At 45.6% G+C, this 72089-nt stretch overlaps 1 long non-coding RNA gene across 1 annotated transcript; it reads right to left on the minus strand.

Annotated features, from left to right (window-relative positions):
- Positions 1–8623: 8623 nt before the first annotated feature.
- Positions 8624–58626, minus strand: LOC138284386 (uncharacterized). The gene is made up of 2 exons (XR_011201389.1): positions 58531–58626; positions 8624–13096 (listed from the first exon to the last, which is right to left on the minus strand). It is a non-coding gene; the product is annotated as an uncharacterized lncRNA (long non-coding RNA).
- Positions 58627–72089: the final 13463 nt, after the last annotated feature.

Genomic DNA, 72089 nt, shown 5'->3' on the forward strand with positions numbered 1-72089 from the left:
AGGCTGCCCCCGTGTTCCCTAAAACACACTGGGTGCCCAGTGGGACACCCAGGATTGATGGCCAGGCCATGGGGAATGGGGACCCTGGTGTCAAAATCAGCAGGGGAGGGGGGCCACGCAGTCCCACTCTCCTAAAAAATGAATATTAAAATTACAGAGGACTAGCCCCTGGGGGATAGGCTCCCTGGGGCCAAAAGCGACTGGGGAAGGGGACTGTGTTCCCCTCTACCCCCTCCCCCCAAAAAAAGAAGAAGACCGGGCCATTCTGGCCATGATGCTCATTTCACAAAAATTGAACCTCATTAGGAAGCACTTACAAAAATAAATGTAGCAGGTGCCCCAGTTAAAGTTCCACTTCTGGAAAGGACATATGATCCTAATTCCTGGGCTTGGCGAAGGCAAAGCAAGTGTGTTTACTCTGCGATTTTATATTAAGAAACTATCTGAAATCCTTCATGGAGGTGATTGGATCTTTCATCTATATCACACACTTTCACACCCACTCTCACACCCAGACAGAAGCTCTCACAGCCAGTCTCACTCCCAGACACACCTATTCTTACACCCAGAGAGACAGACCCTGCAGCCAACTCTGCTGCGAATGGCCAAAGGCTGGGTGCAGCATGGGGTTGGGTGGTTAGGGTGGTTGGCCGCAAGGACTGGCCACAGGCCAGGCCCTACCGCCAAACCCTTCCATGCACGGCCTTCGGCAGTTGTTGTATTAACGTGTAGTAATGAAAATAACTTTACGTTAAAAAGAAAACATAGAAATTCACTGAAAAAAACAAAGGTTACAGGGATGTTATAGTTAGGAAATTGAATTAAAAAAAACATAGACATTCACTCAAAAAAAACCAAAGGTTTCAGAAACGTTAAGTTAGGTTCAGAATTTACTCGCACAAAACCATAGAAATTCAGAAGTTATAGTTGGAGGTATTTCAAGTAACTATAACTCGTGGCCTAAGGAAACTATAACTTGCAGTCTCGCCATGCAGTGTTAATTACCCCAGATATTACAGCACTCATGACAACTTTTATAACGTCAATAAAAATATCAATGAAACTTTAGAAGACAAATATTGAAGAAAAATCTGTGCATGGCGGGGGTGCGAGTTATAGTTACCTTAGGCCATGAGTTATAGTTACTTGAAATAACTCCAACTATAACTGCCGAATTTCTCTGGTTTTGTGCGAGTAAATTCAGAACCGAAGTATAACGTCCCTGTAACCTTTGGTTTTTTAAGTGAATGTTTATAAATAAATATATATACACATATATAGATTTAAAATGGGTAGCAGTTCCATTTTTTTTAGAAACATAAAGCCTGGCAAAGCAATAAAGTTGTGATTTATTGATTTACTGGGTTGATAAGATTTTGGTCCCCTGTCTCTGCTGCCACCCCAAGAAAACATCTGGCTGCGCCATGTTATAGGATCGGTTCAGTGCCTAATTTGCCCCAGTGGTTTCAAATGGTAAACTCCGTTGCTCATGCTTCATCATCAGAATGTGAACAAGAGCACATGAAGAAAAAAGTAGAAAAGGGAGAAAGATGTGATGGAAAGATAGGGAGACAGTAACAAAGTCAGGAAGCAGGGATGGAAAAGAACCTGCATGCGTAAGATAAAGTGGCAGGCAGTGTAGAGTCATGGGAGAAAGAGGCATGAGGGGTAATCAAAACTAGGGAGCAATGGTATTTCGCAGCCTCAGCACTCAGCTGTCACAGCCGGAAGAGGGCTTTTAGGAAAAACTTTGGGCCCCTGCACTTAGTTAAACATTAAGCACTGACCAGCACCAGTCCCTCGGCATGTGAGATCCAAAAATAGAAAGCCAAGATTCCTCAGAATGCCAGCTCTGTCAAAGAGTGCCAATGGCCTCAACCTTGATTCAGAGGATGTGTGGCCCACCCATACAGGTTGGAGCCTCTGGGAAGACAGGACTCAACAATGAGAAAAGGGGAGGGTTTTATTGTTGAGATTGATATTGATGAACTTATCAGTGATGGTGAGACGTTTAGCAGTCTTCCATGCTCCATACGTTATAGGAATTTTCACTTGCCCAAGTTACACAATATAAATGTGACTTTTTATAGTTGTTTCTCTAATGCTGTGACAAAATAGAGGATAAAATACAATAACTGGTGGACGTACCTGTGCCAGAGACCACCGCAGCGGAAGGGGTCACCACGATCCTACAAGCCATCCAGTCTTCACAACTGGCGAGTGAGACCAAGGTTCGTGAGGTGCAAGAAGATGTGGGCCTGCTGTGACAGGGCTTGCGAGCGGCAGTGGGACGCATCACGGAGGTGGAGGGCCGGGTCTACCAGGCAGAAGACGAATTCGCGGATCTCAAGGCCAACGTCGCCCAGCTACAGACCTGCAAGGGGGAACTCCACCATAGAGCAGAGGATGAGGAAAACCGTTCCAGACGTAACAACCTACGTTTCGTGGGATTTCCGGAGGGCGCAGAGGAAAATGGTGCAATAGATTTTCTGGAGGGCTGGATAAAGACATGGGTCCCTGCTCAGAAACTCTCCCCTTGGTTTGCGATCGAATGAGCCCACAGGGCCCTGATGCCCTGGCCCCCCCGGGCCGACCCCGGCGGCCGATGATTGCATGTCTCCTTAACTTCAAGGATCGGGATGTAATCCTGAGGGAGGCCAGAACACAACCGGACCTCCGCTGGGACAATAACAGGATCTTTATTTTTCTGGACTACACTCGCGAAGTGCAAGCTAGACGCCGTTCATACGAAGGAGTGAAACAGAAACTTAGAGCGCTGCAATTGACTTATGTGCTCCTCTTCCCGGCACGCCTTAAGGTCCTCATGGACGGGAAGGCCTTCTTTTTTGACTCGCCAGAGACCGCATGGGACTGGCTAACGGAAGAGAATCGAGTGATGCGACGAGGCTCCCCCGACCAGTAGAGGGCCGCCCGGTGTCGGATCCCAGCAGCCCCCCGGGAGCACGAGGAGGGCGCAGGCGTAGCCGTTCCCGCTGGAGGAGGCGGAGCGGCCCAGGCGGCGCTCCCGGGGCAGAGAGACAACTGAGCCCGGGTCCCCCTGGAGGTGATAATATGCCAAGAGGCCCTAGCCAGGAGGGCCTGGACGAGGCTTCTGAGAAAGAGCGTCTTAGCCAGTCCCCCCTGCTCCCCTGAACCTGGCCCACTGATGCGTGGTAGTGCGGGGAGGCCGGAATGGGGACATGTTCTTTCGTGCGGGCTGCGGGGCGGCAGGAAGCCAGATTGCAGAACTCCGACTTAAAGGAGGGGTCCACCACTCCAAGCTTGCAGTTGACACGTTGTGGGCGCAGTTTAGGGCGACAGATGCTTCTGGGCTAGAAGTATGGGGTGGGGGCAATTGGGGGGCCATGGGGGTACAGTTAACTACAGTTGTTCACTATGGGGTTTGCGTTGCGTTTTCTTGCCCTTGCTAGGTTGGTCGTGGAGGAACACCCAGACAGGCACACTTCTCACAGTACTATTTTCACCCTGCACAAACTAAAGCAGACTAATCGAGTCCTCTCCTGGAATGTAAACAGGCTCCTAGAAAAAATTAAACGATCAGCAGTGTTCTCCTTTGTCCGTCGTTTTGCCCCATCCATGATCTTGCTACAGGAGACCCACCTCCTGGGTACCAAGTGCCCCATGCTCATGAGAGGGGGCTACAACAGAGTTTATCATGCAGAATTCACTAGGGGCTCGAGAGGCACAGCTGTTTTGCTACATCGCTCCCTGCCCATGGTGATGACAGCCAACTGGTCTGATCCACAGGGCCGATACGTGGTGGTCACTGGACTTCTCGGGGGCAACCCATCAATATACTTAGGCCCATATTTATACTTTTATAGCGCCGCATTTGCGCCACTTTTTGGCGCACAAGCGGCGCAAACTTACAAAATCCAATTGGATTTTGTAAGTTTGCGCCGCTTTTGCGTTAAAAAGCGGCGCAAATGCGGCGCTAAAAAAGTATAAATATGGGCCTTAGTATCTATGCCCCCTCGGGCACGCAGGGACGGCTCCTTGCGCAGCTTAGAGACGTGGTGGCTGGACTCCCCCGGGCCTACCATAATAGGGGTAGATTTTAACTCTGTTCTTCATCCGGAGATAGATACTGCTGGACCCACGTCCTTGGGCTAGGTCGTTGGGGCGACTGGGCTGCGCAAATGGGTTGACAGCTTAGGTCTCTGTGACGTGTGGCGGACGTGGCACCCCCACCGACGGCAATACACTCACACATCCGCAGCACACCATAACCACGCCAGAATAGATCTCTTCCTCCTGCCGGCCCTTGATGTTCCCCGAGTTACGGGAGTAGAGATCCTTCATCAGGGGGTTTCAGATCACACGCCAATACTCCTTCGTTTCGACGATGTAGAAGCGGCCAGACGCCCGATGTGGCGGCTTAATGCCTGGTACTTGCAAGACACTGACTGCACCCAAGCTCTCGGGGAACACATTTCAGACTACTTTGCCTTTAATCTTGGGTCTGTATCATCCCCGGGTACGATTTTGGCGGCATACAAGGCCACTCTCAGGGGGCACGCTAAGCATCTCCTTCGGGTGCGGGAGCGTACATGTCTTCAGAAAGTGTCGGCCCTGGAGGCCAGAACTGTGCGCTTAGAGGGCCAGCTTAACGATACCACATCTCCATCGGCGGCGCGGCAATTAACACTAGTTAGGGAAGAGATCCGACACTCTACCATTGAGGCAGCTAAACACATGTGGCGTGCGTCCGTAGGCCGCGTATACGGGTGGGGGGACAAGAACGGCAAGCTCCTCCATTGGCTCGCCTCTGGACCAATGGCGGATAGAATTGTGCCGGAGGTCGTCGATGAGTCCGGCGCCATCTCCCGGACCCCATACGAGATAGCGCAGAGCTTCTCCACTTACTACAGGAAGCTCTATGAAGAGCGGCCTAGGCCCCAGGTTAAGAGAGAGGCCCCCTTGCTGGAGGAGGTGTCTTTTCCAGTGATATCGACAAAGGAAAAGCAAGACCTTGACGAGCCTCTGGGCCTGCAGGAGGTTGAGGAAGCCATTTTGGGGCTGGCTGCCGGGAGGACGCCGGGCCTCGACGGTTTCCAGGCGGAGCTCTACCAAAAGTTTTGTGATATCCTTACCTCCCACCTACTTACCATGTTCGAAGAGGCCGAAAGAAAGGGGTGTCTTCCCCCTCCGATTTGGATCTGGCCACTATAGTGGTGATCCCGAAGACCAGCCCCCCTCACAATGCTGTGCGGCTTACCGCCCCATCTTGCTGCTTAATACCAAACTGAAAATACTATCTATCATCCTTGCTACTAGGCTGAAAAAGGTGTTGCCCTCATTGATCCATCCGGATCAATGCAGCTTCATGCCGGCCAGGAGCACCAGACACTGTGTCAGACGACTACAAGTGGCCCTGGCCAACCGGAACCTGCTGACCTCTCACCTGGCACTTCTCCTCCTGGACTTCGAGAAGGCCTTTGATACAGTGGACTGGACCTACCTTCAGCAAGTGCTGTTAAAAGTCGGGCTCGGGCCACGATTTCGAGCACTAGTAAGACTCCTGTACTCCAATCCAATGGCCCGGGTGTAAGTGAACGGGGTGGTGTCCAACCGGTTCCCTATCCGTTGGGGCACACGCCAGAGATGTCCCCTATCACCGCTCCTGTTTGCCTTGGCGTTGGAGCTGCTGGCAAAGCTTATCAGGGAGAACCCCTTGGTTGAGGGCTGGTCATGGCCTACCGGAGGAGAGGATCGTATCGCCCTGTATGCGGACGGCGTGCTTCTGTTCCTAGCAAGCCCAGCTAGTAGTGGTCCTAGAGTGATGCACCTGCTGGAGCTGTTCGCAGAGGCTTCCGGCCTGATGCTTAACCCCAGTAAATCGCTCTTGATCCCACTTCACCCGGCCAGGGACTGCTACGACTGGCAGAGTACGTTTCCAATTCGACGTAACAGCTTCCGATACCTGGGCGTGCAGATTGCACTGTTGCCTGAACTGGCGTGGTCCCTCAATGTTGAACCCCTGACACGGAGGGTCAAGGAGGACCTCCAGAGATGGCGGTCTCTGCCTCTCAATGTCTTGGGCCGGATAGCGCTTTACAAAATGACGGTGCTCCCCGATACCTCTACCTGCTCCAGAACTACCCCTACCCTATCCCCAGGAAATGGTTAAAAGAAACGGAGACTGTGGCACGCCAGTTCCTATGGTGCAATTCCTGCCCCCGCGTGGCATTTTGCTTTTGCCAGGGAGACATGTACGAGGGTGGACTGGGTATGCCCAACCTCTATCATTATTACCTTGCGATGCAGCTATTGGTGATCAAAGACTGGCTGGCAGGTGGCTGGTCAGACCCAGCCTATCGGCTGGAACTATTGACACTCGGATTTCATAGTTTGATGGGGCTGCTATATGGCGACCCATTGCCACGCAAACTCCCGGAGGTGACGAGGGTGGTGCTGATCGGGTGGAGGGCGGCACAGACAGAGACGGAGTGGTAGCATCGTCTCACGCAGCAGACCCCGCTGTGGCCGGGAACATGGCTTAAGGATATCTCAGCACTCGAGGGGTTCCATAAATGGGACCTTATTGGCATTGGCATTGGCTCCACAGTGGAGAAGTGTGGCACAATCGTTAGAGAGGCAGACCCTGATGCAGAGATCTAGCCCGGGACCAGGGTTCAATTCCCGCTTCGGCGGTTCTTGGGCTCAATTTCCCTGGACAGGAGATTTCTCGCCTCAGTGCCTAATCTAATTCATGGCTCACTCTGCAACTCTGGGCAATAGCTTGCTTAATCTCCACAACGGCCCCTCCTGTGAGACTCCTTAGAATGGGCCTCAGGCTGACTGTCCGCACTGCGCAGGCCCGGACACAGACTTCTTTCATATGGTGTGGACCTGCCCACATATTGACCCATATTCATACATTTTTAGCGCCGCATTTGGGCCACTTTTTAACGCAAAGGCGGCGCAAACTTTCAAAATCCAATTGTATTTTGTAAGTTTGCGCCGCTTTTGCGTTAAAAAGCGGCGCAAATGCGGCGCTAAAAAAGTATAAATATGGGCCATTGTATCCTATTGGCGGGCAGTGACAGCCGAGATCGCTAGGGTTTTGCAGGAGGAGCTGGAAGTTGCCCCAGTACGCATCCTTTTGGGGGTCCTTGATGGAGTGGGTTCAAACAGAGCAGACCGGGCATTAGTCGGAACGGCCTGCTTGGTGGCCAAGAGGGACATTGCAGCAGGCTGGAAGTCAGAGACAGCTCCAGCGGTAGGAAGGTGGCGCAGGGGAGTGAACTGGTGCGCTCAGCAAGAACAGCTTGTGTATGAAGCAAGGGGCTGTCCCCATAAACATGACAAGGTGTGGGGGAAATGGATGGGGACCTGGGGAGGGGACGATACCGATATGGGGTAATGTACATTTGTCAAACGCGCTGTGTTGATTCCTTAAAAGTACATTCCGACCAAGAGACTTCGCTATGTTCTGTGCTATTGTCTGACATGATGCTTGGTTTATGCGGCTCCTCTACGACCTGTTGGGCTTTATGTTGTTGCTATATAAACTCATTAAAAAAACTCATTAAAAATGTTTATCAAAAAAAAATACAATAACTGGTGATAGAAATTGAAATGTTCTGGTATGTGTAGCAAACAAACCAAGGTATTACGAAGGCTGGAGAAGATAAACAGAAAAGAAGTGTTACAGTAATTCAGTAATTATAATCTTTACATCATCTTGTACAAACGAATCAGGGCATTTGCAGCCAAAGGCAGAATTTTCAGAACAGCAGCTCAAGATAGAATTCCAAATGTCATGAATATAGTGGATAACAAAACAAAATGCGTGAATTGAAATGTCAAAAAATATATTTGCAATGCAAATTAAAAAGTCATAGAAGGCAATTGTCACATTATGCGGGCAGGGAAAGATTCAGAGGGCATGCTCTTTGGGTGGAATTGATTAGTTAAGATCAGAGAGAATTGAGAAATGTTACTTGTGAATGATGGAGGCGGATATGTGAGGAGCATGTAACATGGAGAGGGCTAAGTGATGACTATGAATGAGTGAAGAGACTGAATAAAGGTATGTGTTGTTGCGTAAGAGGGCCGATGGATGAAAATGTGGGTTGGGGAGAGATTAGAAGCGTGCCTGAATAAGTGATGAGGTCGATAAATGAGAAGTAGATGTTTTGGGGAACCAAGTGAGACAGGGAAGTATTGTGTTATTATTATTTCATTATAAGTAGTTTATTTATTAAGTGCAACGTACACTCTAACGGAGTATGTTTGCGCAAGTGGGAACATTTTCTTTCCATATAGCCAACAGAGGTTGGAGGTGTAAAGCTAGTTGTTAGAAATACACGTTTTAATGATTTTCTGAATTTAAGAAGAGAAGACTCAAGTATGGCTCAGCGAGCCCTTGTGAAAATGAGGACAAGTGTGTTCAGCATTAAACCCCAGTACTTTCTGAACAGGGCAGTACCAATTAGTTCGCAGGAGCATTGCAAGGAATATGCATGGTTACCTTCACCAGCAAAAAGCTGCAAACAAAAACCTTGCCTGTGCGCAAGCGCGGTCCCCTCATGTTCCCAATAATTGTACACACAAAAATGAAGCCCAGCACACCGATCGTACAAGGTGCACATATATATAAGTATATTTATATTTTATTTCACACGGGATTGCCAAGAGTTACATGTGTCTTGGAGCTGGGTACAGGTGCACAGCATATGACATTGCCTTCGGGTTGTCCCCTGTACTTGCCAGGGAGAGGCTACCAATTGTTCATTAGTCCGCCTGCCTGAGTCACACAACGACACACCAAGTGAATGCGAGTGTCAGCTACAATCGAGGAAGCAGTGCGAGTGCGAGGGGACACGGCGCAGCCGTGGCACAGTGCTTCGGGTCACAATCATGGGACAAGCTAAGACTACTTTAGGTTTCAATCTAGTATATTCTATAGTCTAACTGCATTATTGCATTTATACGCTTGTTTCTTTAAAAGTCAAAGTAAAGAAGGTACTGTATTGGGGCATGGTGGGGGAGGTGGACAATCTCTGCTGTCTATTTAGGGAGTGATTTGCAGTTCATTCAAAGTGTCGGTAAAATTACATGTTTGCAGAGCTATGTGTGAGGAGTTGCTAGGGTGGTTTTCCTTGTCTTGGTGCTGTTTTCCCTTTCCACTCATTCCCACAGCTTCGCTTCCCACTGCCCTCTTCTGAGTCCTGCCATCACATCGGTTCTGGGAACTAGAAATACGGAGTCATTAAAAAGCCACCTTTCCTCATATGTGTGAATTGTACAGGCGCCACCGAGAATGCCTTACGGGACGGTGTAGGCAGCCAATGCTGTTGTATGTTTAAGCTTTGCTTGTCTTACAAGTGCCACTGGTTGTAGTGATGAGTTGCACAGCGAGAGTGCACAGCATAGTCAGAAAGTGTGCGAATACCACACCAAAGACTGTGACGAGGCCACTCAACCATGATGATAGCAACCATGTCTTATGATGGACCAAGCGCGTCGTCAGCCTCAACAAGCAGCAGGCAGTGTGGTACTAGCACAGGATCAGGTCAGCCTGCAGTGTCAGTGTCCCGTGCCTCCCTGCTTTCCATGTCTGTCGGGGGGCCTCTGTCCTGCTTCGGCATCTGCACAATGACAATGTGCCTCCCTGCCCGCGCCCCTCCATCTGCTGCCACACGTGGCTGGAAGGCTCGCCTGCCAAGCAGTGCTGCTCCGAGGATTTGGATTTTCGGCCACTTAAGCATTCCAGTGGATGCACTTTGTCAGTGCTCAGCTGGCGTTTTCAGTTTTTATTTTTAACATGAAACATACAACTAAAAATATGTTTCCCTATTGCTCAAAAGAGCTGCCCCAATGGGCGACGAAAGTGCAAAAAGAAATTCAACCTTTTTAGTAATGCACCCAGTCTTAACCGAAGAGAATGTACAATAGGGATCATTCCAGCAGGGAGTACGCTTGAGTTTTGTAGCAGGGCCACTGGGTAATGCAAAAAAAGGCAGAGTCCATTTTCTAAGTGAAAGCAAATGTTAGCTAAAGATCTGCTCGATGGGTAAGGAGGGTGACAGATAATCGAAAATGTATTCCCTGAATATGAAGTGAGAGTACAATGCTTTACTTGACGGTGCTGCAATAGCACTTAAAGCATTTTTTGTGAGACTGATATAAAATTACACAAAAATAAGTTTATCTTTTGTGATGAGATTAATAGCTCTTTTAAAATGGCAAAAATGTGTCAACACGTAAAATACAAGCTGCAACTCATCTGAAGAAACCCACTAGACAGAGCCATTACGATCACACTACTACTACTGATACTAATACTAATGATAAGTGTAATAATTACAATAATAATATACAAAGAGCCATCCATCTGCAGAACCCTGAAAGTTGGATGTTCAATCTCAACTCAAAAAATGTATCGGTATGTGCCTTTTTCTTGTGTATTCTTGAAATATCATTGTACTGAGCATCCACTTCCATGAATGCCTCGGATGCTGCCGCTACCAATATCCAACGTCAATCTTAAAACCAGATAGATATTCAACAGGAAGACCTACATCTCAGTTAACACATACTTAGCAAACCTCCTTTGCCAAATATCTTACTCCCACGACATTGGCCGTTACTCATCTCTCCATATCAAGAATCCCATCCTTACAGCTGTCGTCTGATTTCATTATCAAAATGAGAGCATCCCTGGAAAATGTTTGCCATTTCTCCATATTGTGTTACCCGCTGTTCGGATTATTAATCAAGTGTTGACTTTAACCCATTTACTTTCCGTTTGTTCCTGTCCAGACAACTATACTGATTGATAATCTTTCCACAACCGTGATACAGTGGTTAACTTTACACTTGTAAATAAACGCGAAAATGCAACAGGTGAGTCAAACTGAATTCCTGGTCTGCAGTCCTTATCTGGTGTGTAACCCTTTGATAGCCATAGAACAGTTTGGTGAAAATAGGTTCTTTTTGGAAAACTCAGCAGAGTAAGTAGCAGGTGATAGATTAAGTGGAAACTTCACACTTAAGAATTCCGCTGGCCTTGTCTAAAGGAAAATGTATATATTTGCAAGAGGACGACATCACTAAAAGGTTGGTATATATGGGTCAGAATAGGTCACAATTCCGGGGTACCTGGCATACAGCCGATTCTCCCCCATCCTTGCTGGCGCCTCACAAGCATCAGTCAGGACATCTGTATTTTGCAAAAGGCCTGTCCACCACTGAGTTTGAGCAGTCACTGAAGCTCATCCTTGCTGAAAACAAACACACGCTCAAAATAGCCCCTGCTCTTTCTAAGCATCACCTTTTGTGTACGGGTCATTTCACTATATGCTCTTTTTTATTGAAAAAAAGAAGTGCATGAAAGGTGAGAGGCAGATAAACATCCAGTTTGTCTGTTTTTCAAAATGAAGGAGATACCTGAGTGTAGCCAGACTTCAGGTAAATTGACCGGCAATGTTACGATCGGTGAAAAGTTTCCGGCCATGGCTTCCATGTAAGGGCAGACTAACTCATTCCAGCTGGCGTCACAAAACGTCTTGATAATCAGGCAACTCAAATGATAAGACCTCAGTGTAAATACCTCACTACAGAGTAGCAATGCCTGCCTTTCCTGATTACTTATTATTAGATTATGGGATAGAGGGGTTGTTGGTAACTAAATCCCTTTTTTACTCTTCCACCCTCATCCCCGAAATTAGATACAAATGTCTGTGTGTAATGTCTATAAGGATGGCTGCAATCGACAGAGTACGTGAGTATATTCTGGAGCAGGCAGGAAAGAGCAGCAGTTGAGCATGTAACAATAATGTTTTCTCAATGGTGTGTGTTTCATGATGTGTCAAAAATGGTCACATGTTCCTTTGTACCACGTACATTACCCCAATGACACATTACAGTTTCATAAATCAAGAAAGGTAGGGTACCTTCAATTGATTTAACACCACCAATCTATTTTACACATATGTATTGGTAGAGTTGGTAGATATGAAGGAAAGAGGGGCTTTTAAACTAAAGCGTGTGGGAAGGATGTGATTGTGACACAGATGTTCCTCTGGGGTATTGAAAGAGGGGGATTTACATGTCTGATGGAACAGGAAGTGTGTCATACTACAAGACACTGCAGCAAAGTCTGAAAGCATACCAACAACCATCCCTGATCCATGCTCTCAGACCATGGCCTTTAAGGGAAGCACACATGGAAGGCTAATTCTGGATCAGCTCCTCACGTTATGCCATGTTCATGACATCAGTGAGAAGACGTCATGGAATATTGTAGCCAAGAAGAGATTACTGGTAGCACATGAATACCCTCCTGTTGTAGAACTGGCAATGCTCTCTTAAAACTGGACATCTTAGAGTTATGTAGGCTTATATGACTATCTACTTATATTTGATGAGTATGTATCTGTTACATGCATTTGATATTTAAACAAACTGTACAGTAAATTATGTTTTTTTACTCTCCTCTCCTCAACTTCAGTTTCATTTTTTCCGAGCAAAGAACGCCACTCCCAGAATCACAGCAATTGCTGCCACTGCCACGCCTCCTGCAAGGAGCAGTGGTTTCATGTTCTCAAAGAAGCCACCAGTGGACTCTGCCTCACTACTGTTCCCTTTGCTGTCCAAGTCAGGGGAGGTGCTGGAAGACTCCTTGCTCCCAGTTTCCATCCCAGTAGCCTTTGCGGGGTTGCTATTTGTTCCAGTTGTGACTTCGCTGGCCGCCTGAGGCTTCTTTGCTGCAGGAACCGGGGCCTCCTTCGATGCACTTTCCTTCTTCTCAGCACCAGAAGCGGACGCTGTCCCAGCACCAGGTGCAGGTCCAGTGCTGACTTTTTCAGATTTTCCACTCTTGCTTCCAGTTGATCTTCCTTTGGACTCCATGATAAATGCAAATTAAAGAACTCTTTTCTCCTTCCCAAGGGAGAGATGGAACAGTGACAACTGTTGCAATCTGTCAAATAAGAGAGGGACTTCAGAACACCAGTAATATGAAGAAACTACTTAATTCTTCCGTGAAAGCTCTTGTAGTATTTCAGTCACCAAAATTTCCTTTATCAGTACGGCTCATTCCCTGACCCTCTTAATGAGATGAATCCTGCAAAACAGAACAAATTACAGCTTTACAATAATTTTAATGGGACAATTGTCCATAAAACATTCTTAAAAAAACGCAGTTATGTAATAAAACATTTTAACACCACAAGTGCACACAAATTAAAACACAACTTATCCTAAACCATTTGTAAGACAGTGCCTAGCAGAAAAAATGAATCGTGCAATTCTACTGCAACATCCATAAAACACATTTTAGACAGTAACTCCGTTGCATCCAACGGCAAATATGTCTGATATTTTAAAAATAGGGGTCTTAAAAACTTAATCAGGAAAAACGCAATCCATAATAATATGACACAAGCAACATTTCACATTTAGGGGACATCTACAGAAACCTTTTTCATCCCGTACATTATACCATTTAACACTTGAGAAAGTTGGGGTACACCCCAGTCTCACTTTTCAAACCTCATTGTGTAGCCTGAGGTCAGGAAAATAAGCCCATTAGGGAAAAACATTTTCCTGGCCAAGAGACTTTAGGCTGAAGCTCATGGAAGGTTTGTCCCTCAAGTAGGCCATTTCTAATGTAAAACTTACCTTTCCAGATGATTTTCTCAGAACTTGTTTGCTTGGAAAAGGCACCCATTTTCCAATTGTGTCCCATAAGAAATGCATACTTCTAAGACCTTTTATCCTAAACTAAACATCTCTTGGCCCACTTCCTTTCGCTAGCAAGAATTTCTTCTCAGCATAATTTGGAAAACAGAACAGCACCAAAAACTATTAAAAGAAGAGAAGATACTGCAGTCAAGCCTAATAAAGAAAATGTGGCTATCACAGTTATGTGTTTAATTGAATAATTACAGTCATTTAGAATCACCAGGGTAAATGCCCACTAAGGTGTATCTAAAAGGAGACATACAAATCTGTAGCCCAATTCCACAGGGAAGGTTGGAATTTGGGAACCTGCTCTCCTTTGGTAACAGCTGTTCTTATTTGCATTTAACTGGTGTAGCCTTCCAGAATTAACCAGAGCTCCACCTCCTCCCTCAGAGTTGCTGAGGACCACCTTCCTGCTCTCAGTTAAACCACCAGTGTACCGCTACACTAGTAACATCAAGGAGAGCTTCCTCCACCGGTTCAGTGATTACACGTACAGTTTGCATATGCAAAAGGACCGTTCAGCGCCCTAAAAACCTCACTTCGGGGCAATATATTTATGCAAGTCTGTAGATTGTCAAGCTTACATTCAAACGACTTTCAGCTTAAGTATCACGTTATCCTGGGGTTCGATGCAAAGGTGGCTCACGGCAAACCCATATTATGCCTTGTATGACCTCAATTGTTTCTTTTACTCAGTCCTTGAACATAAATATGTTAACTTTGGCTCTAGAGAGTCACCTCACTTAGTCCCATACATAGCCTACACTTTGGTATGTTACATTTTGATGTGTTGTCTTCTAATATACAGATTGGATGCTACTGCAGAGTACAAAGTAAGAAAACAGATTAATTTTAAGTAAGCAAATCCTGAAATTAAGTCAAGCACTCTTGAAACGAATAAATCTTTAGCATTTTTTGTACCATACGTGTCTCTCTCTCTCAAGGGCTCAGGAAGAGGAATTCGTTTTCTAGCGTTTACACTAGAATCAACAATGGTCCACTTATTTCAGAATTTTGGTACCACCAACTGAAATTTGGGGACCAATTTGAAGGCGCCATGTGTTCCTCATTTGTATCAGCGACATAATGTAAAATCATGATGCCCCACGATTACAACTCATGCAGGAGGAGTGGCTACCAACCAAAGAAGGCGGATGTACACATCTAAGCTCTGGGACATGCCCACATCATCCGTCATAATCCTTCACTTCAGCAGATTTTCTTGGCCCTTAGGGATCAACCTGTAGTTCAGTAACTAGGGGCCCCTCCAGGCGTGCAAGACCAGGCTGGGGGCTGCTGTGACTGTTTGCTGCTCTGAAGTTGGGTCATGGGATGACCCCACCTGTGAAGAGCCAGGGTGACTGCGGGCCTGCAATTTCTGCTCAGTGTTCTGGGGACCTGGAATGATCTGAACGGCCCCCAATAGGGCCGCACCTTTCTGGGCCTGTTGCAGCAAAAGTTACAGGGATCAGCATCCTGCTTCCAGCCTGGCCTGAGGCCCCTGTAATGTTTTCCCAGTGGCAGGTAGGTGGGACACAGCAGAGGTGGATGGGGCTTCTTTGGTAGTGCGGCAAGCCTGCAGTGTGCCTGGACTGGATTCCTACATTGTGGGTGGGCTGGATCAGGGCCCACGCAGGACCCTAACAGAGGCCTAGCCCTGCTGCGCCTGCTTGCCTCCCTTGCTCCTGAGCCATTCCCCGGCTGGACAAACATCGAGCCTGGAGACTTTGGGACTAATCTCTCACCATGCCTCTTCCTTGACTGGGAGTCATGAAGTATGAGGGCAGTGCAGTGATGCTTCTCCCCTCCTGTCTCCATCCCCTTCCTCGCCTCAGCCCTAGAACAATTAGATGATGGGGAACCTGCTCCCACATGATTTTTTGTAGCCCGCCCTCATGACTGGTTAGAGCACACTTTACTACTGGTGACTAGGGACAGCAAACCCAAGCCCTACGGGCCACACCTACTACCCTGAGTTGAGAACCGACAGCCCACCCAGCCCTATCCCAAGTGGTGCCCGCAGCAATGTTGAGCCCTCCCTCCTCCCCCACTCTCTTTAGCATGAACAGCCTCAACAATGGGCAAAGACAAACATTCTGCCCAGCCCACACAGGGTAAAATCGACATATACAACCCCACGCCCGCCTCTACTGCACCAGATACATCACATGACACACAGGTTGGGCATACCAGGGGGGCATTGCCTTGGTCCTTCAGGCTATAAAGGACTGTAGAGCTTCCTTGGAAGGGAAAATAGGGGAGATTATGTCAACCTCTACCTGCTCCGCCAAGACCTAACTAATGAGGTTGACAGGGTGTCCAAGACGAAGGGGCAACTATCTATGGCTCAACATTCCATTTGTACATTCCACACTACACTTTTGGAGCTGCAGAAATAAGTTCTCCTGCTGGAGGATGGAGCTGATGACACCAAAGGCTGCTCCAGGAGGAACCACACCTGGATTGTGGGCATACTGGAAGGTGCGGATGGGATCTCATACTATGTAATTTATTGCAGACTGGTTGAAGACATGACTACCAGCTGAGGCGCTGTCACCTTACTTCATCATTGAACGAGATGGGGAGACCGCCACCTGTGATCCCGCTCAGAGCAATGATTGTCCGAATCCTCTTCTATGCTGACCGTGACGTCATCCTGCACACCTGCTATGAACATGGAAATTGCACTGTAGCTCGGCCCCTATGATGGTCTAACAAAGACGCAGATCCTTCCTAGGAATCTAAAAAAAACTATGAGCAATGGAAATACAATACATGCTGCAATTCACAGAAAGACCAAAGGCTCTCTCCAAGGAGAAATCTCTCTGGCTTATTTACAAATCCCTTTACACCACCAATGTCTCTTTTTTTTTTAGGCACCGGTGGCGCAAAGCAGTCCCCTACAGTGTGGCACATTTACAAACTGGTGCAATGGGACCATTGCGCCAGTTTGTAAAGTCTTGTACCACATTATACCTGCGCCAGGTATAATGTATGCAAGGTAGGTGTTCCCCTGTTAAAAGCAACAAGATTTCACTGCATCGTTCTGCACCTTTACAGCATCAATTTTTGAATGCCTGCTCAGAGCAGGTGCTAAAGTGATGCTGGGCTTTTCCCTGTTGGGCCCTCCTTGCATTAATGGAGTAGCGTCATTTCTTTTACGCTAGCCCAGCAATGCGTCACTGTAGCGCCACAGATGTGTCACAGATAAGTTGGAAAATTCCCAATGTATGTAACTACCTCATGCGGTTAAGTTTTATGATCTGTTCCCTCCCATTTTTGTGTGGTTTCAGCTTATTGCTTAATCACAATGGGTTGATACGGACGTATAGTACTCTGGATCATTAGACCTCATTTGGTATGCCTTTCTTCTTTTTAGGTTTTCTAAAAAATTTCATTTTGAGAGTTGTATACTCTAGGCCAGTGATTCCCAACCTTTTGACTTCTGTGGACCCCACTTTATTATTTCTGGATCCCAGGGACCCCTACTGAATCATTACTGGAATCCGGGGACCCCCTGCAGAGTCATTATTGAAAGCTGGGGACCTAATTAGTTAATATTTTTTTGTTTTCTAAGAAGTCGCGGGCCTCCTGAAAAAGCTTTGTGGACACCTAGGTGTCCCCGGACCACAGGTTTGGAACCACTGCTCTAGACATTGAGTCAATCCAGTACAAAGGTAAATCTTTTTGGTTTAAGTGTGATAATAAAAATAACACATGTTTGCATTCACCTAAAACTTCACCTCACTAAGGGTTTTTGTCTTACATAGTAATATCTAATTATTTAACATGAGATGACGAACATCAGGAGGCGCAACTAGGGAGTGGTGGTCTATGTCATTCCCCATAACACATTATCACAAAGAACACTGATTCAAAAGGCCCTCAAACTTATCTCTTTAAACTTAATATTTCTCTAAAGCATTATGACTTGTCTAGCTATCACACTTGAGGGAACACCTCCCCCCCACCTCTATCCCATCCTACACCAGTCCACAGAAGCATGCTATCACAAGAGTTGGGGTGAACTAATGGAATTACCAGTTCTAACAATCAAGTATTACATCTTTACAGCCCTGAGAAAGCCCCGGCCTCACAGACACCCAAGGGGCGAAACACATATTAGCTGGAATACATGCACTAGGAATGTAACTCTGCAAATACAAAAAACAAGGATGCAATAGAAAACAAGCAATATTTAGGAAACAAGACTTGCTAAATTAAGAGGAGTGATGCAACTCTGACTCTCTGGTGAACTCAACACAATAAATACGAACTATGTGATAAATTTGAAGTAAAAACGTACTGCACAAAAAAAAAAAATATTGCACATGAATTTCTCGAAATCTCTGTAAAACCAAGAGGAGAATATTCCAATAAATACACATGATACAAGCAAGTGGTTTTGAGTTCATTCACTTCAGCCAATTGGAACAATTGACTTTAGGAAAATAGATATTCTCCTTGAATGCATCTGTGGAAACGTGTGCCATGGAGCTCTGTATCATAAATACAGCCCTACCATGGTGCCGTTAGGGGGGCGCCCTTTGTTCTTTGAGGCCCCTGAGGATGCCGATAGTTGGGTGGAGGAAGGCCTAAAGCTTGCTAACAGACAGCTTTTCTGGCCCCCATATGACTTAAGGGGAAAGGAGAGTTCCTCGGGGCAGCAGTCTTGCAGAAACAGGAGGAACAAGAGATGACATCAATCTGTTAATTCGCTTCCCCCCCAGCCGGACCCTGACGAGAGATGATTTGGCTGCTGAATTCTATTGCCATGACAAATGCAGGCTTCCCCACTGTCTAGCCTACCCCTCTTTATTTTATCCTTTGATTGCGGTTTTGGCCTTTTTAGGTTGTCTACATTGGGCAACACATACACAGATTCTTCATGGGTGGAAGTGTGGAGCCCCTGCACTTCAGGCAATCACCATTGCTAACCCAATTCAGGAAAGACCTTACAACCTGGCTCTTCGACTGAAGCTCAGAGGACAAACCTGCTTAGCGCCTTGAGACCCTTACGGGTGAGTAGTTGCCCTTTATAAACCCTGATTTGATTTTGATTTAGGGAGGGGCAAGAGGGAGTTGGTTTTGAGGGTTGGTTTGAGAGAGAGAAGTGAGATAAATGTTGTTTTGAGGGGACTGCCTGTTGCAACACCCTTGCCAGAGATATATTCCAATTGACTTTTGCTTACACACGATGCAGCCACATGGTCCACATACTCACACTAACTTATGCATCACCCTGACACAGTCAATGAAGGACAAGTCCTACCATATACTTACATGGTATGTTAATGGCCTCTATGATAATTTCAACTGAGGTGCAGTCCTTAACCATGTCAGGAAACTGGGCCCATAAGTTCTCCTCCTGCAGGAGACACGCCTAATGGTAATCACTGCAAATTTCTGGCCTGCCACAGATATACTTGGGTGTACCACATGGGTTACGCCAGGGGTGGGAGGGATGCCACTGTTCTCCTACGTAATTAATTCCCCCTAGTTTTGCCAAAAATCTCCCCAGACCCAGTGGGCTGTTTCATCACCCTCACAGAAACACTAGAGAGACAAACATGATCTATTTATTGTCAGTGTATTTATCACCCGCGATGAAGATTGACTCCTCGCTAACTGTCATGATGTCCCAGCTCACCTTATTGCCCACTGCCACCATTCTACTATAGGGGAGAAATACAAGCTGTGGTAAACCCAGCTCTTGACACCCTCGATGGTAGGTCATCGGTCAGAATGACCCCGCTTAAAGTGTGAATTGCTTCAATTTAGCTCTGCTACTTTTAGAGTAAATGGCACCAAGACACTAGACATTTTGACCCAGACATCTGACATTTTACGTTTTTTTATGTGAGCTAAGGGCTTGTCAGGAATGAGAGCAGTAGAATCCTCCCCGCAGCTCATCAGACCATTCTCCTGTGGAACTATGCCTTTAAGGGAAGAGGCCGACCAATCCGAGTGACTGGTGTCTCAATACCTGCCAGGTACAAGACGAACGTTTTGCTGATGACCTCTGGAAAACAATATCCCCATACTTTAACACTAATATTGGCTCAGTAATCTCTGCCACGACCATTTAGGAGGCCTTCAAGGTAGTGGCCCGTGGACACATTAAATACCTTATCACCTGCACTTGAAACAGAAATAACAGGCTTAGAATGCAGTATCAGTCTTAGGGGGGTACAGAGAATACCTTGGGGCAGCTGGCCACAGCAGTGCAGGACTTATGCCAACTTAGACAGAATAGAGCCAAGCACAATTGCCTAGCATCCCAACATCTTATTTACACGTGGGGGAGGGCAAAAAGGGACATCTCCTGTACTGGCTAGCAACCCAAGACCTGGGATCCAGAGTGATCCTGTGTGTGCTTTGTAGTGACGGTGAGATGACTACGCAGCCAATTCTGACATGGAGGCCTTCGCGAAATATTACTCCTACCTTTATGAGAGCCACACTCAACCACACCTAGTAAGCAGTATTTCCATATCTAATGATTTCCAGGTGAAGCAGTGGCCACAATCCCGAATGAGGAAATACAAAATGCCATTGTCTCCCTGAAATCCGGCAAGGCTCCAGGCCTGTACTGTTTCTCAGACGAATTTTTCAAGTGCTACTCCTCCCTGCTGCCCCCACATCTCCTTGCTCTCATCGAGAAGACAGCACAAAAGGTCCAAATAACAGAGGAAATATGAAGAGCGACTACCGTTGTCATTCATAAGAAGACTGGCCCTCTTACTGACCAATCTGGCTGATTACGATGGCAATGAAAATGCTAGCCAAAATTCTGTTCACAGATTACTACAGGTCATTCATTTTCTCTTCAAACCAGACCAGAATGGCTTTATGCCAGATCGCGGGACTAGGTACTGTATCCACCGATTACAACTACTTTTAGCCAGAGCTGGGGAATTGCAAGATACAACAGCCCTAGGGTAAATTAACTTCAGAAAAGCTTTTGATTCGCTGCACTTGCCCTTCTTGTTCCACATCCTTCTCAGGATGAACTTTGACCCCCGGCCTTTGCAAATAATCTGAACACTATAATGTAAACCTTGAGAATGGGTCTGAGTTAATTATGTGCTGCCCCCCAACTCCCGACTGAAAGAGGCAAGAGGCACGTCCTCCCATTCTCCCCTCTACTCTTTGCACTAGTAGTGGAACACCTGGTGGAATGGATCTGAGAAGCCCAATTCTCAATTATCTGCTGGGGCCCTACATACAAAGAACAAGGGGCATATTTATAGGCCCCTAGCGCCACCTTGAGCCACATTAATGTCATTTATTTTTACATTAATGTGGTCCAACGAGGCCAAAGTCCCTGCACCGTATTTACAGAGTGGCGCAATGCATGAATTGCAAACTGTGCAATGTTTTTAGGTTTCGGGGCATTAAAATTAGAGTAGGAATAAAAAAATGAGTACCAATAAAACGTTTCCTTTTGAAGTTTGTTGGATAAAACAAAATCTCAAAATTATACATTGAAATATTAGCTTCAGTGTTGGTTACAAATAGTACACTAACAGTTTCTTCTTTGGATTTGAGGTATATCCTGTTTTAAGCAAATAAGGATAGAAAGAATGTTGATGATGTGTGGGAGGTATGGAAAGCTTTAAAACAGCCCCTCAAGAGTTTTGGATTTTCGTAAAACATTATACTCAACACTATGTAGTTTAAAATGGTAGTAGGAAATACAAGGATACAATACCTGGCTGTTCAAATTAATTTAGATGAGTATGGTAGATTCTACAATGATTGTTTTGCTAAAAAATTATTGTTTTGATACAACAGAGAGCCTCCCAACTAAGCACTCAAAAAAGGTCACAGATAGGTTGCGCTTCGAAAAAACTGAGGTGGGTGTAAATTTCAGCAGAGTGAATATGATCACAAAATTCTTGACAAAGGTCCAATAAAATCCAATTTAGTAATGTATTTAATCCTAAAGCAATAGCTGATGAACCGTAGTTTACATTCCTTACAACCTTTCAAATTTCAGGCAGCTGCTTTGAAATAATTTTAGTTTAACACTAGAAAATTTCCATACACGAATTTTGAAGTCAGTATTTACTTCATTTGGGGCCAGATGTAACAAAAAAGGCGTTTACGATTCGGAAATAGCGATTTTTAAGAAATTGCTATTTCTGATTCGCAAAATGCAATGTATGATATTTGTGATTCGGTAATAGCGATTTCTTAAAAATCGCAAATGCTATTACCGAATCGCAAATTGCGATACCAGACCCATTTGCACCCATGGGCCTGTAGGCCCATATTTGCGAATATTTTGCATTTCCCAAATTGCGAATTCCTAACTGGAATTCGCAAATTTGTGAAATGCCAACCCCAGGGTGCTGGGGGCCTAAGGGCCCCCTCTGCTGCACCCCAAGAAGTTTTTTAAGGACATGTAAGGCACACACATGCCAAAGGGGCATGTGTGCGTTGCATGTCAATTTTAAAAATGCATTTTTAATGCATTTTTAATATTTGCATATGGTTACCACCAAGTTCAACTTGGTGGTAATAGCGATTCCTTAATGCCCAATTTGCATTAAGGAATTGTTTGTTACATGTGGTTTAGAAATCGCAAATAAGGATTCCTTATTTGCGATTTCTTATTTAGAGAATCGCAATTTGCGATTCTCTAAACAGGCTCACAAATTTAAGGAATTGCTAATTTAGCGATTCCTTAAATTTGCGTTGCAAATGCCTTTCATAAATACTGAAAGGCATTTTTGCAATCACAAACGGGCATTCGCACCGTTTGCGAATGCAAAAAGGCTTGATACATCTGGCCCTTGGATTTGTGGGGTAACGCTCTTCGCAGGAAAAAAATGTGCTTGTGCTAGAACTCATATTACAAATTGTGCAGTAATTTCTCAACTCAGTGTTTTCCGTGCACAAATTCCTCCAGATATGACCATGGTTTTACCTGGGGGAATATTTATATAGAAGTAGGTCGTAACAGAAAAGGTGTGCACAGCTGCTGTAAACCCAAGAGGTAATTTTATGCTCACATCCTCATTCAGAGTAATTCCCAGATACCTGGAAGATGGATCAATGTATTTTTTGTAGACGTAGGCACTCGATATGAGTGTCCCTGACTAATCTTGGTTATTTACATGCCTCGGAGTTACCATTACTCGGGGTCTCAGTGTTTCCAGCAGTGGGGAAATGAAAGGGATTTCAAACTTTTGGGAATATGCGTGGAAATCAGTCTTTCCACTCCGATTCCCTCATGTTTACCACCCCACAGCTCACAATTAGGCCGGGCCTGCTTACTCATGTTACTGAGTCACTAGAATTGAGGGTCTTAAAGTGAATTTAGGAGATTATTTTTTAGTGAAAGTAGAATAAGAATCAAGAAAAAATCAATAATATTTACCTGAACATAAAAAGGAACATACTCCTGCTTGTTCTGTGGTAACTGAAATAAGCCTAAGTGCCAATGAACCTACATCCAATTACTGAACACAGGCTCCCACTCCATGATTTGTCCACTTGTGATTTCATTGAAGTAGTATATGGCATCGAATATTCTTCTGGTATGTGAGCTATAGCAATAGAAAGGTGATAAAAGCCTGGCCATGAGATAAGTATGGAATAAAAAGGAGTTCGTGTTCTAGAAGAAATTAAAAATCCACTTAAAGGTGACAACTTCACATTGGCATCATTACAACAAAAAAGCAAGTAGATAGACTGACTAAACACAGTTTTTTTACAAGGTCTCAGTACATTTCAAGATTAGATCTCAAATATTTGAAACAGTCATTACTTTGTATATCTTCTAAATCTCCGTAAAGTGTTTTTTGTTATTTAGCAAGATTGAGATATGAATGTCATGATTTGGTTGTATTGTGTTGGGTAAGGTGTGAGTAGATCTATTGGTGGTTACTTTTTTAGTATATGCATTTAGTTTAATTCAGTTTAAAATTTTATTTTTTGGATGTTAGTTCTGTAACATTATGTATTATTACATTTTTGCTCTATTACAATGGTTTTACTTCACTTGATTTTATTGGAATTTTCCTGAAGTAGATATACCATTTGCTAATTTCTTAAAGACCAATTTGTTAATGTAATCAGTGGAGTGTCAGATGAAGACATTATAGGAGTGCAAATACCATAGAAGTCTGTGCCTGGATGACATATGTTTATGGTTATCACTGCTATGTTTAATTGTAGGACATACAAATTTGAAGACTTGATTCTCTATATTATCTATAAGTAACAAGACAAATCTCTTTTGCTTTAAGATCTTTGTGATTTTATGTGTTATTATGGTTTCTTGTTGTTTTTCAGTGTTTTGTGACCTACAGTGGGTATCTTCCAAAGCTTTGACGCAGTCTTAAACTCATTGGTTATAAGTCTAAGTACATTTGTGCACCGCAAACATTTGATGGGAAATGTGTTTTTCAGCGTCATTAAAATACATTCACAGATAACGTTTAAATTGTTACAAGACCTTAAAATTGAAAGAAGGTAGCTGGAAAAATAGATTTGTTAACATTGATAGCCATTTTCACGTTTTCCAAATGTTTTTCTAGCAAGCTAAAAAACATCTGCGTGGCATTTTTGTGGTGAAGCACTGTACAAAGCAACTATTCACTTTTATGCGTCGTTAACAACAACAAACAAAAACTCATGAAAAAAGGGAATTTCCAAGCAGAGTAAAACCGATTTGTTCCTTTATTCAAAAGGCATTTGGTAGGGGCTGTAAAATACAGGAGTAAGAGAAACGAGACATGGCTGTGGGGGAAATTAGGCAGGGGTAGATGAAACAGCTGATGGAGTCACTTAATGTTATTATCTAGTAAGTATTGTTTACTATTTATGAGCTTGTGCTTACTCACTTTTAATCCTGCCTCTTTTGTACTGGTTCTTTAAAATGCACCTGTTCCATCAACCCTTTAATTAACCCTCAACTGTCTGAAGTCTTATTCCAACCTCATGCTATTCCCGTCCTCAATTTCTGCTCCTGAACAAGAAGGCTTCGCTACAATTTTCCATAGGATATATTTAATGATGGTGGGAGATCCTTTGCCTTTCATCATGCTGATGATGAGTCCTGTTTCTCATATACACGCTACTTTACTCATGCAAATCATTGTCATATGCCATTGTGGTTCAAAAGGAGCTAGGGACCACAAGTCCCAGAATGCAGCGAGGGCACAATGAAAGCCCAAAACTGGAACCTCGTGAATAATATTATTAATCTTCTCTTTTGGTAACAGGCTGACCCCATGTCTGGCATTATGTACTGTGTTAGAATTCCATTTAACTGGGCTTTGTTGCGCCACTGTATTAAGTCCCAAAATGCACTGAGCCGCGCGAGCATATGGATTAACATTCAGTAACTAGTAAAGTGCTATGAAATATCCGATTTTTCATTATGCATGAATGTTTAAAATACATTTTACTCCGAAGGGCTTTATTTTTAAGTTTTGACTAATTGGTACACGTCTTCCTATAAAAGGTACATAATTGTATTTATTTCAAGGCAAGATTTAGATCGCTGAATGCATTTGAGTTTATTACGTTTAAAGATATTTTGTGTGCTAATTGAAAAATTATGGGAACTCAGAAGTGTGCACTTTGAACATTTAAAATTGTACTGTAAAGGACTTTTCTTTTTTTTTTAATAACTCGAACATCTTTACCACAAAATGTGCCTTTTTTTAATCACAGATCAAGTATTTGAGCATTTTTTTTTTACAAATTTTGTAAATGTATTTACATTTACTCTCTCTCTGTAGGGTGTTTTTATGAGGAGGTGTGCCTTGCTCTATTTTGTGTAGTCTTAGTCCATTTTGAACGTCAGCATTCATTCTACACAGCCTTTCTTGTTTGGGGCAATCTAAGAATCTAGCGTAGGCATTATGTCAAGTTTATTGCTAACAGGGCATTATAAAGATGCATTAGAATTTAACTTTATGGTTAGTGAGGCACTATGGAATCTTGGACGTATCCATATTGCGGCAAAATGCAAACTGGGCATTGTAGACCACCCGAAACGTGTCCAATAGGATAAATGGCATGTTGCCACACAAGGGCATTCTGGAGACCAAGATATTTATATCATTGAAGGCATTTTGAAATGGATGCTACTTGATTGGAAAAGCTGAAGCCTCTACAAATGGGCAAACTTGGTTATTATGAAAACCATAATGATTACTAATTGGGTCAATATGGAATCTGCAAAATGTGTGCAAGATAAAGAGTTCTTAGAGGAACTCACAAATCTCAATTGTAACCATCGTGAAAAGCTCCAAGCTCAATATGAACTCAAGAGCAGGAGCATGTGGCCTACATGTGCTGCCTGTAGTATTACTAAGTTTATAGTCACATTTTCGCCGTTTGAAACCCTCAAAGATACGCCGATAATGTTTTCCACAGCTAGTCATGGAACCTGGCTATGTAACATCCAAATATGACGTCTGTTTGAGGAGGAATGAAGAAAGAACAGGAGTAACAAAGCACTGGCTGTTCAAGAAGGTGAGCAATAATGAGGCAGTACCAACAGCAACCCCAGACTGCCTTAAGAATGATTACCATTGTTTAAATAAAGGTAGTAGTCTCATGATGGTATTTTGGGACTGAGAAGAGCCATGTAGTGTTTCTTTGAACTATGAAAATTCAATGTTCTCTGGATTATTAGGTCAGTACCCCTACATTTTCTGGGCTTCCACGTCTTGGGTGTATTGCTCTACCAACACCCACTGAGGCCTTCAACATGAGTTCCTATGTAGCTCTGATGGGGCTTCTAATGAAAGTTAATGGGCACAATAAATTTACAAGATCTGAAAAGCTTTTGAAATCTCTTGGTGAAATTAGGAATTACCAGTGGAATTGTCTTTGGGTATTCCCTGTTCCCCTGGTAATTCCTCGGCTCTAAGGAGGCCTTTATGGTCACACTTGTAATCCCCCTGATTTGGCTGGCTAGTATCTCGGGGGACAGAATACTGTGAGGAATATCAAGACACTCAGAATGGAATGCTTTACCCTTTTTTATTATTACATATAAAAAAGGTCAATCAACACTATCGCCTGGTTTCTCTAGTATTTGAGATAAAACTACCAGTCATGTCATTAACATGCCATTCATTGAATAACACAAATCATGCAGCTGGTATCTACAATTGCCTTGTCTGGAATGGAGCCGTGATCAAAACCAATTAACCGCCTCATGAAGATGGGCCACCAAAGCGATACTGGAGCGCTTCATAACCCAGCACTTTTCCATAGAGACACCAAATTTGAGCCTGTTGTACTTTGGCAATGAAAGCAAAGGTACCATGCAAATAATTTTATTTGTTCTGAAGTTACTTTACAATTTTGGACATCCCACATACCTCACTTTAGTGTGTTGACACACCCAAGGGTTAATGATATGTTAGTGATGTCCAGGGCCAATTATAGGACAGAAAGATCTGTATCAATGGAGGCCTAGATTAGCCTTTTCCCTGGGATGATGATCAGCAGTGGATGTGAGCAGCTATTGTCTGGTTCTTTAAACTGGAATGTTTATCAGCTGTGGTTGTGGATGCCTTAAGGGCGGATGCTTTAAATTAGGATAAAGATGAGCTGTGGCTGTGGATCAGTGAGGTCAGGTTTTTATATTGGATGATGATGATCAGTAATAGTTGTAGAGGTCTACAATTGGAATCCTTTAACTAAGGGAATAGTAGTCACCGGTAGTCATGGATGCCTGTGGCTAAGTTTGTAAACTGGGACGGTGGTAGTCAGCAGTGGCTGTGGATGGTTACAGTCCAGTTGTTTATACTGGGATCACGATGCTCAGCAGTGGCTGTGGTCAGGTTCTTTAAACTGGGATAACGATGGTCAGCAGTGGCTATGGATGGTGAAGGGTCCGGTTCTTTAAACTGGGATAATTATGGTCAGCAGTGGCTGTGGATCCCTGTAGTCAGGTTCCATAAACTGAAATGATGATGTTCTGCAGTGGCTATGGATGGACAAGGGTCAGGTTCTTCAAACTTGGATAATGAAGGTCAGCAGCAGCTGCGGATCCCTCTAGTCATGCTCTTTCAAATGAGATGATGGTGACCAGCAGTGGTTGCGCGTGCCTACCATCAGCTTTCCATGTGCCCTACTTCTAAATTGTGAACACTGCTGTTGATCAGTGTTCTGGCTCTGCATGTCTAGAGAACTTAATCACTGTGCCCCTCCAGGGAGACTCAACAGGAGTGTTCCCAAGGCTCATTCTTCATTAGTACGCAGTCATAAAATTACAATTAGAAATCTGGGAGACTGTCACTGCCAAGACTTACTAGAGATGGGTAATTATTCAATTTATTAGCATACTTTATGACACTTTAATGCTGACTGAAGGGTCCTATTCACACATGTGCATCCTAGTTTTTCAGAGCATGCAGTAAGAGCTGCAGCGTGGTTGGAAACCACAAGCATGAACTGCTACATGTACGAATATGAACAGAAGCAGCATAATATGCTCCTGTTAGTGGATGTGTGGTTAGTAAAATGTCAGGTCTGTATAGTGTTGGTCACACAGTGAAACAGCAGAGCGAACTAACCCCAGGTGTTTATGCTGTGGTTTAGCAACCAACCTGCAGGGGATGAAGACAGTTCATAATAGAATAACAACAGAACATTTCAATCAGTACCCACAAAAATATGTTCTTGTATATAGGGATAACTTTTGTTTTTGCCAAAGCAGGAGTTCCATTCCATCCATGATAACCTCATCAATACAGTCCTGACTTTTTACGATATATATATGCATATATATATATATATTACCTAGTGGCGGTCACCACTAACTAGTTATAGTTAGGACCTAGTTTCTATAGAAAAAGCATTTTTTGTTTTGCTAATAACCTTGGCACTGTTTGATGAATCTTCATGATTTTTTTTTTTTTTTAAAAGATCAGTCAGGTGGGGGCAAATAAAAAGGGGGGGTCTTTTTCCCCATGCGTTTCTCCATGGGGATTTTGAACAGGAAAAGTGCCCGATCCACTGGGTGGAATTACACCAAATTTGGCAGAAGGGTAGCTCTTGGTCCAGAAAGTGGCCTTTTTGTTACTTGGTGTAAATCTGTTCAGTAGTTTTTTAGTACTTAAAGAAAAAACAAATTTGCATATATAGGGCCGTGAGGCTCCGTGAACCCACCCGATCTCATACTGAGATCTGATTGGCAAGGAAGTGTTGGCAGGTATGTTGGGAAAGATGATGAATACCAGTTATTTTTAGTCAAGAAACCAGCGGCATCCTGTTTTTACATGTTGCCTATGATACACAAAAGCAGTATGAATCCACCAGGCAAGGCCAATAGTCTCAGCCAAGGGAAGCCTTCTTGAGAACACTTCCATATACCTTGACCATTTCCAAAGTCCATATGTGCTAAGCCTCTCCTCTTACTGGAGAGGTAGTATGGACTTTGTTTCAAAAGTACAAAACATCCCCTGGAAATCCAGTTACAGCATGGTAACTATTGCTGTGGTATCATTATACACATGTATTGAACACAACCTAGGAACTGAAGCCTGCAAGTTCTTTAGGGATAAGCTACTAACCCTACATGACCACTCGATGATGTTTGGGATGTTACGTTTCTGTCTGCACAACAGCTTCTTCTTATATGAGGATCAATGGTATGCGCCCAGTTATGCCTGAATGTTTATGGGCTGGTGGGAATCCCAATGTGTATGGTCTGATGAGAATGAGAGGTGGACCAAACATCTCATTTTCTGGACACGTTACATTCATGACTTGTTTGTCATTTGTGGTGGTCTAGAGATGATGTTAGATGACTTCCTGGGATCGATTTCTGAGAATAACTTGAATTTGAAATGTACCCGTAAGATAGACAAGACATCAATGGAGTTTATGGGCATTTTGGTCACTGTGGTGGGAGAGACCTTGCAGACTAGTCTTTTTAGGACGAGTAATGCGGATAATAGCATTCTACACGAAGGTAGCCATCACCTCCCTAACTTCAAATGGAGCATACCCTATGGTGAGTTGATCAGGGCCAAAAGGAACAGCAGTACAAACAAAGCTTTTGAGAGAGAACAATCTAACGTGGTGGGTAGGTTTAAGGATAGGGGATATGCCAGAAAAGTTATTACAACTGCTTGTCAAAAGGCTTCCATGAAGGATAGGGATGGCCTCCTGGTACCAAAGATTAAGAAGAAGGAAGATAAGACAGTAAGGTTCATCACTACATACAGTCAGAACTTGAATTAGATATGAAGCATTCTGAAAAGGTATTGGCATCTGATTAAGGCAGACATGGTGATAGGTGGGGAGGTTGATCCCAGTCCTAAGATCACATATAGGAAGAGTTGCTCCCTACGGGATAGGTTAGTGCATAGCTACCCAGTCACGCATGGTGACACCTGGCTACAAGGCCAACAAGGTTTCTACAGGTGTGCTAAATGTAAAGCATGTACGCACAACAGCAATCATAAAACCTATAAGTTACCCACAGGCAGAGGGGTTAAGATCAAGAATTTTATCAATTGTAACTCTGAATATGATATATATGCTTTGACATGCACATGTGGGCTTTTTATAAGGGGAGCACAACCTTCCCTGTCAAGAAACACATTTTGGAGCATTGGTGTGCCATCAAGAACAATGATGCTACCGTTTTATGGGAGGAAGCATCTGGTATTAAAGTATTTTGGACCTCAATCTGTTGTCTGTGTACTCTTCTATATATTATTGGAGGAATTGCATTTATATTTTTGGAGAGCCAGATCCACGCCCGGACCGCCACCGTGAAAGCAGCCTCGGTTGTCTGGCATTCGTGAATTATATATATATATATATATATATATTGGGTCCTCGGGCCTAAATCGGCCTAGGGAGAGGATTGCATGGTTCCCTTCCCATTTCAAAGTAAACATTTGGCCGTGGGGAGATGGTGGTCACCAGGGCCCGGTGGGGGGGGGGGGGGGCCCGCACCCCCCAAACTATTTTGAATTTGTTGCCCCGGGGAGGTGGTGGTCTCCGGGGCCTAGGGCCCAGTGGGTCTGTCTGCCCCCCCCCCCAACGCTTTTTTTATGTAGCTTTGAAGAGGTAATGGTCCCCGGGGCTGTCCACATGGCCACCCACATACCTGTTAAATTTAGCCTGGGGAGGTTGTGCTCCCTGTCACCCGGGAGGGTCCGCACAGCCCACCATAAAATAAATATTCTTATGTATCCCTGTGTAGGTGGTATATTTATTGAATGTAGCCCTGGGAAGGTGATGGTCCCTGGGGCTTTTAAAAGTCCTAGAAGGGGGGCCCTGTGCACCCTCCTCCTTATTTATTATATTGGCCATGCCCCCAGGACCTGGCCCACCCAGAGGCAAAATTAATAAGAAGCACAGGAGACTGCACATTAAAAAAAAAAAAAATCATCAAAATCCGTTGATCCATCTGTGGATTTTGCAGAAACGTTAAAAAATACTTTTTTGCCCAGACAGGGTCCAAGATGATCCCAGGTCCAAGGCAAGGGTGTTAGGGTATTTGTACCCAGGCCTCTTTTCTTGTTTTTGTGTTTTGTAGAGGCTGTGCATGGTGGGGCGTTTGGTGCTTTTAGGGGGTTGGCTACAAGGCCTGGCCGCAGGGCAGGCCCTGCGTCCAACCACTTTTGTTCATGGCGTGGAGTTGGTTGCTTATAGGGGGTAAACCGCAGGGCCCAGCCACAGGCCAGGGCCTATGGCCAATCCCTCCACAAATGGCCAAAGGCCTGCGTGATGCAGAGTTTGGAGATTAAACAGAGTTGACCGCAGGGCCTGTAGCCAACTCCTGCCATGCACTACTAAAGGCTGTGTACTTAACGTTAAAAAAACATAGACATTCACTGAAAAAACAAAGGTTACAAGGACATAATAGTTAGGAAATAGAATTTAAAAAACATAGAAGTTCACTTTAAAAAACAAAGGTTAGAGGGATGTTATAGTTAGGTTCTGAATTTGCTCGCATAAAAAGAAATTCAGCAGTTATAGTTATGGTCACCTGAAATAACAACTATAACTTGTGGTCTACGGTAACTGTAACTCGTGCCCTTCCAAGCACTGCTAATTACTTCATATATTACAACACTCATAACATCTTTGATAACATAATTGATAATATCAATGTAATTTTTGCAGTAAAGATTTTTGAGGGGAAAACTGTACATGGTGGGGGCAGGAGTTATAGTGGTGGGACATCAGCAAAAAAGTGCAAACTCCTGTCCACCGAGTTAGGAGTACATAGACGTCAATGGCACACTATACTTTTCAGCTCCACCAATCCCTAAATAAGCCCCCTTCCTTGTACAATGCTACACATCTGGTTTAGAGCAGCACTTATTTCTTGCAAAAGCTTTACTTTCATATTGATCTCTGAAGTTGTGAGGTACTAAAAGCGTCATATTTGGGTGCTTCCACACAACACTTCCCTAAGACCCTCAACCTTTATTAATTTCATGTAAACCAAGGAGATGGTGGTTTGGCTCTCTCATGAGAAAGAAACTTGGCAACCGGACTGCCCTAGGCCACAGTTTTGTGACATAAGACTTGGGGCCTGATTTAGAGTTTGGCAGATGGGGTTACTCTGTCACATATGTGACGGATAGCCTGTCTGCGGTATTACGATTCCATTATATCCTGTGGAAATTGTAATACGGCGAACAGGATATCCGTCAAGTTTGTGGCAGAGTAACCCATCTGCCAATCTCTAAACCAGGCCCTTGGTGATTCTACTACTGGCATCAATAACAGGGCCTTCACTCCTGTATACAAGTTTTTTATAATTGCCCGGGTGAGGTCTAGCACATCACGTAGGCATCTGTAGAACTAACACACGCAGGGGGCTCATGAGATACTGCCTGGTAAGGAGGCTGTGTTGCTGCTGAGCTTCTGCTCCCACTATGCTCAAATTATTCAGCACTTTTGGTGTTGGTTCCTGCTATCAAAAAAAGACCAGGAAGAAGGTGCTGCCCTGCACGTGATATAGGCGAAACTGACAAAAACAGAAGTTTGAAGATTTGGAGCAAATCAAAATTGACTTCCAGTGCAGCTTACTGAAGCCAAAGGACTGACCGCAGAAATGATTAGTATAACAAACTGCTCTATATACTCAAAATATACACAAAAATTAGAGTTAACACTGCCATCTCGTGGGGAAACAAATTTGCAAACTGAAGTTATTACTCATACCAAAAGATATATTAAGCATAAAATGTATACCCTACTTAGCATTCATCATAATATATTGTATTTAATAAGAATAAACGAAAACATTGTGACACAAACTAAACAAAATAATTACCATAAGTAACACAATCAATAATTCTCTATAGATTTTTGTAGTTAAAACAAGGTTGCTGTTCAGCAAAAAAAAAGTCTAAAAGCAGAAGAAAGGGGATCTACACGAATTTATCCTTCTGATGTTGGTTAAAGAGTGGACAACTAAAAAGCTGTTAACACACTTTTCGGTGGAATTAACAATTTTAAACCACATTCCTCAGGGTTGCATTGTCTTCGACATTCGTTCAAATGAAACAAAAATTGCAAACTGGTCGCGGGGTTCTATGTACAAGGTAAAAGAAATACATTTCAGACATACCAGAAGAATATTTCGTATTAGAAATGATATCTTCCTAATGTTGATACTCCATTATTTATTTTGCATTTATCAGTTCATGCATGTAACAGAAAGATTTCCAAATCTTATCGCAACTATACATTTGATTCATACCTATAGTACAATATTTTCCAAGGAAGAATGCTATCAACAAAATTATCAGTTAGTCTGTGGTGAAAAACAAGATCCATATTCAGCAAAAACAGTCCAAAAGGAATCCACATGAATGTATCCTTCTGTTTTTGGCTAAACTGTTAAACTAAAGTTCTTGTTAATAAGATTATTTCTAAGGGTTTATACATGGCTCATGGGGCTAGGCGGGCATGTCCATTCCCTCTTTTCTTTTGACCCTTGCAGTAAAGCCTCTTACCTGATATGTGAAAAGCATGGAGATCAGAGTATCAGATAGAATATCCTCAGTTTTTGCGCTGATGACATCTTCCTGAACATTAATAATCCACAGAGTAATTTGGCACACACAACGGAGGAGGTCACCACCTTTGGCAGATTCTCTGATTTATGCACTCCTATACAGCGGATCGAGAACAATTCTCCATTCCGACGGTATTACAACTTATTCTGCTACTAAGGTGTTTTTGTCTCATGTGATCCAAAGGTCTTTACTGAGATGAACTATCCATCTGTTCTTTTGAAGATAAAGAACAAAGTCAATAATTTGATACAATTTCCCCTCTCCGTGACTGGTTATATCTCCCACATCAAAATGATGTGCTGCCGAAGCTGCTTTAATATATTTCAAAATGTCCCAATGGTTGTCCCCAAGATTTTAACATTTAAATTCTGCAATGATGTGGCTGATAGAAGCAGGATGAATGACAAGCACCTAAACGCAGGCATGTTAAGAAGCTTGGTGGGTGTAGTAAGTACACCGGGAGAGGTCTCTTCATGAATAACAAGACTTTATTGGTAACAACCGTGTCACACCCAGACAGTCCAGACATAACAGTGCCAGCTGATCAGAGGTTCCAATGAAACTAGCACTTGAACCTAATGGCAACATGCATTAGAATGTTATTTCTCTATGAATATTCCTTTATGTTAAAGTCATAACACATCTCCTTTTCTTCACAGAACAACACAAATACACAGACACAGAAAAACAATCATGCTTACACAGAATGAAACAAATAGGACAAGCACCTACCACAGGCAATATAGACAATACAACATACAAAGAACATGGAACCATGTTTACCAGGAAGGCTTGTCTTTAACAACACAGAAATTCCACTAACCAAATCAGTGGGCCATGAGACCTAGACTGTCCCACTCTACTCTCTCCAGTTGCGGACCCTAAATATCATGAACGATGGAAGTGAAGTACCCTGCAGCGCCATCAGTTCTTTGTGAACTCTCATTAAGAACTCCTCTCTCATTGCCCTGAAAGTCATCGTCTGACATGACGACCAGCCACTGTGGCTTTCATCCTCTTCTCCCAAACCAATACAAACACAACCCTTCTGGTACAATGCCTCCCATCTCAGGTTTCACATGTAATCTTTTTTTTTTTTTTTCACCAACTCTACTCACTTTATACTGCCCTTTGAACTCGGTCCTAAATCCACTTCACCCGGTTTAACCTTGATCCAGTCACTCACTCCTATTCTATAGCTGATGTGTTTGTATCCACAACTCTCTTCCTTGTGATTTCAAATTACGCATCCATGTTGGCACCAACTTTGTTCCAAGAGATCTGCCACAGGAACAAAGTATGAAAATGCAGCTTCTCAGTAAAGGTATTCACCATGTTACACTGCACTCACAACATATCATTGACAGCTCATTGCACATTCAAACCGGACCTTATTGCCATTGCCATAGTACCCTCAAATAATATATTTATTCTTTCAACCTGCCCATTCCTGTGTGGGTTATACAGAGAGGCGTGAATGTGTTTACCACCAATTGTTTGCAGAAATACCGAACTGTGTGCTATTGTGTCCGTGTGCTGTGAAATCAAGCTCCCCTTTAGAACATGTGCCTCCTTCTTTTCATAAGCAGGGGGAGGTAGTAATCTACCCTCTGCTTCAAGAGCTGCTTAACCTCTCCCTAATGACCAGCACAGTGTCAACTGTTTGGAAGCATGCATTTGTAAAACCACTACTAAGAAAATTCACCCTAGACCCTTACGAGCAGAGGCCAATATCTCTGCTGTCTAACATAGGTAAGGTACTGGAACAACATGTTAATCAGCACCTTTCAGTATATCTGTAAACATGTACTTAATCCTACATAAATCAGGTTTCGATATGGTCATAGCAAAGAGACGGTTCTATTGGCCATTGTGGAGGACCGTAAAATGAGTCTGCTCCAAGGAGGGACAACAGCAGCAATTTTTCAGGATCTAAGTGTTGCCTTTGATACAGTCTCTCATGCAGGGTTACGACAGAGATTACAAACATCAGCAATAAATAGTTTAGTGCTGAAAGGGCTAACCTCATTTGTGGAGGATAGAACCTTTGAGGTGTATGACAAACCTTTTTACTCAGGGATTTTCTCCCTGAAGTGTTGAGTGCCCCAGGGATCTTCACTGAGTCCCACCCTTTAATCTGTATGTAAGATTAAAGTACAAGGTGCTCTCTATCTAAATTGTGATTATGATTGGTTATCCCTGATTGGCATATTTGATTTACTAGTAAGTCTCTAGTAAAGTGCACTAGAGGTGCCCAGGGCCTATAAAACAAATGCTACTAGTGGGCCTACAGCACTGATCGTGGAATCCACATGAGTAGCCCAGTAAACATGTCTCAGACCTGCCACTGCAGTGTCTGTGTGGGCAGTTTGGAACTGTCAGTTCGACCTGGCAAGTGCACCCACTTGCCAGGCCTATACCTTCCACTATATATTAGTCACCCCTAAGGAAGGCCCAAGGCAGTCCCATTGGCAGAGTGCAGTGTATTTAAAAGGTAGGACATGTACTGGTGTGTTTTACATGTCCTGGTAGTGAAATACTGCCAAATTCATGTTTGACTATTGCAAGGCCTATCTCTCCCATAGGTTAACACGGGGATTGCCTTTAAATACATTTTAGGTGCAGTTTCCCATTGGGAGTAGATAGAGCTATGGAGTTTGGGGATCTCTGAACTCACAATTTAAAAATACATCTTTTTGTAAAGTTGGTTTTTAGATTCATTTTAAATTGCCACTTTTAGAAAGTGGATATTTTCTTGCTTAACCATTCTGTGCCTCTGCTTGGCTACTGAATCCATATCTGGATCACACTGACAGTTGGGCTGTTGGTGAATTCACTCTAGACAGTGACACAAAGGGAGCTGAGGTGTGTCCTGCATATCATAATGCGTCTTCCTGGGCTAGAGTGGGAGGGAGGAGCTGACTCCTGCACTTGTAAGGGCTGTGCCTGCACTCACACAATAGTCTCTAACCACCTAGAGTGTGGCGGGGGCAGGGAAATGAAGGGGCAGGGTCTTGTGCACTACAAAGACTTTCCTTTGAAGTTTGCCTGCTTCATAGGCAGAAATGTGTATAAGTATTGGCCTGCTGACCCCACAATTTTAGAACATCTGTGGATCAAGAGAAACCTCAGCCAAGGAGAAGAGCTGAAGAGCTGTGAGGAGGAGTACTGACCCTTTGCTGTCTGTGTGCTTTGCTGGCTTGGCCTGCAGTTGCTGCCTCTGCCTTAGAGAGGACAAAGACTGGGCTTTCATGTGTATCCTGCTTGTGAAGTTTCTCCAAGGGCTTGGACTGAGCTTGTCTCCTGTCAAGAAGTCTCAGGGACATCAAAGACTTCATCTGTCAGCACCTGGCCTCTCTTGCTGAGACCCCGTGATTTGCAAAGTGGTGCCACTCCAGTCCTTGGGCCCTTGGAAGGAGAAGATGGTAAAACCTAAGTGAAAATCCATGCACCGGCGCTGAGCACAGAAAAATCGATGCAGCAACCACCTTGCTTCAGTCAAATCGACACATCACCTGCCTCGCAGTTGCAGAAACCACCAGCTCAGCGGTACTTCATCATTACAGTGCGTCCTGATTTTCCACGCATTATCCGTGGGCGCCAAAACATCAACATCACCTTAACGACCTGAGGCTGCATGTCCGGAAATCGATGCATCCTTTCCCTGCGAGGAAAGAACTGATGCATCGCTTACCCGGCAGGAAAAGAATCGATGCATAGCCTCACTTGCGAGTAAGGAATCAATGCATCGCTTGCTTTTCTGATGCACAGTGGCTTTATTTTTTAAACATATCAGGTACTTTGTGCTAAAACACTGCATCCATTGATTCTTATGGATTAAGACTCTTTTTACTTTGAAAATTGATATCTCTTTTTGTGTCTGTTGGATTTTTGTCATTTTTGTCTTGTTTGATTTAGATAAACTGGGGTGGTATTCCTTTTGTGGTGTTTTACTGTGTAACTGTGTGTGGTTGTACAAATAATTTACACATTGCCTCTGAGATAAGCATGACTGCTTGTGCCAAGCTACCTAGGGGGTGAGCAGGGGTTAACTTAGGTGTGTGACTCCCTTACCCTGACTAAAGTGAGTTTCTCTGCTTGGACCGGGTGTAAACTGGCTGCCAACTAGAGACCCCATTTCTAACAGCCGGCGTCTTGAAAGTACAGGAAATAACATTTTCATATTTTGAAGATAGCCACCATGTTGGATGAGGCAACGTTGTGAAATGTGGTGGACAGCTTGAAAGTATCAGAAAATAAAGTTTCCATACTTTCTCGATAGGTGGCACATTGTGTCACAACGTGATGCATCATGGATTGTAGTAGCTATGTTGAAAGTATGAAAATGTTATTTCGTATAATTTTAAGATGACCAACAATTGCTTCGCGCCATGTGGTGCCATCTCGAAAGTATACACTTTCAAGATGGACAGTCCCTCTATAGGATTTGGTAATGTTGGGACATTTTAAAAGCATTCAGCAGTGGTGGCGGTCGGGGTAGAGCTAAAGTGGAGGAGGAAAGGGGAAGTGGGAGAGACAGGAGAGGAGGGAAGGCTCACAAAAGGGGCTACCGAGAGGTACAGAAAATGCTCTGAGACTAAATCCAGGATGTCACTAAGCCCTCCTTTTAATGCCTGGCATGTTGCTCAGGAGTCAAGTGTCTCTTCAGCCTCTTCTTTTAGGAGACCAGCGAAGTGCTCAAGGTCTTCATCAAGTAGAGGGCTGTGAGTAGGGGAGAGAAAAGAGGAAGGCCGGTAGAGAGAAAGGAGGTTTGAGAGAGAGACAGTACTCAAAGGTAGGGTGGCTGGAAAGAGTCAGATTAGGAAAAGTGGGGAGAGCAAGGGAAAGAGCTCAAGTTCATTCTGTATGCTGAAGGAGCACAAGGAGGAGCAGGACATTCACCCCCATGGAGTGCTAAATGAGAAATGAAACTAAAAAGAGTTCCACAGTGTTCCATGACAGCAGCATTGGGACGTTACAGTTCATCCAATCAAGTGCAAGGAAGAAATGCTCCAGGGCTGGGACAAACTCCAGAATAAAGAGAAAAGCCATCTTAGAAAAATGAGGACATTGAATTAAAGGATAAAGTCGTCCACAGGAGTATTAGTTCCATTCCAAATTGGTCTAAACACAGTATATAGTGGATGCCAGTGGGGTGCAGATCGGAGGGATGCATGCAGATTGGAGCAGTGCATGGTCAAATACATGGTAAGTCGAACTGTAGCATTCACCTCTCGCTTACTATTAAGCACAGAAAGAAATTACTCTGTAAAAGAGTGTGAAGCTGCAGCTCGGGCTGTCAACTACTTCTGTATGTACATTTGGAGAAGCAGGGTTGTGGTGAGCACCAATTACAAGCGGCTTGTGAGAGCGTTGGGACCACATCGGCCTCTGACTGTGGGATCTAATATGTTCGGGGTTGGCAGAACAGAGTTGCTAACTGCCTGTCTTGTTTGCCAGATGTTTCTGAGGGGTTTGTGACACTCAGTCTGCTCTGAGAAAGTTGTAGCTAATGTGGACGATGCCATTGAAGGATTGGAAAGCACGGTGTCCAAAGAACATTTGCTGACAGCTGTGATAGAGCATAGTCCTTTATTGACTGAAATAGATATCAAAAAGGGAAATTTGTGTAGGGAGACTGCAATTCCGGAGTGTGCCCAATCGCATGTTAAAAATTTAAATAAGTCAAATCTGTGTGATGAAAACGTGATTATGAGAGGGGATAGATTTGTTTCTCTGTTTGGTGTAAGAACCAAACTTCTAACTTTAGCGCATGAAAGGACACTTGGGATAGTCCCTAACGATCAAATAGGTGAAAGAAATATTGTGGTGGCCTGTAATGGATGAGCAAGTTAGGAGCTGGGTTGCAAAGTGTACAGTGTAAAAAGATGCTGAAAAATGTCTAAAGGTAGAACTGGAAGCGTCAAATAAGGAGCAACATGTGTCTGACGTTTAATGAGTCTGGGAGAAAGTCTGTCTAGAATTAGGGGCATATTTATAAGCCCCATGCACCGCTGGTGCATCCCTTTTTGTGACACACGGGTGGCGCATAGTGCAGGCCCATATCTACAAGGCCACACAAAGCCACTTTGCGTGGCTTTTTATGGTATTGTAAATATGGTGTAAGTCAATGTAGCGCAAGTGCCACGCAAACCCCTGGTTTTGATGCATTCCCATATTTACAAGAATCCGTAAACTCAGGAATGTGTCAAAACTGTATGCCTCCCAAGGCAGGTACAAGAAGAAATATCTTTATTTCTCCTTGTTTCTTCTTTCAATGTGTGTTACATTCTGTAGCACACACAGAAAGAGGAAATGCCTTCCAGGATTGTCTTTGTGTAGGAAGGTGCTCCTTCCTGCACAAAAACAACCCTGCTGACAACACAGACACAGATGCACCATAGTGCAAGGGGGCCTGCATTGGCGCTAGGCAGGAATTTGTGCACCAAAAGGGAGAGAGGACAGAAATGCACAGTATCTTGTAAATACAGTGCATTTATGCCCTTTCAATGTGGTGCAGGACACCACAGCAAACTCACTTGCTGTGCTGCCCCCTTAGTTGGGCTGCTTCTTTAGCTGCCTAAGCAAGAGATATGCAGCTGTGGTTCTGAGTGGTTACTCAAAATGGATTGAAGTGGTGTTCATGGGGAGTAGTACCACATATGCTGGTGTTATTGCCTTGAGAGAGATTTTACGCTGGGAAGGAATTTTTCCTGGTTGGTCAATTCAATTTAATTCCTTAGAACTTGTATAGCGCATGGCTACTGAAAAGGGCCTTTCAGCGCTAGGAATAAGTTCAGTGCTCACTAGGTCCAATCCCACAAACAATCCGGTTTTCAGCAGTTTCTCCGAAGCATCTTTCATCTTCCGCTTCCCATAACCTAGTGGACAATTCATTCCATCCACTAGACAGAAAAAACCTAACCTAAAAACGAACCTTCACTTCTTGCTTTCCGAACCCTTGGGATCTCAAACAGGTTTAGGAAGGAGGATCTCAAGGATCCAATTAATGGGTCGGTATATTTGCAGCCTATGTTGAATCAGCCCAGGGCCTTTTTTTCGAGTAAGCTCGATGAGTAATACAAAGAGACTTAAATTGGATTATCTTTTTAAATGGGAGCCAATGCAGAGAGGCCAGAGAGCGCAATACAGATTTATATTTTGGTATCTGTTGAGAATGGCCCTTTTTGCAGGCTTATCCCCAAACTTTTTGCCTTCCTCCTCCTATTTTTTCAGGTCTGTTTTTGCTAGTTTATTGTCTCTGCGCACTTTGCCACTGCTAATTGGTGCTAAAGTGCAAGTGTTCCCTAGGTAAATTGTACTGTTGATTGGTTTATCTAAGTCTGGCATATTTGATTTACTGGTAAGTCCCTAGTAAAGTGCACCAGAGGTGCCCAGGGCCTGTAAATCAAATGCTACTAGTGGATCTGCAGCACTGATTGTGCCACCCACATAAGTTGACCCATAAACATGGCTCAACAACGCTGCTGGCCTTCACCGTGACCTGCCAATGCCACACGGAGCCTCATTGCCCCGTTGCACACCGCAACCCTGGTCTCACCGACGCCATCATCGGATGACTTCACCGAGCCACTGCTCGCAGCGTGACCTGTGGGCCCTGCACTCTGGCATCACCTGCTCACACCGCAGCCTGGGCACTCCGACGACGACGCTCCTGCTGGCACCGATGCCGCTGCCTGCACCGTGGCCTGTGGACACCGCTCGTGAGGTATACGAACCACCGTCCCATCCCACACCGCAGCTTCGGTCCACCGACGGCAGCATCATCGACTCCAGTGTCGTCACCAGGCATCCATGCCCGCGTTGTGACCTGTGGACACCTCTTGTGAGGGTCACGAAGCACCGTCCTGTCCTGCACTGCTGGCTTGGGCTTACCGATGACAGCGCTTCAGCAATGACGACGCCGCTGCCTGCACCATGACCTGGTGACACCGCATGTCGCACCGCCCCACTTTACACCACAGCCCTGGTCTCACCAATGCCGCTAGATGCTGTCACCGAGCCGGTGCCTGCACCGTGACCTGTGGGCAGCACACGTCACATCGTCCCGCTTCGCACTGCAGCCTCGACGCCATCCACACCAGTGCTCCTGACTTCATCAGCCCGGAGTTTGATCCCCAGGGCATGTGACTTCAAGGGCCCAATGACTCCTGCACCGACACCACGACGCCAGTGACACCGCTCTCTGGAGCTCACCACGAGGATCATGACGCCCTGAAAATCCAAAGGTACTGTTTGCGGGTCTTCCCGACACTGTAGCTGGCACGCGATGCCACAGCTGGCCTGAACTGTTGGTTTTGTTGATCACAAAGCCAGATAGCCCCAGGTGGAGCTATCAACTTCAAGGAACTGTATTTTTGAGTAAATCTTGCAGAATTCATATATCTATTACTGTATGGTGGGTTTTTATCATATTTAGTCTCATCTCATATAGATGAATATTGGCTATTTTTCTAAATCTGGTGTGGTGTCCTTTTGTAGTGTTTTCATTTATTACTGTGCGTTATGTGCAAATGCTTTACACATTGCTTCTGAGATAAGCCTGGCTGCTCGTGCCAATCTACCATGGGCATGAGCAGGGGTTATCTGACTGGGTATCTCCCTTTTCCTGACTAGAGTGAGGGTTCCTCCTTGGACAGGGTTCAAACCGACTGCCAACTAGAGACCCCATTTCTAACAGTATCTTTAAAAGAGGGTGAGCTGCTGTGTTTTGAACCACTTGCAGTCTTCCCATAACATATTGTGGGTAGCCTAAGTAAAGACAATTTACATAGTCAATGTGAGAGAGAACCAGTGCCTGCACCACTATCTTCCGTGTTGGAGGTGTTAGGAGGTCTAATATCTTTCTCTGCATTCTCAAAATGCTGTAGCAGCTGGCTGCTAGCTCTCTAACTTGAATCTCAAAGGTTAGTTTATCATCTAGCCAGAAGCCAAGGTTCCTAATCAAAACTTTCAGCTGGGACGGATGCCTCAACACTCAGACCAGCAGACAGGGGACACGCAAATAATATTGTTGCCGACCACCATGACCTCCATTTTATTTCCATTAAGTTTCAAGCAGCAGTATGCCATCCAGTCTGCTAACTCCTTCAGGGAAGGTTTAAGATGGTCTGTTTTAAAGTGGCTATTGTGAGTTACGGAGATAATGATTTGTGTGTCATCTGTATATGATATAATTGAAAGACTGTAGGCTTGAACGATCTCCACCAGAGGCCAGCAGGGGTAAAGTGCCCAGAGTACCAAAACCAGCAAAAACGAAATACAGCGCACAGTCTAAAATACAGGAAGCAGAGGCAAAAGGACAAGGGAAACCATACCAAGGATGCCAGGTCTAACAGCGGCCATGCTGCTTCATGAGATGTTACATCACAAGGTGTGGCAATCATCTCAAAAGTAGAAGAAACAGACTTTCAAGATAGCTTGTCACTGCTATTAGCTTTGCCAATGCTGGTACATTTCAGAAGCGTCTGGCACTAGCAAAAGAACTAGTAGGAGCTAAAATAGATTAGCAAAGAGAGACAGATTGTTTTTGCCAGTCCTTGTTCCTCATCACTCTTCTTCACATTATTTCCTCTCTCATTTCCCATGTTTCTCTACTTTCTGGTTAAGTTGATCTCTCCTTTTTTCTACTCGCCCCACAAACTCCCTTTCTTTCGCTAATCTTTTTCTCTTCACTCTGTCGTCCACTCCTCTCACACCCTTCAACCATTTTTGTCTCGTTTTCTGTTGTCTCTCTCTCTCCCTTTTGCTGCCCTTTTTTCACCTATTTTCTCCTCTCTGATCTCCTACTGCACTTTCCTGTTCCTTTTCCTCTCCCCTCCTCTTTCCACTTTCTCTTCTCCGATGCCTCACCAACTTTCTTGCATCATCCTTCTGTGTACTACTCTACCAGAAGTGTTACTGCTAGAAGAATGCTTTGTGGCCTTGCTTATGAGCCCAGAGAATCTCAGAGACAGGGATGCTGGGTCGGGAAGACCCACAGATAGGAGTACAAGGAGAGAAAACAGGGAAACAAAGCACTAGAAGGTTCCAAATCATGATCAGTAAATGTAGCATGTGGCACAAAATGGAAAATAAGGAGGTAGAGAGAGAGACACGGGGACGGTGGGCAAGAGGATAGAGGAGCTCCTCAGTTTAACAACCGAGTGGAAATTAAGAAACACAAGAAACCTGATCTCATAGACTAGGACAACAATAAGCGATCCACATGGCTTTGGCCATCAGATGCAGGGCCAAAACACCTTTGCCTCGAATATTGCACTAAATCACCAACATAAACCAAGTAGAAGGGCACCAATCATGTCACTTACACAGAAAGCAGAGGCCTAAAAATTTGGCATCTAATGTATGCTTTACCATAGCTGAAGTGTGTTGGGTAGATGACCACATGACGTAGACCCACACTGCAAAAAAAAACGAAAAAAGGCAATCAAAGAGCATGCGCCACATACGCACCAGATGTGTTGGGAGATTCACCCTCCTGCAATGCATCACCGTGGTTGAACTTTTATATTCTCAACCACATAACCCACATTTACTCAAAGAAGTTGTTGAATAAATTGCCCCTCTTCAAGACCTTCCATTCGGAAAATCCACAATTGCAGACCCAGGTCTGCCACATTAATGCAAACAATTGGTGAACAAAGCACTGTATCAAACCACATAACAAATTTCTATGATATAAACACTGCCTACTTTTTGGCCCATATCCAGCTGCTCTAAATCTGCTTCTGCGGCCATTCTGCTGGACGGGAATGTACTTTACTTCAAGCTAACCTTCCTCCTTGAACAGTATGACAACAGCTGAAAATTCCATTAGGCCGCTGCTTCGGCTATATTAGCACAAACATTTCTGAAATGTCCTCATCTATAAAACATGTGGCTCCTCCTCCAATGGCTAGAAATAGCCCTGGAGCCTCGGAGTGAGACTGCAGTTCTGGACCGCAGGTTGCTGAGGTAACCTGAATATGATGTGACGACTGTCTCGGCTCTACCCCACCCTATCTGTCCACGTGAAGCCACCATAAAGGGCCCGCATCAACCCACCAAGAGCTCAGGTGGGCCCTCATTTTGGACTCACTGTAGAGTTCGGCAATCATGCGGATGTGGTCATATTTCTAGCACAATTTCAGAGCACACCCGAGGTGGGCACCTGCTGTAAAGGGATGCCAAAATGTTCCCTATCCTTTTGTATTTGTAATGTGTTTTGTTGTGGTCATGTATAGCGCCCGCACCTATAATGGATGGCTGCAGAATGCTCTAAAGAGGCCAGTTAATTACATGCCAAAACATGCGATAGTGGCACAGACAGACCTTTCAATTAGCAAACGTGAGCCAATACGATTGCGTCATCACAGTTGGACAGCCAATAAGTGAGGCGGTGGAAAGGTGATGCAAAAGAGTATTGCATTATTTCCTGAAGGGAGAAGTGTGGGGTGGAGGAGGGGAGTTTTCCACGTAGGCAGGGAAAAGGAGTAAAAATCGTATAGTTGTTTTCTCGTTTGTTTCCCCGGGGAACTCAGGTACTGGTAAGTGGCACAGGAACAGCAAGAGAATACTATGTATACGGCCAAGGAGTCAGGCCTGTTGATGTGAGTGACTCTATAAAGGGTACAGGCTGACTTAAGCTGCGTGCCTGCGGTGGGGCCCACTGGAGTACCGTGAGTGTGGGTGGGTGTGGTCAAACTTACACAACTGGCTGTCGATAAGACGAGCGGCAGCTTAGCACCTGGGTTTTAGGTGGAAAGGGAGGGGCTTCACAGGAGGGAGAAGTGCTTTATCCCAGTCAAGGTGTCATCAAGCAAGAGGTCATGTGATGGACCAGTGTAGTCTGGTAGAGAAAATATGATCTTGAATACCAGACACATTAAGCACCAGACAGTCTGGGCGTTTTTAGGTGCTATCTGTGAGGCACGAGTAATTTACGACAACCGTGTAAAGAGATGGGATTTCTTCCTGTTCCATGACTCTGGAGCTCTGACACTGTGGGAGAGTTAAGGGAGGGCTGGGTGTTGGGCACCAATTGAATAAGGAGATACAAAAGCTTAGGTGATAGTGAAAATGAGGCCCATGGCCGAGTTCCACCTGCCTCTTACCCCCCACTCTTTAATAACATTACGTCTTTTACACATCAGCACGGGGCAGAATCTGAACTTCTGGGTTTGAGATGTACCAGGGAACGGGGGCTTCTATTCCTTCCACCACTACAACGTATAAACTACCCATGTGGGAAACACATGAACCAAGCCACCACTAACAGCTTCTTTCAATAAAGTTACAGAATCTAGGTTCTTTTAAAGCCATCAGTCTATTCCAGTAATCGAGGCACTATGTCATATATGTCCAGCCATAGTATGCCTACAATATTTCTTTAGGCCCGCAAATCTAGACAATGACAACACCTTCCTTTAAAATCCCTACGTGCACTTATGAGGCACGGGATGTGTCAAGAGAAAGGTGACCAGAGGACAGGTCCAAATCAGCACTGGTACACCACATCTCTGCTACGTTTTATATGGTGGCTGAAGTTCTACAGACGCCATCAAGAATTTAAAAGGCTCATGTACTTCTGGAGGGGCGTGGGGGTTTAATCGATCTTCAGATGAATTAAACAGATTAGTGCGCTATCAAGGTCGTAAGGTGGGGTGCAGTATGAGTGCAGCGACAATCCTGTAAAGAAAGGTGACTAAATCTGTATTGCATGGGAAGAGGATGGAGGGATAGGTGTAACAGAGAATGTTTACAGTACTAGGATCGATGGTGAAAATATTCCAACTGAGGTGGATTTCTAGACCATGGGTTCAAGGCGAGACCTTTCAGAGATCACAGCTTGGGAGTTAAAAAACATAACAGGCATTTGATGGCTACCACTGGCATTTAATGCCCCTTCCTCCCCCCAGCATGTAGTCAGAGTCCCCTCTCATAGGCTATGCATCCCTTGGGTGCTGGAGCCATCACTGGTTGAGCGAAAGATTATGTTTTAGGAAATAAATGTTTATTCACCAAACATAGCAAGCCTGTATTTGATGGCAAATTTGTGGATTTTGAGAAAATGGCAATGAGATATTTGAGGACATTCAGCAAAAATAAAAAACCTTTTTTTGGGGAAAACAAACATTTTCAAAATTCATTTAGAGACTGGATTTCACTGTCCAGCCATGCTGATATGGTGTCATCACCTGCTTTTGTTTTGGTGTTAGAGGACATCATCCACCAGAGCTGCATTTTTCTACATTTTGGAGACGTTTCATCATCTCTATTGTGAGCAATTTATAACATTATCTTTACTACGCTGCGTTCTTATCTAAGCCAGTTAAAGTTGTAAAACCTGAAAGATGTGTTTGATGTCTAGTCTGGTAAGGATTTATAACATGAGGTAGACACTGACACCTAAAGTCTGTGGTTAGGAAATCACTCTACATTTCAATTCTCCCATCCTGCTTGTTCCAAGCAAATTCTAAGTAATCTCATATGGCAGATGATCTACTTCAGACAGGTATAATAGGAAATGAAAGTGGATAGAACGTAGAAGAAAAGGACAATTCAATATGCAGTTTGAAAAAATATACGAAGTTATGTCAAATTACAGACCTGTATTATTGAACTGCTTATAGCCATTTTAGAGAATTTGTCTGGATAAATACACATTTTGCCCTTATAACACATTCCTCCCAACCTAATATTCCTAAAAAAGGTCTGCTTCATTGGCACTCCTGGTATACTGCTTTAATGCCCTTTCAGAACTCCAATTAAATACTTTTGGTTATTAGGACATTTGTCTGAAAAAGTGCATTGTAAAAGCTGTCATCTTGGGTTCACTGTTTTCAAAATGTTCACAGGGCGCTAACTCTTCCAGTCTTCCCAATTCTATCGTAGAAGAGGTCAGGCTTTCTCGCTTTCCTCACACAGTGCAACTGGAGTAGTGCTATAGGTCCTACTGCTTCCAGTGATTGGCAGCCACCCTTGAAGACAGTTAAACACAGAACTGAAGGACAAGATGGTTCAGGCATGCCTGATAGGACTCACGCTGCTTTTAAGTGTAGAGTTACTGTACTGAACAATTAACTAAGCAGCTGAACTAAGCAATAAAATAAATGATTAATGGGCCTAAAATCTGATTCATCAATTTGAACAAACAGCAAAGCATGCTGCCCTAGAGGAGAAGATAGTGATTTGTTAGAAATGAATGTGCCATTAAATACTGCCATACAGTGTTCCCTTTATTCTGGTTAGATAAGTCCCAATATAGTGCATATCACACAATATTTCATGACCAGCATTGAAATCCAAATAGTCAATTGCAACTAAAATTACATTTGGTAGGATTTATAGACATGATTAGACTGCATTTCCTGTTAGTTTACCTCCACAGGTACCTCATATATTCTTTGTCTATTAAATAAGACATTTGGCACGAGACAGTGGCAGGGTCTGACATTCATGGCCACCCATGGGCTATTTTTTAGGTCACGTCTGTAGGTGGCATGCATGTGCTGCCGCTTGGCGAAAATCTGTTGAATCAACTAGAAAAAACTCCAAAAAGGGGCTTTTAGCCCACACGTTACTTACCATTCGTTAGGATCCTTATCTTTCTTCTTTGCTGCCTTCTAAATTGGCAGCACGTGCAAGGTGTCACTTCCCGTGTCACTTCCTTTTCTTTGCGTGGAGCATGTATGAAGTACAGAGTGATTTAACTTCATTAGTGTCTGTCTGCAGCTTCCACTGTGATTAAGGTTTTATTCTTTTTTTTGCATTTTTAAATAGCAAAAACTCAACCAGACTGGAAAGAATTGGGGCACTTTACATGAGCTCCAGATACATTACACAAGTTTACATTCATTTTTTGAAGGCAGGGGAATTTAAGTGATTTACCCAGAATCACAGGATGTTGAGGTGATGCTGAGACTCTAACCTTCTTCCCCATTTCTTAAGTTGGCATCTCTGGCCATAGCACCACATCTGTCTTCCCCCACCCACTCACCCCTCCATTCAGGTTGGGCATAATGTTTTTGGCCATATGGCACAGCAGCCAAGCTGCTGCACAACATGCCTGAAAGTTTAAAAAGAACTCTATGATGTGGCCAGTGTTGACCACTGTGATATAAGAAATATTTCCCCTTGAAGGGAAAATGCATACTATGGACCACACCGCTCTCTTGTCATACATTCATCCACCCCAATGATCAATCATAATAATGGAATATCAACATATTTTTTTTAATAAATAATCCCCTGCATAAAAAAATACATATCCCAAACACAACAGTATTTAATACACAGTAGCATTAAAAACCAGAAGGCCCCACCGAAGACCTCTATAATGTCTCTGATCTGAACACTAAAAAAAATATGAGCCAACACAGAAGACACTCTCCCTAGTCTATCCTCAGTGGTTGTCCCAGTTTAGGTATCCATAGGCCAATTGATTGGCCTATGGATACCTATGGATACCTATAGAAGTTTCCTCATCTATTGTTGGCCAGTTCCAATGGGTCCAGTTATCCAGCTTGTATCCAGTGTTGACCATGTCATGGCTCTTTTACTTTTCTTACTTTCAACCATGCTGCACTGCTTTGAAACATGTCCAAAAATACATTGAAAAAGCCAATAGCTCTTGAATAAGAGAGACCCATTGGCTTTGCAAATGCTTGTTTTTCAGAGTCATTACATGTTTGCAACGCGTTCGCAATTCCATATTTCGGTTTCAGTGTATGCTTTTAAGTTTACAGTAAAATCGTTAGTTCCGGCCTTTTCATGTGCTATTCTTTGGCTGATTTCAGTTCTCGTAAAAATGCGTGTATGCATTTTATAGTGAAACATTAGGATTCGTTCCCATTTATTGAAGCTTGCCTCTATCATCTAGATTGAGAAATGCATTCTTACACAGTCAGTTTTTGCTACTGGATATGTATTAGTTGAGAGCATCTTTACGGTCAACAAATGTAGAGATGAGCCCTGATGCCAATATTTGGAGGGTAAGAAGACCATTTGACATCTTTTATGTATTTACCAAATTTATCTTACCCAGAAAAAAATGGTTAAGCCCCTTGTTTCTTGAAAAAATGAATTCGATCTTGTCAAGAGGGCATAGCCATTTTCTTTGGAGGAAAAAGCACACGATTTTTTGGCTGATCTGGAAAGTTTATTGATTTTATGATGAATTGCATTTCTAATTACAAATACATTTTAATTCTAAAGTAGGAGGATCAGGACTAATCGGCTTTTAGCTTCTTCGGCTGCCGAGTACTTTCTACTTGCTTTCATTATTTCTGTTTCTTTTAGCTTTCATGTGATGCTATTGTGTAAGTTGCTTTTAATCAACAACAATAAGGTTAATCTTAGACCCTGCTGCTTCCAAAGTTCACTGACCACCTCTGAAGGCAACAGAGAACTGAAGGGCAATAAGGTTCAGAAATGCTTGAAAGGACGCACTTTGGTCTAATGGGTACAATTACCACACTGAGCGATTAAATGGTAAGCCGAACTAATCAATTCAATAAATGTTTAATGGGCCTAAAAATGGAATTCATCAATCTAAACAAACAGTAGAGCATCCTGCATTAGAGCCAGGGATAGTGATTTGTTGGAAAGAGGGGGTACTGCTGGGATTGAAACAGAGTACATTGTAGTGGCAGCAGATAAAGTACAGGATACAAAAAATGTGGTCTTCAATCCCTTTTCTACTTCATCAAAAGTCTTCAGAACTTAATCACGTTTTATATATTTACAAGGATTTTTGTTACGTTTTCAGAACATTACACTTAGTGGTCACTCAGATTACAAACCATCACAAATATAAGAAGTGTCCCTGACAACACGTTTCATTCATGGACCTATCAAACCTACTGACTTTTTCAAGAAAATGAATGCTTCATACTTTGAGAGCAACTGTGCAATCAATGTCATGAATTGAACGACCTCTGCATCTATAATTAAAAGTAGTTATTCATATAAGCTTCCCACTGTAAGCAGGAGAGTGAACTGTTTCAATCTGCATCCAAATATAAAATACAAACCGCATTACAGACATGAGGATAAAGGTTGTATGAACAATTGGTTCCAAACTATACGTTCAGATAATATTTATAAGTGGTTAGGAGTACATGGATGTTAATCAGAAAATATGAGCCTTGACAAAGCTCAGAAATACCTTTAGGCCCACAGTTGAAGCACATGATGGTAGAGACAAGTCTGATATCTACTTCAAAATTGAATTCATATATTCCAGAATTACACTGACCAATATAGTACTCTCAAAACTTCAAAGATTTTTTGTCGGCATCTACTACATTATTACAATTACAAAAGGTTAATGAAGAGAAACCAGGAATGAGAACAACATGTTGTAGTACAATAAAGAAACACAATGTGTTAATATTGTTGTTGTTTTATAAATATTGTTAGCTTGTGCCTAATAAATATGAGTAGTCACAGGCATCACTGAAGGATTACAACTGTGGACTTTTTCTACAGGACCATGCCTAAAGTCATGTTGCTTGTAAAAATAGAAGAGTCCCTTTGGGGTGTGGCGATGCACCCCTAGTTGGGCTTGAGCACCCATCTTTTATTCCTTGCATCAGGCTGTCATAAGCTGTTCTCAGCCAGACAGGCTTCAAGGTCTCTGAATTTTGTAGAGACTGGGATATATTGTCATAAAGCAATACCCTAATCATATGACAAAGTAACAATAGCAGGGCATACTAAATCCCTAGATATGTTGTAGGAATGTGCCAATGATGAAAGAACATTCTAGTAACAATACGTTGATAGTGCAGAGACATGACAAAAATAATAAAATAATGTACCAGTACCTAGATAAGTTGAAGATAAGAAAAACAGTGACAATGTGGGGACAAGCTGAAGATAAGACAGGGGTCTCCAACGTTTGCTCTAATGAGAGCTATTTATATTTAATGAAATTCATCAAGAGTTACTAATAATATTAGTGCTGCAATAGTGTCCACATCAGACAAGATTGCAATAGTGGCCACCACATGCAACCAGCGATCACTCAGTGCATCAGGCATAGTTGCCAGCAATAATGTAAAACAGACTTTGTGACTGTGGAACACCTTTACATGGCTAATATGCAACGGCCATAGCTACAATGCTTCTTGTACCAGGGCAATAACATTTGTAAAAAGTCTGCCCATTGCCACATGATTTATCACTAAAATGCCAGATTGAAATATATTTTGGAAATTCAGGCATCTTTCTTCAAATATCAGCTTATGAGTTCTGAAAACAAACACATTTTCATCCTGAACACACTGACAATTTTGGTATACATATATTGATTCAACCAAACAAAAGCGTCTAGTTTAGTAGGCTGGGCTCCACACAAAAGAGCTACTTATTGGTAGCTGGAGAGCTACCAGTAGCTTACCAGCTACTCGTTGGAGACACCTGAGATAAGAGATACATTGACAATTGTGGCACATGCTGAAGATAACAGAATATGTTGACTTAATAGAATATGTTACTTATAAGAAAGAGATGCACTGTTCAAGAAAGTTAATTATTAATCAGGGTGGTTGGAAATCCATCACAAGAAATAAAGTAACTAACCTGTTCTGTGAAAGGTTTCAGTAACTAAAACCTGAGCTCAAATCCTTGGTAGCAATGCCACAGAACAGACAGGCTTAAAATAAAATGTGCAAAGCATTTAGAAGTACCAAAGCAGTTAAAAAGCCAAAGACATAACACAATGAAAATTCCACTTCAATTCATTAAAAAAATTACTTCTTAGAGGGCAGGCCCTTTTCAAGTTAATTAAGTTCCAGGGTGCACCCCAACTTGTCTTCCCATAGGTAATTGCCCATGATCAGGGAGCAGTTTTATTTTCTCATGAAAGTTAAGCACCTTGCTGGACAGCTGCTGTAGAGCCAATGTACAATGGCTTCCAAAAGATTCATGCTGGGAAAAGATAACTTTCTATAGTTTACTTTTCCAACATATTTATTAAAAATCTGAATTCACCACTGAGTTGGGTATTTATTAAATATTTAAAAGAGGAGTTTCATTATTTGTCTAGTTCGTCCCAAACCTAAGGTAGCAGAATTAATATTTTAATCTGTACTTTAGTTTTCTCATAGGACAGTGAAGGCCTTCCACATTGAAAATTGCGTTTGGGGCTTGTCACTGCAGGGACATAGTGACATTAAATTTCCACATATCCCATTTTAAACCACTATGTCCCCTACCTTGTGGACTACAACACCTACATATGGATGACTTATTATTAATATGTAAAACAAAGGTTTTTCCACTGTCAAAAGTATAATTTTGGTAGGTAGAGTAGCAGTTTTAAACTGCACCATTCAGGCTACAGTGGGAAGCCTGAAGTCATGTTCTCTTTGTCACACTAGTGGGTGGCACAATACATGCTGCAGTCCACAGGTGACATTTAACTTTCTATGGCATAGGTGAATTGTCTGCAGCCATTACATTATATCCATATAAGAAAGTTAACTAGGCCAATTAGGAGTTCACCAAATAAGCCATGTTTTGAGGGTCAGAGTGCATACACTGGGACCTGGACAGCAGTATCCCAGTGCACAAAGTCAAAAAACAGCAACATCAGTCCAAAAACAGGCATTGGCAAAGTCAATAGGTCTCATCCATGTGAGAGGTACTGCCTTTGGCAATGTCTTTTAGCCATGTTGTGCAGCAGCATGGCTGTTGTTCCGCATGGCTAAAAGTCAGCAGTGTGCCATAGAGGAGAGCGGAGTAGAGTGGTGTGGCGTAGAGTGACATGGATTGGCATAGAGTACCACACAGTGGAGTGGAGTGGCATAGATTAGAGTGGTGTACAGTGGAGTGGCATAGATCACAGTGGTGTGGAAGTGACTGAGTGGAATGGGGTGACGTAGTGTGGATTAGCGTATAGTGGAGTGGTGTAGGGTGGAGTACAACAGAGTAGAGTGGCATAGAGTGAAGTGGCGTCCAGTGCCATAGAGGGGCATTGTGTCTACTGGGGTGGCGTACTGTAGAGTGGCGTAGATTAGAGTGGTATGGAATGGAATGGCACAGAGTGACAGAATAGAGTGACCTGAAACACAGGGGCTTAGAGTGGCATCAAGTGCTGTAGAGTAGCACTGTGTGGAGTGGTGTGGTGTAGAGTGGAATGACAGAGTGTAGTGATGTAGATCAGTGTGCAGTGGATTGGCATTGAGTGGCAAAGAGTAGCTGGGTATTGAGTGGAGTTGTGTAAAGTGGAATGGCGTAGAGTGGAGTCTGTATTGAATGGCTAGCGAAGGAGGCTGCGCCGACTTGAGTGGCAGGAAGTGGGTGGTGAACAGAGAGCCAAATAGCCAATGCAAAACAGAGAGTCTGTGTTGAATGGTATGCCTGGGATGTATGGAGAGTAATTGAGCCTGAAAGCCAGACAGCATGTGGTGAATGAAATGGCACAGATCATGTGATGAATGCAGAACCAGAGCTTAAAGGGTAACCTATGGTGAAAGGAAAGACAGTTAACCTGTAGTGAATGAGGGGCAGAGAGTTTGTGATAGATGGAGTGCTAGCGAGTCTGTGGGGAATAGAAAGAGAGAGATCTTGCAGTGAATGGGGACAGAGGCTTTGTGATTAATGGAGTCACGCAGCCTGCTGTAAAGGAAAGGACTGAGATACTGTTGTGAATTAGGAGACAGGTGGAGACTCTATGGTGAATGAAAAGACAAAGATCCTGTGAGAAATGGAGAGCCAGAGCAGAATGGAAGATTGGGGGCTATGGTGAATGCAGGGCCGGCTTTAGCACTGGTGGTTCCCTGAGCAACAATCTTTTTTGGTGCCACCCACCCCAAGACCACCTCCTTGGAATCCCTCACTACCACCTGGCAAAAGTGCCCATCATCTCTCCATAGTTCCTCTCTCACTTACATTTCATTTGTTTTAAAGCGCTGGTAAAGGTTGGCTTTATTAATTCACTCAGCTAGCCACATAAAATATAGTTATGTTCTTTGCATCGGGCACATTAACCTTCTGCGCTACTTTATGGCAGGTCACAATTGCCACTGGACAAAACGCTGATTTATCTCCCTAGCAAGAACATTAATCACAAGAGTTATCTTGGCATTTTAATTGCTTCCTGAAGGCTGGACGCACATGGAATTTTTCAACAGGTGCTATTAAATCACAAGTTTTGTGAGTTTATTGCTAAACATAGCACCTCCCTGAGGTTAGCGTCCTCCATCATGGCCGCACCGCTCATACCGCCCTAAAGCCGGCCCTGGATGAATTAATAGAGAGCCTGGGAGCTCGTGGTGAACAGAGAACAAGGGATGAAAGGGAAAGGGAAGAAGACATGAAAGTAGTGACAGAGTTGGTGCAATGGAAAATGCCCCATTGTATGGAGAATGTGATAAACATGGGTTAGAATCCACCAGTGGAATTCCATCTACCATGTTAGCCCTGTGGTGGTGTAAATTCCACTGGTGAACTCTCTCTAGAGTTACCCAGTGCTCTAAGTAGGATGAAAAGGTAGAGGGCTCTGATAGGTGTATGGCCAAAGAAGTGCAACTAGGAGTCCTTTCTCAAGAGGGTTGGCCTATGTAATTAGTGGTATGCCTTAAACCATGTGAAGTAAAATTCAGCGCTTTACACAGTGTGCCACTCAACCGGTATTTGGGTGCCTCTCTCTAGGTTTTCTTTTAGTGCATCTAGACATTGCACAGAAAGTACATACACTCAAAAAAGTCCGACCTATTGGGTTTGTCAGTGCTTTTTAACTTTTTCAGATAAACAAGTAACAACTATTTTGTTAAGAATAATTAGAACTGAAAATGTTTCAATTCTGAAAATAATGGACTGTGAATTAAACAATCACGGTCTGTGGAAGGAATGGTCTTTGGAGTTTCTCAGTCACTCCTATTCTTCACTTTACATTGCTTTCCTCTGCAGCCTCTGACTCGGTTAGACACTTGGGCCTCTTTTCTCTGCACATCTTTCTGAAATGTTTCATCTGCATCTCACACGTTATTGCCTACCTTTTCATCACTGTTTTTTCAGTCTGCCCTTTGGCATGTTCTTCCTTGTGTCACCAAGGCCTCCCTTACTCACACCCACACCAACTCTAGCTCTCTCCTCTCATGTAAACTCTATTTTAATTTCCTTTGATACTGTGAATTTTCAAAAAGCTGCGTATACCTCTTTCACACACTTTCACATACAATGGTATTTATAATTCGCAATGTATATTTATATACCATCGCTCTGTGCTCTCTGCAGAAGCAAGGACTGGAGGTGCATGCAGTCCGAACAGCATTAGGACCTACCTATAGGTAGTGTGAGAATCTCACTCGGCCTTCAGCTTCTCCTCCAGAACTCGAGTCCATCCTGAACTCCCACCCACAATCTGAACCCACCCAGACACCTGGAGGCGACTGTGTTCACGGTATGTACAATGTTGCATGAAAACACCTACCAAAACAAATCAAATCATTAACATTTATAAAGCGCGCTACTCACCCGTGCAGGTCTCAAGGCGCTAGGGGGGAGGGGGAGCTACTGCTGCTCGAAAAGCCAGGTCTTGAGGAGTCTCCGGAATGCGGAGTGGTCCTGAGGCTGGTGGGGAGGGTGTTCCACAACTCCTGTAAAAGGCACATAGCCTGGGGGGATGCAAGACGAAGTGAAACATGCGGAGTGTAAACTTGAACCGCCTGGGGTCATGGGTTATCAGAAGGGGCTTTCGGTCATTGCTGAATAACTGGTGGTATTTTGTCTGAAACTGAGGACATAAAAACGGGCCGGAAGTGTATAAATCCGTGTATTTACCACTTCCTCTGAACATAGGAGGTTACCTGACATTCTGCCAAGAAGAGGGTAAGAAGGTGAGGCGGTAAGACGAGGTGAGACGGAAATGTATTGAATTGAGTGAATTAGTGAGGTCAGACAGTGAGCATCTTGCGTTAGGAAGGAGAGGGCGTGGGGTACACCCGTCGGGCATTTATTAGGCCAACGGGAATGTATACATTTGTGTTAAGGCCTGCGGGTATTTTGAACGCGGTAAGAGTTCTGCGGCCCAGCTTGTGCACTAGTGACGTACTCGCCACGCATCGCCTCTGTCGTCCGTCCACGAGGGATTTGTGGCTTTACACACTATAAATGACCCTCAAACAGAGATCACGTTCTCCTTTATTAGTATTAGTAATACGCATTCGAGGTGGACTGCACGCAAACGACCCTGAAAATAAGGCATCGGTGATATTTCCAAAGCTTTGCTGTTCGTCAAATACATTCCAACTCAGCGAGTGCTGCGGGCTCCGCCGACGCAAACACCCTACCAACGCTGTCCTCAGTGGTTTTATTTGTGTATTATAAATAACCAGTACTGAACCAAAGGCGATCGCTTTATCGCGCTCGTGAGGGGGTGGCGTCTATCTGGATTGTAAACCTTAAACTTCAGGTTAAGCACAGTTTTTTTACACAAATGCTCAACCCACTAAGATGTATGTGTTTATTTGATATTTATAACGATTCCGTTAACGATTCGGTATAGTAACGGTCATTTTTGCTGAAGAGATACTGCGCACTGGGAAAAGATCTGCAACGTCGTCTGCAGATCTGAGGAGGTGGTTAGGGAGGGAGTCATCCCTGGCGCCACGGCATGGGTTAAGTACAGCGCCATCACTGAGCGCTACGAAGCCTGTGGCATGGGAGATCGCCCGGCATTCGCGACCTGCACTTGAAGTGAGAACCCGAGCGTGTGGTCAATCTGCAGAACACGCACCGTGTGTTCCTAGCAGTTCGGTCCGGATTGCTTCTTCCCGAGTAGTGTCAAAATGATTTGCAAACGTTTGGCCCCCTCTCATACATTGGAATGCGACCCAGGGGAATTCTGAGTGGTTACGAGTGATGGAATCATATCCATAATTTGTATTTCAATGTGGATCGCATCCTTGCAAACTCGAGGGCGGGGTGGTGCGCTTCACACACCAGCGCTGGTCCGCTGGCCCACAATCAGTAAAGGAGCTGTGACCACAGGCCCAGTAACGTCCATAATTATTGCTTTGCACTGACACGGTGCACCAGTAATGCTGAGGCAGGCTTCACTTGAATGATAGCGCTTAATGTCTGCAAGCGCCGAAATACACCTACGCACCCTTTAGTTCTCCAGATAGATAAGACGCAGCCCATTAACTCCTTGGATAGCCCACCAGCGCTCAAGTTTCTGCGATGGTGCAATCACTACTACACTAGATCACTACGTCCTCATTCCCTCCTTTACTACTGTCTATGTCAGTCATTCCCCAAGGCTACCGTCTGTACCTGCAATAACCTCGACCCTTTCCCTGCTCTTTAAGACTTCGCTCCATCAATCAGTACATGCTCCCTCTGGATGCATTCCTATTTGGCGCCACAACCCCTGCAGCTTTTATAATCTGCACTCTTCCAACACCTACCTCGCTGCCCAACCGTCCTCGGCTGCAGTCCTCACCTCCGCCCCTCCTTTCTATGCTGCCGCGCATACCTGCTCCTCCCCGGGTTTCAATGGACGCCCCCTTCCTCCCCACCTCTCTATATACTCCCTCCACCCAGCTAGGGAATATAAAAACGTCCCCAGGCTGCACCTTCCCGTAACTGCAGCCTATTCCTTTTCTTCCTCAGCGGCCTTAAATTACGTCCACAACTGCTCTTCTCAGCTCCAGTGCGTACATTATATCTCCCCCTGATGAAGCTTTGATCGACCCACTTTCTCCGTTATGTGGTCATTTCCAGCACTCAATTCGTGCTTGCTCTTATCAAGCTCCCCTACCTGCTCTTTTCAGGATGCTGCTCCTGCCCCGGTCCCACCTTGCCAGCAAGGATGCTCTGCAGCTTAGGAGCTTCCCACGATGCACCTCCCCTCTGCATCCAGAAGTACCGGCCGTCCAATCAGAAGGCTGCTACCTTCTGGTCCAGTCTCGCATTATCTGCTGAGGCAGAGTCGGACGAGACCAACAGGACGTGAGTGGGACGCCCAGGTCCTCAGTCCCCTGCTCCACATACCTCTCTTTTTCAATTACGGCGTTTACGTGTTGCGGCAAAAGCACCCACCTGATCGACCTCATTCTACCGACACCGCTCTTAATGGAATATCCAATGCAAACCTCCCGGGCCAGCTATTCCCAGTGGCTATGCCCGAGCAACAGAAACGGAAGTGCTGAAGGGAGCGCGCTCCCGCCGACTCCCTCAAAGCTCCGTACCCTTGCCAAGAGCGTCCTTGGCGGCCATCTTTCCCCACATTTCTGTTGAGGGACATTTTGGGGTCGTTCGGGAGACAATGAAGCCCAGTTCTGCCAACCTTCTGTCTCTCAAAGAGGGTGAGGTCAGCTGTTTAAGGGGGCGATCACATACATTCAAGTTAAAGAAGAGAAACAGATTTTGGAGGATCCGCCCAGACCTGTTGCTTTTTAACACAGTGAATTCAGGGCTTGCACATCCTTAAAAAAGGAATTGAGATAAATCAGACAATACGCAACTCATATCAAGGTGTGTGGCATCACTTATTTACTTAATTCTATGGCAGGACCGGAGGCTTCGGATTAAGCTTTTTCTTTCACGTACTGACAACACGCAGCCAAATAAAAACAGTAAAAACTTTAAACTACATATCCCATGAACACTAAGCCATCCAATCATGGCTCTTCCCTGTCAATATACATAGCTTCAACAATAGAGGTCATCCTTGTTCTTTGCTGCTGCAGCAGCCAGATAAGTGTTTACTATCTTGTGCATAATCTGTTCATTGGAATCTCATTGAGTGTATAATTTGATGGTTTCATGCGTGCACGCTTGCTCTACAAGCTTCGCGCTGCGGCGCTCTTGCCTTTTCATAGGGATCTACGATCCCTTTCATCTGCAGGTGTGGAGCGGGAGCAAGGCCAACGGAGAGGCTTCTCCGTGTTTTAATCTGAGGACGTAGTCCTTTTTCTTTTGCGCTTGCGACGCACACACGTTGAGTCGGCTCGGAGAGTTTTCTATTTCTGATCGGCTCAAAGCGTGTGTCTCGTGCAGAGTGTCTCCTACACTGAAAAGCAGCCTTTCAATTGCCCGACAGAGCTGCAATAATACGTTTTGGGCCTGGCCCAGGGGGAATTCATTTTTTAACATCATAATTAGCAGGTGGCTCCCTCCACAGGTATAATTTACTGGCTAAGTAGCTTTTTTGCTTCTTTTTCTCTACAACTAGTTTCACCTGCTTCAGGGTTCTTTCCCCCGCCCTTTAACTTCTCCATATGTCCCAGCATTTAATACCATGGCGCACTACACCGATGAGGAGGAGCAGTATCTGGAAGTGCCAGGTGAGCACTAAATGGAGGAAAGATTGGTGGAGGCACTTGGACACCATGTGCAGGACTCCGTGAAATGGGCCCTGATAAAGGCCTTAAAGCCATTTACTCAACCCTTGACCAATTTTGGTAGGCGAGAGTTCTTGGGCAAAGGCAGTCAGCAAACTCCCTCGCAAGCTTGTGAGGCTCTGGAGATTTCTGGCCTCCCTCAGCAGCGCTCTGGGGGATCTTCCTCGGCAGACATACTGGCGTAGATGTCAGCTTCAGTGCTGCATGATCATGAATATGGCTTTTTCCGTCCACAAGAATCACCAATTACCTTTCCCAAGTCCTCTCTCTCTCAGACAGGCTTGCAGGAGAAGTCGTCTTCTAAGTCAGAGTCAGACGACTCGCATACAGATTCTGTCCCGCTCAAAGAGAAATGCAAGTCTTGTTATGTCACTCCTGATGTACCGGCTCCGTCTGGTCAGAATCTCCTATTCTCACCTGAAGATATAGTTCATCCACGTTCCACTGAGTGGGATGCTAGTGCTGAGGTGGCCCATTATGTGCAGGATCGGCTGCACAGAAGTTTTGAAAAGGAAGTGAGCAACACTCTCAGGTCTGAATGTCCACAGCCTTCATTGGTCGGCAAGGTAGCTGATACCCCCGAGTTGGACCCCAGCATGGCGACGTTTCTGAGAAAATTCACTAAGGATCCCAAAAAGGGACTAAACTGTGCTTGGCATGGTTGCCAGGATAAAGTGTTAGATTTGTCAGGTCCACTGACAAAAATCTTTGACTTAGCTATCCAATCTGAAGAAACAAATACTCCTCTGGACCCTGAGGTCGTGCTGGAATGGGTGCAGTGGGCTATCTGTCTTTTGAGCAACTTGATCTGCGCCAGGGCGACTAAACGCAGGCGGTCTTTCCTAATACACTTGGACCCCAAATTGGCATAGTTAGCAACTAACAAGGCTGGTTAGTTAGCCAATGGCATGCTGTTTGAGCGACAAGTTCATCAAGGATTTGGGCAACTATTTTGCAACTTTCACAGCTTTCGACAAAGCTCAATCCAACATAAAGAAGGTTTTCAACAATGCTGTTTTTGCCCGGGTCAGGCACTTTAGGGGCTAACCACCAGGCCATAGATTCCAGTCTTTAAGAATTGTCACTCAAAGGGGCAGAGGAGGTTCCTACGACTCTCAGACCTTCTACCCCAATTGTTATAGAGGACATGGCCGTTCCTCCAGAGGGTATCGTGGAGGTGGTTCCACTCAAGAAAACAATCCCTCAGGTAAGGATCATTCCCTTCTCTGAGGTAGTTTTGGGGGAGCAGGGTTCAACAGTGCCTTCTTGCATGGCAAAATATCACACAAGACCCGTGGGTGTTACAAACTGTCCAACGGTTCCAATTAGAGTTCTACACTTCCCCGATTCAGAGGGTTCGCCCTCCTCCTCTTCTTTTTTCCCTTGCATATCGCGTAGTTATTGAGGAAGAGATTTTTGTGCTCATACATAAAGGGGCTGTTGATGAGACTATGCCTTATCCTCACAGGTTCGTAAGCATGATTTTCTTGGTACAAAAGAAGGGAGGCAGTTCTTGCCTGGTGTTGAACCTCAAACACTTCAATTCATGGGTGGTGTTCCTCCATTTCAAAATGGAGGGCATACATCTTCTCTGAGATATTTAAAGAAACGGCAACTGGATGGTACGCTTAGATCTCAAAGATACCTTTCAGTGCTAATTTTCGCTCCCCACAGACGTTTTCTTCAATTCCAATGGGAGTCCCATTGGTTCGAATTCACCGATCTTCCCTTAGGGCTTTCCTCAGCTCCTTGGTATTTCACCAAGCTTCTTCGCCTGGTGGTACAATTTCAGAGGGAACGGGGAGTGAGACTTATCATATCCCTCAATGACATCTTAATTATGGCTCAGGACAAGGATACGATCCTTTGTCATTTCAATTGGACAGTCCAAATGTTACAAGATCTCAGGTTCGTCATAAATTCAGAGAAATCCAGCATGGTGCCAGCACAGACTACCGAGTTCTTAGGTTTTCGGATAGACTCAGTCAAAGCCCTATTACTTCTCCCTCGAAACAAATGGAGTTTGATCAATAAAGAGTTGAGGAGAGCCTTTGCCTCTCCAACTATATCATTGAGGACATTTGCACTCCTTGTCGGCCTTCTTTCATCTTCAATTCAAGCAATTTTTCCAGGGCTGCTGCATTACAGGGCCCCTTTCAGAGGCTAAAGATTTTACATCTTCAGGAAGGTCTTCAGTATTCAGAGTTGGTTCCACTCATGGAGCAGGCGAAGACAGATCTCTTCGTGGCTCTCCCACATGGATGCCTGGAATGGCAGAGCGATCTTTACCTCCAGCCTGGATGTAATGATAGAGTCGGATGCCAGCAGGTGGGGCTGAGGAGCTCATTGCGGCTCAGTGGAGACGGGGGGGGGGATCGTTGGTCCCCTAGGGAGTTAAACTACACATAAATTGTCTGGAACTCTTAGCGGGGGAGCTTGCAATCAGATCGCTTTCCCCTCACAGAGTCAATTGTTGCATCCTTCTCTGGATAGACAATGTGTTCACAGTCAGCTATATCAATCACCTAGGAGGGACCAGAGCTCACTTTTAGCGGAGATCGTCAAGGATTTTTGGCATTATCGTCTGCATCATCGGATTTCGGTAATAGCGGAATACATTCCAGGTCATTCCAATACGACATCGGATTGGAATTCGCTCTTCCTGCATGATGGCAGCGATTGAAAGCTCAAACCTCAGATTTTCCAGGCTCTTCAACTGCGGTGGGGACCTTGTTGAATAGACTTGTTTGTTTCCCGGTTGAACAACCAGGTTCCATGTTACTTCAGCTGTAAGCCGTATCCTTAATCAATGGGGACGGATGCATTCCTTCAGCCTTGGCTAGGGTATCTATTATACGCGTTTCCCTCCTTCGCCACGATTCCCCATGTCCTGGCCCAAGTGCTGTGACAGCAAGCAGAAATTATCTTGGTGACTCTGTTTTGGAGAGCACAACCTTGGTTCCCATCTGCGATGGCTCTCTCGAGCAGCTTTCCTGTGATGGTGCCAGTGTGCGAGGATCTTCTCAAGGATCCAATGGTAACTTCCATTCTCTGATTCTACAGGGACTATTGTCCCTAATGGCTTGGAGACTTTCAGGAGACGATGACAAGTGCCTGGAGTTTCAGAATCTGCACTGTTTTTCTCATCCCAGTCTTGAGCTCCCTCCACTCATAAAAGATATGAGCAAGTCTAGAGGAAGTGGTTATGTTGGTGCAGTGAAAGGAGTCTGGATCCCTTGGGGTCAGAAATTCATGTCATAGCCAGTTTCCTGTCTGACTTAGCTTCACAAGGTTTGGCTTACAGGACAATTAATAATTGTTGTTCAGCTCTTTCGGCTGTACATCCCCATATTCAGGGTAGACCGGTGGGGAACATCCTTTAATTTGTAAGATCCTTAGGGGCATTCGTATGGTAAACCCCCCTCTACTGAAATATTCAATCAAATAATTTCTTAAGTGCACTACTCACCTGTTAGGGTCTCAAGGCGATGGGGTGGGGGTGGGGCGGGATTGCCGGTTACTGCTCAAATAACCATGTTTTAAGGTGCTTTCTGAGGTTAGGAGGTCCTGGGTCTTGCGTAGGTTGGTGGGGAGGGAGTTCCTGGTCTTGGCGGCGACGTGGGAAAAGGATCTGCTGCCAGAGGTGGTGCGTTGGATGCGGGGGACTGTAGCGAGGGCGAGGTTGGCGGAGCGGAGCTGTCGAGTTGGTATGTGGAAGTTTACTCGTTCGTTGAGGTAGGCCAGTCCAGTGTCATGGAGGGCTTTGTGAGCGTGGACGAGGACTTTGAAAATGATCCTTTTGTTGATGGGCAGTCAGTGTAGGGATCTGAGGTGGGTGGATATGTGTTCGTGGCGAGGGAGGTTGAGGATGAGACGTGCAGCTGTGTTCTGAATTCGCTGGAGTTTTTTTGAAGCTTGGCTGTGGTCCCTGCGTAGAGGGTGTTGCCGTAGTCCAGTCTGCTGCTGATGAGGGCGTGGGTGACTGTTCTTCTTGTTTCTAACGGAATCCATTTGAAAGTCTTGCGTAGCATGTGAAGGGTGTTGAAGCAGGAGGATGGTATGGCATTGATTTGCTGGGTAATGGAGAGAGATTAGTCTAGGACAATGCCAAGGTTGCGTGCCTGGGTGGTCAGTGTTGGGGGTGGTCTGAGGGTGGTGGGCCAACAGGAGTCATTCCATGCTGTCTTGTTGGGGCCGAAGATGATGATCTCTGTTTTGTTTGAGTTTAATTTGAGGTGGCTTGCTGTCATCCATTTGTTGACTTCAAGGAGTCCGGTGTGCAGGTTAATCTTGGCGGTGGCTGGGTTCCTGGTGAGGGAGATGATGAGCTGGGTGTTGTCTGCGTATGAGATGATGATGATGCAGTGGGGGGCGGAGGATGTTGGTGAGAGGAGCCATGTAGATGTTGAAGAGGGTGGGCTGAGGGAGGATCCTTGGGGGACCCCACAGATGATCTTGGTGGCAGTAGACCGGAAAGGAGGGAGGCAAACTCTTTGTTTTTTTTTTGGCGAGGAAGGAGGTGAGCCAGTCCAGGGCCTTGTGTCGAATTCCGGCGTCGAAAAGGCGTGCGCAGAGAGTTTGGTGGCATATAGGTGGTCATTACAACCCTGGTGGACGGTGTTAAAGCAGCGGTAAGACTGCTAACAGGCCGGCGGTAAAAATTTAGCAATTACGACCGTGGCGGAAACCGACAACAAAGACAGCCACTTGAACACTCCGACCGCCACGGCGGTACAAACAAACAGCTCGGCGGTCACCGCCAACAGACAGGCGGAGGACAATGTACCGCCCACACTATTATGACAGGCCAATCCGCCACCTTTTCCGGGGCGGATTCACCGCAGATAAAAACACGGCGGAAACAGGCATTTCAAATGAAAAACGCTCACCTCTACCCACTCCACGAGGAAGGAAGACACCATGGAGCCCGAACTCCATATTTTTCCTGCGATAGTCTTCCTGCTCCTGTACCAGGAGCACAAATGGCGGCGGCGAAGATCACGGTGAGTACAGCACCTACGACACAGGGGAGGGGGGAGGCAAAAAACAGGGACATACACACGCAACACCCCCACCCACACCCACTACAACACACACACCAAATGCATATCTATACATCACAGTTACACCCCCCAACCCCCCCGGAAGAATGCAAGGACAAAAGGAAATTAGTGTAACCATTGTAATATATCAAAATTCAGAATGCAAAAATATACATATATACACTATTAACAAAATATACACCACGATTAGTAGTCCAGGTATTGCACCATTCATAGTCTGTGGACCACTGGGCCCAAAATGCATGGGCGAGGCCCACACACGATACCAGATCAAAAAAGAGAGAACACTGCTGGGGCATCAGATAGAAATACAACAGGCACCTCAGGGGGAAGGGAAGGGGGGCACCTCAGTCGGATGAGTGCACCACGCCAGATCCACAAGGGGGCTCCATGCCCACTGTTCCATCCTGGGGAGTGCAAAGCCACAGTCTCTCAAGTCTCTATAGTGGGTGGTTTGCCCACTGTTCAATCCTGGGGAGTGTAAAGCCACAGTCTCTCAAGTAAAGCCACAGTCTCTCAAGTCTCTACAGTGGGTGGTTTGCCCACTGTTCAATCCTGGGGAGTGCAAAGCCACAGTCTCTCAAGTCTCTACAGTGGGTGGTATGCCCACTGTTCAATCCTGGGGAGTGCAAATCCACAGTCTCTCAAGTCTCTACAGTGGGTGGTTTGCCCACTGTTAAATTCTGGGGAGTGCAAAGCCACAGTCTCTCCAGTGGGTGGTTTGCCCACTGTTCAATCCTAGGGAGTGCAAAGCCACAGTCTCTCAAGTCTCTACAGTGGGCGGTTTGCCCACTGTTCAATCCTGGGGAGTGCAAAGCCACAGTCTCTCAAGTGGATAACAGTCTCCACTGGTTCTGGAGGGGGATTGGTGCCCAGAGTGATTCATCCTGCGCAGGACAGAGGTAGTGGATGCATGTCTCCACTGGTTCTGGAGGGGGACTGGTGCCCAGAGTGCTTCATCCTGTGCAGGACAGAGGTAGTGGATGCATGTCTCCACTGGTTCTGGAGGGGGACTGGTGCCCAGAGTGCATCATCCTGTGCACGACAGAGGTAGTGGATGCATGTCTCCACTGGTTCTGGAGGGGGACTGGTGCCCAGAGCGCATCAGTCACCCCATGACGGTCCCTGTTGCGTCAGTGCCCCTGCCGCTCATGGGCTAGCAGTGCTTGACTTGCTGGTCCTTGCCCTGTTCAGGGGTGCTTGCCCTGTTCAGCGGTGCTTGACTTGGCGGTCCTTGCCCTGTTCAGCGGTGCTTGACTTGGCAGTCCTTGCCCTGTTCAGCAGTGCTTGCCCTGTTCAGCGGTGCTTGACTTGGCGGTCCTTGCCCTGTTCAGCGGTCCTTGCCCTGTTCAGCGGTGCTTGACTTGGCGGTCCTTGCCCTGTTCAGCGGTGCTTGACTTGGTGGTCCTTGCCCTGTTCAGCGGTCCTTGCCCTGTTCAGCTGTGCTTGACTTGGCGGTCCTTCATTGCCCAGCTGGGCTGAGGCTGACGATCCTTCATTGGGCAGCTGGGCTGTGGCTGGCGGGACCCTCCTGGGTAGCTGGGCTGTGGCTGGCGGGGCCTTCCTGGGCAGCTGGGTTGTGGCTGGCGGGGCTCTCCTGGGTAGCTGGGCTGTGGCTGGCGGGGCCCTCCTTGGCAGTTGGGCTGTGGCTGGCAGGGCCCTCCTGGGCAGCTGGGCTGTGGCTGGCGGGGCCCTCCTGGGCCGCGACGATGAGGCTTGCGGGGCCCTCCTGGGCCACGACGATGGGGCTTGCGGGGCCCTCCTGGGAAGCGACGATGGGGCTGGCGGTGGCCTCCTGGCCAGCGGGGATGATGGCGGTCCTCTCCGCCGTGCTACTCCTCCCAGACTTTACGGGTTTCTTCTGCCCCTTCCCCACCTTGGGAGGAGTCACAGCTGAGTCCACACTCCCCCTGGGACCCCTGTGAGCGGCTTGGGTGGCTGGAGTCTTCCCCCTCTCCCGCCGGGCACTGGCCATCTTCTGGTGCTTCACAGGGGGGGGACTGGCTGTGCTCTGGCTCCGTGCCACACTGGCTGTCCTGGTGGCCGGTGCACTCCACATACCTGTGACAACAGGTACCACTGGTCCTGTTGATTTTGTGGCTGAGGTGCTCGATTGGGACCTATGAGTTGGACGGGGGGTGGTGGCAAATAGGTTAAGGGTGGACAGGAAAAGTTGTTTGGAGACACTGGGACGGGTAGCTGGAGGGGGTTTGGGAGTGGAGGAAGAGGTGGTGGTTGTAGGAGGTGTAAGTTTCGTGGCTTTGGGTGCAGGTGCATGCGCTGGAGGCTGTCGTGAGGTGGATGGCTGTTGGGTGGGTGTGTGCCTGGGTTTGTGTATCTTGGGAGGGAGCGTCACAGACACACTGGGAGAGGACACAGGGGACGTGTGAATGGTAGTGGGGGTGGTGACTGCACGTGAGCGGGGTGTGCTGGTGGGTGTGCTGGTGCGGGACGTAGTGGCTGTAGTGATAGTGCATGCAGGTGTAAGTGTAGCTGAGACTGGGAGGGAGGAGGGAGACGACGAGGAGGGGGACACAGTGGAGGCAGTGGATGTTGGTGTGTCTGTATGTGTGTGATGCTTGCGTGAGTGCCTGTGGGATGTGTGGTGCTTATGTTTGCCTGAGCTTCCCTTGTGTGGTGAGGTGTGTGCAGGCTGGTCTGATGGTGTGCTTGGGATAGGCAGAAGTACAGGGGATTGGGTCTGGGTGGAGGAAGTTGGAGGGGGGAGGCTAGACACAGGGACAATGGCTGCCATCAGTGCTGAGGCCAGAGTTTGGAAGGTTCGATGAAGGGCAGCCTGACCAGAATGAATGCTCTCCAGGAATGCATTTGTTTGTTGCAACTCCCTTTCTACACCCTGGATGGCATTCAAAATGGTAGACTGCCCAACAGTGAGGGACCTGAGGAGGTCAATGGCCTCCTCACTGAGGGCAGCAGAGGTGACAGGGGCAGGGGCTGAGGTGCCTGTGGCGAAGGTGATGCCCACCCTCCTGGATGAGCGGGCACAGGGCACACGCTGAGGGGCTGCTGGGAGGGCGGTGCTGGTAGGGGGGGTGGCGGCTGTACCTGTACTAGTGGGGGGCACAGATGTTGCCGCCACCACAAGGGAGCTCCCATCGGAGGACGAGTCCGTGTCGCTGGTTTCAGCTCCTGTCCCCGCCGTGGTGCTCCCCTCGCCCTCCGTCCCACTGGTGTATTCAGAGTCCGTAGTGTGGCCCTCCATGGCCATGTGGGATGCAGCTCCCTCGTGCTCCGGTGCCACTGCTTCTCCGCCTGATGATGCTAATGCACACAAGAACAGGGAGACCGCAAAAAAGGTGGGGGGGGGGAACAGAAGAAAGACATGTTGAGTGCATGGCTTACCGCTACTGTTGGCGGACAAGACTGACACAGCAGCCCTCTGCACTACGTTGCGCTGTTGGGCTCTACAGTGCAATTCCTGGGAAATGGCCTACAAGGCTATGGACGACATCTGCACACATAGATGACACAGGTGCAAGAATAGCTGTACTTGGCACTCTACACAGGTGGGGTGGGGGGCCACAGGGCCATGCCTTACGAAGGGACCTAGCCTACGGAACTCGCCCTGGCCTAGGGAAACCCACTGCCCTCCTCCCCCACCCAGACCCCTCCACTGCGCGCTGTACTCACCCCCTTGTGTCTGCTGTGATGCCCTCAAGCGCCCATCCAACTCCGGGTAGGCCACCGCCACGTTAGGAGGCCATCCCCAGCTGAGCCTCCGCCGTCTTCTTGCTCCAGCGGCGAATGTCCTCCCATCTTTTCCAGCAGTGGGTGCTCCGTCTGTGGTGGACCCCCAGGGTCCGGCCGTCCTTGGTGATGGCACGCCAAATATCCTTCTTCTGGTGGGCGCTGACCTGCATGAAATGTACAGGGGAAGAAGAGAAGTCATTACCCACTGCGCCGTCAAAGTGAGTGGCCCCCTTCCCTACCCTTGCCATTTGGCACATGCACCCACCGTCTTTCATGCACTCAGCACACTGCCCCCTTCCTTCTTACAACCAGCCCTCTCCATACAGGCATAGCCCATACAGCATGCTCACTGTGTACTTACCTGTTGGTCGAGAGGACCGTAGAGTAGCGTGTACTGGGGGAGGACCCCATCGACCAGCTTCTCCAACTCCTCCGATGTGAAGGCAGGGGCCCTTTCCCCAGACGAATGAGCCATTGTCTCTTCCAGACCGAGGTCACAGCAGCACTTGCAGTGTAGGTCCTCTCCTGTCAAAGATCAGGTGTCGAGTGATTCAACAGATAGAAAATGGCGGTCACGTCCGCGGCGGTGCGTACCATCACCGCCGGCGTACATCGTCATTGGCTCCTGGGACCCATAGGGTCCAATGTTAACCAATGCAGCATTGCGCGCGGTCTTCGACCGCCTACCGCGACGGTGTACAACGCCAGCACAGTTACCTCATATCCCATTGTCCCACTTTACAGATCAGGCAGCCGCCATTTCAGGGGCCCACATGGCTCTATTTTTAACTGCGTCACACATACCAAGGCCTTGCCTCAACACTCATACAGGGCAAATTTCGGATTAGGATTCGTGTTCTGTGTAAGCTGTGGGTACATACCTCTGAGTTGTTTGACTCTGTGCTCACTGTTGTCCTTCATAGGCACCATCCGCTGGGACATGTGAGGAGATGGTGGAATCCCCCGGTGTACCGACCGCTGGTGGACCTGTCGACAATGGAGGAAAGAAATTTGATAATCACCTACAGGTTTGACCGTGCCACAATCCAGGAACTCTGTACCCAGTTGGAGCCAGACCTGATGTCAGCAATCCGCCATCCCACAGGAATCCCCCCTCAAGTGCAGGTGCTATCAGTGCTCCATTTCCTTGCAAGTGGGTCATTTCAAACAACAGTGGCCATGGCATCAGGGATGTCCCAGCCTATGTTTTCCAACGTATTGTCCAGAGTGTTGTCTGCCCTTCTGAAACACATGCGGAGCTACATCGTTTTCCCTCAGGTGGAGGATTTGCCTACAGTGAAAGGTGACTTCTATGCCCTTGGACATATCCCCAACATCATAGGTGCCATTGATGGGACACATGTGGTATTGGTACCCCCCGCAGGAGTGAACAGGTGTACAGGAACCGGAAGAGTTATCATTTGATGAATGTACAGATGGTATGTTTGGCAGACCAGTACATCTCCCATGTGAATGCCATGTTCCCTGGCTCAGTGCATGACGCTTACATCATGCGGAATAGCAGCATCCCTTATGTGATGGGTCAACTCCAGAGGCACCATGTGTGGCTATTAGGTGACTCTGGTTACCCCAACCTGTCATGGCTACTGACCCCAGTGAGGAATCCCAGGACAAGGGCAGAGGAACGCTACAATGATGCCCATGGGCGAACTAGGAGGGTGATCGAGCGGACCTTCGGCCTCCTGAAGGCAAGGTTCCGGTGCCTCCATATGACAGGTGGATCCCTATTCTACTCACCAAAGAAGGTGTGCCAGATCATCGTGGCCTGCTGTATGCTTCACAACTTGGCTTTGCGACGACAGGTGCCTTTTCTGCAGGAGGATGGTCCAGATGGCGGTGGTGTGGCAGCTGTGGAGCCTGTGGACAGTGATGAGGAGGAAGCAGAGGAAGAAGACATGGACAACAGGGACGCAGTCATCCAGCAATATTTCCAGTGAAACACAGGTGAGAATACATTCCTGCCTACTACAAGTACTTTTACACTTCTACCTCTATCCTGTCTGTCGATTTCACCCAGTGTATGGTCACTGAGTTGTCATTTTTCCTTACGGTTTCACAGGTGTGGTTTCCAACTTGTGTCATCTGCTTAGATTCCTCATGGACTAGAGCTGTCTGACATTGGTATGTTGACATTACTATTTCCTGGAAATTTTGTCACTGAAATTGCAAATACACTATTTCTAAATCACAGACAGACTCCAGATCTTTTGGTGCTTTACGTGTGTTTATTTAAATACAAAATATTGGAGGGGGAAGTTAAATGGTGAGGGGTGATGGTGGAGGAGTGTCCATGGCAGAGTCCAGTCTATTAGTCTCACAGATGCATTGCCCATATGGGCATAGGAAGTGGAGCTGGGGCAGTTTAATTATGGACAGGGTGACGAAGTGGGACAGTGGGATGACAATCAGGGTGGTCTCATTTCTTGGTGGGGGTCTTGGCATCGTGCTCTGTCTTGTTCCTGGATCTCAGGGACCGTTTGTGGGGTGGTTCTCCGTCTGCAGGGGGTGGGGTGCTGGTGTGGTGGTCCTGTGGCAGGGCGTCCGGTCCACTAGCGCCAGCGGAGGTGGTGGGCAGTTCATCATCCATGCTAGTGTCAGGGGCCCCTTGTAGTTCCAGAGTGTCCATCCTGGTGTTGAGTATTTCCTTCAGCACCCCTACGATGGTGCCCAGGGCAGAGCTGATGGTTCTGAGTTCCTCCCTGAACCCTAAATACTGTTCCTCCTGCATGCGCTGGGTCTCCTGAAACTTGGCCAGGACCGTTGCCATCGTCTCCTAGGAGTGGTGGTATGCTCCCATGATGGAGGAGAGGGCCTCGTGGAGAGTGGGTTCCCTTGGCCTGTCCGCCCCCTGTCGCACAGCAGCCCTCCCAGTTCCCCTGTGTTCCTGTGCCTCTGTCCCCTGGACCGTGTGCCCACTGCCACTGCCCCCAGGTCCCTGTTGTTGTTGGGGTGGTGGGTTATCCTGGGTTCCCTGTAGTGGTGGACACACAGCTGATTGACGTGTCCTGGGGACAGAGGTATGGGCCCGCTGGGTGGGTGCTGTGCTGGTGTTACCAGAGGGGGGAAGGTCTGTGGTGGCCTGTGCCTGTGTGAGGGTAACCGACTGTCCCGAGGTCCACGATGGTCCGGCTGGTCATCTAGATCCAGGTGGACAGAGGTGCTGTCATCACTGTGGGCCT

This window comes from Pleurodeles waltl, chromosome 3_1 (genome assembly GCF_031143425.1).
Source record: "Pleurodeles waltl isolate 20211129_DDA chromosome 3_1, aPleWal1.hap1.20221129, whole genome shotgun sequence".
NCBI lineage: Eukaryota > Metazoa > Chordata > Amphibia > Caudata > Salamandridae > Pleurodeles > Pleurodeles waltl.